At 41.1% G+C, this 71,925-nt stretch overlaps 4 protein-coding genes across 7 annotated transcripts; 3 read left to right on the top strand and 1 right to left on the bottom strand.

The window, feature by feature from the left end:
• Positions 1-257: 257 nt before the first annotated feature.
• Positions 258-14,063, top strand: LOC131458635 (zonadhesin-like). Of its 2 annotated transcripts, none has more exons than XM_058627840.1 (23): positions 258-476; positions 641-693; positions 788-862; positions 1,298-1,521; positions 1,607-1,679; positions 2,391-2,788; positions 4,053-4,617; positions 4,754-4,950; positions 5,051-5,440; positions 5,867-6,159; positions 6,681-6,946; positions 7,333-7,635; positions 7,724-7,980; positions 8,119-8,203; positions 8,292-8,615; positions 8,711-8,967; positions 9,138-9,222; positions 9,311-11,659; positions 11,744-11,952; positions 12,076-12,232; positions 12,320-12,696; positions 13,194-13,323; positions 13,427-14,063. In XM_058627840.1, exons 1-23 carry the CDS (start codon positions 400-402, stop codon positions 13,567-13,569), a joined length of 7,287 nt encoding a protein of 2,428 aa, XP_058483823.1. In that variant the 5' UTR covers positions 258-399; the 3' UTR covers positions 13,570-14,063. The 2 variants fall into 2 exon arrangements, with proteins under 2 accessions (XP_058483823.1, XP_058483815.1); XM_058627832.1 differs by having other exon boundaries at positions 7,333-7,638.
• An 86-nt stretch (positions 14,064-14,149) lies between these two features.
• LOC131458649 (mucin-5AC) lies at positions 14,150-20,807 on the top strand. 2 transcript variants are annotated; one of them, XM_058627857.1, is made up of 7 exons: positions 14,150-14,455; positions 15,308-15,340; positions 15,684-15,809; positions 18,146-18,736; positions 19,001-19,103; positions 19,186-19,274; positions 19,370-20,807. In XM_058627857.1, the coding sequence occupies exons 1-6, from the start codon at positions 14,281-14,283 to the stop codon at positions 19,232-19,234; spliced, it is 1,077 nt and encodes a 358-aa protein (XP_058483840.1). In that variant the 5' UTR covers positions 14,150-14,280; the 3' UTR covers positions 19,235-19,274; positions 19,370-20,807. The 2 variants fall into 2 exon arrangements, with proteins under 2 accessions (XP_058483840.1, XP_058483835.1); XM_058627852.1 differs by having other exon boundaries at positions 19,001-19,114.
• A 6,180-nt stretch (positions 20,808-26,987) lies between these two features.
• pax3a (paired box 3a) lies at positions 26,988-44,762 on the bottom strand. The gene is made up of 9 exons (XM_058645454.1): positions 44,397-44,762; positions 43,595-43,830; positions 43,054-43,183; positions 42,718-42,855; positions 34,079-34,278; positions 33,331-33,496; positions 32,889-33,109; positions 29,655-29,918; positions 26,988-28,226 (listed from the first exon to the last, which is right to left on the bottom strand). The coding sequence occupies exons 1-9, from the start codon at positions 44,479-44,481 to the stop codon at positions 28,209-28,211; spliced, it is 1,458 nt and encodes a 485-aa protein (XP_058501437.1). The 5' UTR covers positions 44,482-44,762; the 3' UTR covers positions 26,988-28,208.
• Positions 44,763-58,702: 13,940 nt separating this feature from the next.
• Positions 58,703-69,661, top strand: acsl3b (acyl-CoA synthetase long chain family member 3b). 2 transcript variants are annotated; one of them, XM_058645866.1, is made up of 15 exons: positions 58,703-58,773; positions 62,255-62,729; positions 63,485-63,662; positions 63,761-63,870; positions 64,056-64,194; positions 64,744-64,894; positions 65,106-65,229; positions 65,983-66,054; positions 66,564-66,703; positions 67,027-67,199; positions 67,332-67,406; positions 67,924-68,115; positions 68,208-68,322; positions 68,508-68,665; positions 68,798-69,661. In XM_058645866.1, the coding sequence occupies exons 2-15, from the start codon at positions 62,379-62,381 to the stop codon at positions 68,953-68,955; spliced, it is 2,136 nt and encodes a 711-aa protein (XP_058501849.1). In that variant the 5' UTR covers positions 58,703-58,773; positions 62,255-62,378; the 3' UTR covers positions 68,956-69,661. The 2 variants fall into 2 exon arrangements, with proteins under 2 accessions (XP_058501849.1, XP_058501840.1); XM_058645857.1 differs by lacking the exon at positions 58,703-58,773 and adding an exon at positions 58,809-58,946.
• Positions 69,662-71,925: the final 2,264 nt, after the last annotated feature.

Here is a 71,925-nt window from a genome sequence, read left to right as displayed (position 1 = left end):
GTAGCTCAATTGTATGTGTTTACTTTGGTCTTGATACATCTTATAACAAAGCAAAACAAAATCCTTATCTGTTTTGTTTGCAGCTGTCGTCAAGTTAAGAATATTTTTACTCCACATAGTCACTGAGCCCTTTTTTGTCCTCCTTGTCCTCCAGTTTACTTGCTCCGCCCACTGCTGAAGTTACTTGGTCAGGTGGGGTGGGGCCAGGGACTATAAAAGTCTTAAAAGAGTCCATTATCTTATAAGAGGGACAAAAGAGCACCAACACCTCTGTGCTGGGAGATAAAGGGAAATACAGTAAACTATGTGCTGCGTTTCCACTGAGAGGCTCCACGATCATCAATACCAGAAATTAAGCAACTAGAAATCAGCTGAAAGGCTATCATTAAGGGAACAGCCATGCTTGGAGGCGTCCACACAGATTTGTTGCTCATAGTGACTTTACTTTTCCTCTCTCACACAGGGATTCAGTGCAGGTAGGTCTTAATATGATTGGATTTTTAAATCACATATCTGCTGAAAAATCATATTCATATGTGGCTCATTTTAATTTCATTAAGTGTAAAATTAAAGCAATAACTCAACTTAATCAAGTAATTTACATAATTGTGTTGTAATGTTTTTTTTTTCTCTTTTTCAGAGCTGAACATCATTTTTCATTGGTTCCTTTACCAGAGTGGAGGCCAAATTCAGGTATTAAGCATATTTACTTGATATTTACTCAGAATAACATGAATTGCAGCAATCTATACTTTTTAACTCATTTGACCCCCTTTGTTGTGCACAGAATATGTTACACAGTGCTTCTACAGTCGACAGAACAATCTGATTTGTGACTGGACACGAAGCCAGCAGAGAAGAGGTAAAGAGGAAAACATTTATGGCAGTGAATTAACATATTTAATTAAGTAAATATTGAAATAATGAAAATAAAAGACATTTGTTTTGTGTAATGATTTCACTGTGACACTGGGAGAGATTACTTGACTTTTATTATGGATTCAGAATATAAATTATATTTTAATCTGCAGTCAGACTGTGACTATGTCCCAGATGATTTCATTAACTGATCTGAGGCAGGCTAATAATCTTTTATCACCTGATGTTCTCACAAGGCCAATCAATGTAATCTGAACTCAAAGATTAGATTAATCACCTTCGGTGACTAATTACAATACGACACAAAAGCCCATTCCTAACCCTCAGGGATAAAACATTCTACACTTTCAAGAATTGGTTAATCTACAAGCATCTCGCTAGTTATATTTTCTTATTGTCACTATCTTATTATCTCCAGGTGATGTTGCAGTGAACGTATTAGAGAGTGGTACACTGGGGCTGGAGGAAGAAGCCTGTCTAGAGTTTTGGTACCAGGTCCCATTTGCAGCCAGTGGATCTGAACTTCGAGTTCTCCTGAAAAGTAGCACTGGTCTGGTAGAAATCTGGACCTCTCCTGCACTAATAACAAATTCATGGACACAAGTGTTTGTCCCCCTGAAGATCACCAAACCAGAGACTCAGGTAGGATTGCACATTGCCAAAACCTTATTGATGATGTCATTATTTAAAATAACATATATTTAAATGGATAATCTGCTTGCATTAGGTTGTGCTTGAAGCCAAGTTTACAGGGGAACAAATCGCATTTAACCAGATGGGTGTAAGAAGAGGCTTGTGTGGTAAGAATCCTTTTAAATCTTGTTTTGCTATCACTAGAATTACTGCTTAGTGGATATATACCTCCATCAACCAACATTTTCAAGAAGTAAATGTTGACTTTAAAGGCCAAAAAACCCTGTTTTCTGAGACCGCCATGACATTGACCTGAGGTCACCCAAATTTAAGCAGTCAATCCATGAAGTCAAAAGAACATGTGTGCCCAATTTTAAAGGATTCTCCCAAGGCACTCTAATGGCATAATTAATTCACATGTCAACAAAGGGTTGGTGAGGTCACAACATTTTACCACAGAAATCGAATAAGACCAACCTTGGAGTCTTAGTACAATTTTAAAGTATTTCCCTCAACAAAACCAAACAACTCATGAAAATCATACCATATTGAAAAAATGCAGTACACGATGTTGCAACATCGACAACATGCTATTGTAATAACAAATGTTGGACTACATCAGGAAAAGTGCAAAATGCTATAAGACATCACCCTTCTATAGTTTGCAGAGCTAAAACATGGTTTAATTTGAGAGTTTTCATAAGTGCCCAGTCTTTCCTTCAAGAATAAAAATATTATTGGTTGAATATCTTTATTGAAACATGTTAAAATCCAGTATTACCTCTGAACACAATTCGTTAAAATTACTAATGAATTATTTTGTGCCAGATGGTGCTGTGGTTACAAAGTGTCTGTTTACTTGGTGATATGCCTCACAGGACCCCAGTGTGAATCTAATACAGAGTTATGGACAGATGAGTCCACCCTCTGCATCTGTTCAGAGGGCCAACACTCCTGCTTCCCCTCTCAATGCCCTGAGGGACAAATCTGTGGTCCTCAAAGAAGAGGCTCCACTGGGATTTCCACCACTGGGATGTGCACTATACACAGCCACACAGACTGCAGCACTTTTGATGGCGTGCTATTTCGCTTCATGGCTCCCTGCACCTACACACTGGCCAAGACCTGCTCATCCACTAAGGCCCTGCCGATGTTCAGTGTGGAAGTAGTCAATGAGCAGGATGGGAACTCATCTCTGCCAGCTATCCAGCAGGTTAACGTGAACACAGAGAACTTCAGAGTTTCCTTCCTGAAAAGGCAGACACAACGGGTGGTGGTGAGTCACTTCTTACCAAAGATTTTAAATGGCACACGGCTGAGCAATTATTGCTTTCAAACTGAAAATGACTTGTCAAATTGCAAAGACTGCTAGAGTTATTTTCCAATTTAAATGGCTTACAGGCTTGAAACAATTGATGTTATATTCATGTTCTCATCCTTGTATTAGTGCAGTGGTTCCCAAAGACTGAGTAGAGACCTACAGATTTACAGACATATTTGCTCTCATATTCTGTATTCTGATTTGGGTCATAGTTTGGCATCTTTAAAAAGTAGGTCCATACAGAAAGTTTGAATTAGAGTATATTTCCAATGCTATCTCACATGGTGTGGCAATTCAAATTGCAATTAACTATGTCAGAAAATCCATGAATACATCAACACTATAACATTAGGGCAGAAAAACATATTTTTTCATTGTTATAATTTGCAATTTTCCACAGTATTTAAGTCCATATTATACAATATAAAGCAACTTTTACTAGTGTATCTTGTTTGGGTATCAAATGAATGCAAAGAAAGTAACTTTATAAACTTGACTTTTAGATTTAGTTACTTTTAGTGATTATTCAGGTCAAAAGTGTCTACATGTGAAACATTAATGCAACAGCATTTTGCAGGAGTTGCAGTTTAGTTGCTGTGTCATACAATAAACAGGGTTGCAGCATGCAAAAATCATGAATTCACAAGCAGAGTGATTCTGTGACACCAGCTATTCTCACTCTCTCACTAAAAACTACACACAATTAATACAATACTTACAGGCAGTCATTTCTGCACATAAGCCCTCTTAAAAGGTACACACTGCACCTGTAATGCAGTCATCCTACTGTCCAAAGTAAAGAGCTGGAAATGTACGTGCCAAGCCAACCTCAAGCACTGAATTAACATATGCTGGAAACTGTATGATAGAATTCCTGTATGTTAGAAATCATTCTTCCCTCTTCAATATATAACATATCCCTTTTCATTTTAAATATCTCCCGAGACAGATTTACTGTAATGAGTGCTTAAGTCAGTAATATACTTGATCGAGCAGGTTATCTATTGACAGCCTTTTCTACTGATAATGGACTTTATCGTAAAGTGCAGAGTTTAATGGCATGGTGTCCTGCTGGAATATGTAGAGGACTTATCAGTGTTGTCAATCATCAAAGATTGATTTATCTTCAGACTGATGCTCTTCATGCAAACTCTCAGGTATTGGAGTTGAATTTGCTTGTGACATCATAAGGGAATCTGATATATACACTCTTCTTTAGGTTAATGGGTTGTCGAGGAAGCTTCCACTGAGCCTCAGCAACGGCAGTGTCAACATCCAGAGTAACCCCGCTGCTGTTGTCCTGGTTACCAGTTTCGGGCTGTCTGTTTCATACGACAATGCTGGGGCTCTACATGTTATCCTACCATCCTCATATTCTGGCGAAGTATGCGGTTTGTGTGGCAACTTCAACCACTTTAAGGAAGATGACCTCCGCAAGCCTGATGGGACAACTGCCCAAAATGCTACAGTTTTGGCTAAGAGCTGGCAGACTGGGCAAATCACCTCCTCCTGTGAAACTATTCTAGTGCCTCATGAGTGTGACCCGCTGGAGAAGGCCGTGTATGCTAGCAAGTTTTACTGTGGAGGCCTCATCTCTAATACTGGGCCCTTTGCTGACTGCCAGTCAGTTCTGGGAGCAGAGAGTTACTTCAGGGGCTGTGTGGTCAGTATGTGTTCTGCCCATGGTGACCCAGCAGTGCTATGTGAGACATTACAGGTCTACAGTAATATCTGCAAGGAGGCTGGAGTTGCTGTGCCCATATGGAGGAATTCCACATTCTGCCGTAAGTTAGCTGATTGCTGTATGATTTCATTTCCCTTCCCCGTTATTAAAATAGGTGAAACCGTAGCAAATGACTGCAATAATACACAGACATTAAGGTCATGTTCAGTCCTCTTTCCTCTCCTGTGTCCCCTCAGCCCTTCAGTGTGCTGAGAACAGCCATTATAACGTGTGTGCTGATGGCTGTCCTGAGGTGTGCTCCAGTTTGGATTTAACTAGCTCTTGTGGAAACTGTGAGGAAAGATGTGAGTGTGACAACGGCTTCAAACTGAGTGGTGGGAAGTGTGTCCCAGCCAAGGACTGTGGGTGCTGGTATAATGGTAAACACTATGAGGTGAGTGAGATAATGAAAAAAATGTCATACTGTCCTACTTACATACAGAGTGATATATAGCTTCTTCTTTTTCTTTTTACACACGTGCCTTTCTCCACAGAAAGGGTCAACATTTGTGGAAGGACAGTGTGAGCAGCAGTGCCACTGTGTGGGTAATAATGACCTCACGTGCACCTCAATGCAATGTGCAAACAATGAGGTTTGTAAGGTCAGGGACGGGGTGAAAGACTGCTTCCCTTTCATGCCTACCACCTGCAGTGTGTATGGTGATCCACACTACATCACTTTTGACAAGACGGCTTACGACTTTCAAGGGGGCTGCAGTTACACACTGACTACAACATGTGGAGTCGAAAGCCCAGTCCAGTTTAGTGTAATTGGGCACAACATGCATCCTCCACTTCAGAACTTTACCCTGTCCAAGTTGGAAGCTGCAACTCTGCATATGGAAGACTTTGACTTCACCTTAAACCAAAATGGAGAAGTCTATGTAAGTATGAAAATAATTGTATAAATAATGTCAAGGCTGCAAAGCATAATGCATTAAGTATCTCTGTGTGTAGTCCTGTGTCGGAAGCAATAAGCATTTGCTTATGTTGATCATTCTCCAGATGTTTAAGTAAACTGCTAACTAGCCTTCAAAAGTATTTCATGACATATGTGGTCCATTTACTGGACTGCCACAGTATCATATATATATCTGGCAGTAGTTAATGTCGTATCAGCATGCCTTTGTTATTACTATCTCCCCTGTTTGTCATCTGGGGCTTACAAGAATAGACTCATTTATCACTCACCCATTTGACCTGATCAGTAATTTAGAAGTTACCAGTCAACTTTCTCAGTAGATATGTATATACAGTATATATGTAGTTTAAATGAACTAATTATAAATAACAAATTTTCTTTTCTCTAGGTGAATGACCATCCTGTAAAACTCCCTTATTCCACCAGTGAAACATACGGATCAGTATGGGTCTACATGCATCATTCATATATTATCTTGGAGACATCCTTTGGCCTCAGAATGATGGTTGATGGGCAGAAAAGACTCTTTCTCCAGGTGGATGAAAGCTACAAGTATGAACTGTGTGGACTGTGTGGCACCTTCTCTGGATACCAGGACGATGACTTTGTGACACCCGAAGGCCAACACGTTACAGAGCCATTTGATTTTGGCGACAGCTGGAGGGTGCAGAACAATTATGAGTGAGTTTAAGACCACATGGTACCTGCACACTTGTGAATATAAATTAAATGAAAGACTCAAATCCAAAAAGAAATGATCAACAGCATAAAAGGAAAGGTTCCACCATTTTTTTTTCAGCAAAACAAAATACACGTGCTTACCCATTTACTAGCTGAAAACAGCAATGTGCTGCATTGAATTGCATATCATTTTGCCTCACAACACATTTCATCTTCCTGTTACATTGTGGTGAATTAAAATATGATTACATCTGCATCACAATAGAGCTGAATCATATTACATTTGCAGTTGCTTCAAAGGTTTTTGTTTTTTTTTAAGATATTGGATTGTTGGCAATGCATTTATTAGTGCACATCATATCAGTCTTAATTGGTGAAGATGCACAAACTTACTGTATAGTATATGCTGCATAAAATGTCAATTGTCAGCTAACAAAAATAAATACAATCAACAGTTACCCACACCATTCCGAGTCAAATACTACAAACAGGTGTCTAATTATTCACACTCTCTCTTCCAGATGTACAGCCTATCCAAATGTCCCAAGGCACTGTGACTATGATGAAGAGAATAAGGCTTACAATGATTGTAGTCCACTACTGGGGGAAGCCTTCCAGCTCTGCCATGAGACCATCCACCCAAACATCTATCTCAGTAGTTGTGTGTATGACTATTGTGCCACAAATGGTGACCAACAAACCTTATGTGAATCCCTGAAGTCCTATGCAGCAGCATGCCAGGTTGCAGGAGTGGAGTTGCCCCCATGGCAGGCAGACACAGCTTGTGGTGTGTTACATATGTTAATAACAAAATACTATCTGTGAAAGTGTGTATGGATACTGTATCTGATTAATTCATTGGTTTTGAAAAAAACACACTTCTTGATTATTACCGCTACATGTTTAAGAACTCCTACTATGCTGCGGGGGGGGGGGGGGGGGGTTTGATTAGCTTTTTATGCTTTTGCTTTTCACTGTTGATCAAAGTACTGCAGCAAAGGTGTAAAGCTTAAACATCTCCCTTTCAACAGTTGGTAAACCTTTATTTATTCAGGACAAAGCTCCACTGACAGTTTTGATTGGTTAAGACTTTCTCTTTCTGAGAGTCTACATTTGTCCAAAAATGATATAACTGAAAATATTATGAGACTGACTTGCAAAATGTTGTTACAGACCTGTCTAAACCAACAACCCCTGCTCCAGCAAACAACTCAACCACTACAGCTAAACCACAACCACCAACTACAGCTAGACCAAAACCAACAACTTCAACGCAGCCCCAACCTCCAACCACTACAGCTGAGCCCCAACCTCCAACCACCACAACTACGCCACAACCTATAGTGTGTAATTTTGGCTGTAGCTTTGACAATGATCTTTGTAGCTGGAATCAGATGATCACTGATGCATTTGACTGGACATGGCACAGTGGTTCCACACCTACCCCGATGACTGGACCATCTGCTGACCACACTGGTGGTAATACCCTCTTGACAAGCTAAATGATGAGAAACATAGAATGGTAAAAAAAAATGTTTTACATGTCTTCTATCCTCTTCACTAGGTGGACACTACCTGTACATAGAGGCCAGCAGTGTAACACATGGAGATACAGCACGTCTCATCAGCTCCGAGTGTTTGAACACTGGTCCTCAGTGTCTGCAGTTCTGGTACCATATGTATGGCTCAGCGGACACAATGGGCCTCCACATTTACCAGGTCCAGAACAGAATAACTAATTCCATTTGGAGGAAAAGAAATGATCAGGGAAATGCTTGGCACCTGGCCCAGGTGGACTTAACTCCAAGTGGAGCTTTCCAGGTGAAGTTGATTCAATGTTGTTTGTTTACTCATAATGCTAATATTAAAAACTTACAAAGTCAATTCTATGAGTAAACCACCTGTAACAATAACACTACTGTTTCAGTCAAACGTTACTATTGACCTTTGTACTGTTAGATATTTTTTGAAGGAAGGAGAGGTTCCAATGATCAGTCTGATGTGGCCATAGATGATATATCACTTCATCATGGACACTGTGGAGGTGATTCTGTCTTTCTGGGAGTCTACATTTGTCCACAAATGTTATAACTGAAAATATTATGAGACTGACTTGTAAAATGTTGTTACAGACCTGACTAAACCAACAACCCCTGCCCCAGAGTTTCCTCCAGCGAACAGCTCAACCACTACAGCTAGACCACAACCTCCAACCACAGCGAGGCCCCAACCTCCAACCACTACAACTAAGCCCCAACCTCCAATCACTACAGCTAGGCCCCAACCTCCAACCCACACAACTAGGCCCCAACAACCCATAGTCTGTAATTTTGGCTGTAGCTTTGACAATGATCTTTGTAGCTGGAATCAGATGATCACTGATGCATTTGACTGGACCTGGCACAGTGGTTCCACACCTACCCCGATAACTGGACCCTCTGCTGATCACACTGGCGGTAACACCCTCTTGACAAGCTAAATGATGAGAGAGATATAATAGTAAAAAAAAAAATTTTTTTTACTAGGTTACATGTCTTTTCCTCTTCACTAGGTGGTCACTACCTGTACATAGAGGCCAGCAGTGTAACACATGGAGATACAGCTCGTCTCATCAGCTCTGAGTGTTTAAACATTGGTCCTCAGTGTCTGCAGTTCTGGTATCATATGTATGGCTCAGCGGACACAATGGGCCTCCACGTTTACCAGGTGCAGAACAGAATATCCAATTCCATTTGGTGGAAAAGAAATGATCAGGGAAATGCTTGGCACCTGGCCCAGGTGGACTTAACTTCAAGTGGAGCCTTCCAGGTGAGGTTTATTGAATTTTGTTTATTTACTTATGCTGCTAATATTAAAAATGTAAGCATTTAGCAGACACTTTTATCCAAAGCAACTTACAATCCAAACTCTAGTAAATCACCTGTAACAATAACAATACTGTTTCAGACAAACTTTACTATTGACCTTTGTACTCTTAGATATTTTTTGAAGGAAGGAGAGGTTCCAATGATCAGTCTGATGTGGCCATAGATGATATATCACTTTATCATGGACACTGTGAAGGTGACTTTGTCTTTCAGAGAGTCTACATTTGTCCAAAGATGTTATATCTGAAAATATTATGAGACTGACTTGCAAAATGTTGTTACAGACCTGACTAGACCAACAACCCTTGCTCCAGCAAACAGCTCAACCACTACAGTTAGACCACAACCATTAACAACTACAGCTAGACCACAACCACCAACAACTACAGCTAGACCACAACCACCAACAACTACAGCTAGACCAAAACCACCAACTTCAACACAGCCACAAACTCCAAGCATGGCTCCAACTGAGTTGCAATCAACAAGCTTAACACAATCATCAACCACTACAACTGAGCCCCAACCTCCAACATCTACAGCTAGACCCCAACCATCAACCACTACAGCAAGACCTCCAACCACCACAACTAGACCAAACCCAACAACCACAACACTGCCACAAACATCAACCACAATTCTTTCACAAACAAGCACACAAGAACCTTCAACCACTTCATCTAGGCCCCAACCTTCAACCACAGATAGACCACAACCCTCAACTACATCAGCTAGGCCCCTACCTGTAACCACTACAGCTAGACCACAACCTACAATCACTACAGTTCGACCAAATCCAGCAACCTCAACACAGCCACAAACACCAAGCATAGCTCCATCTGAGTCACAAGCAACAAGCATAACACAATCTCCAACCACTACAGCTGGCCCACAACCTCCAACTACTACATTTAGACCACGACCCACAACCACTACAGCTAGACCTTACCCACCAACCCCAACACTGCCACCAATATCAACCGCAGCTCCATCTGAGTCTCAAACAACAACCATTGTACAATCACCAACCCCTACAAGTAGGCCACAACCTCCAACCACTGATAGACCACAACCACCAACATCTACAGGTAGGCCCCAACCATCAACCACTACGGCAAGGCCCCAACCTCCAACCACCACAACTAGACCAAACCCACCAACCACAACACTGCCACAAACATCAATTACAATTCCATCTGAGTCACAAACAACAATCATACCTGAACATTCAACCACTTCATCTAGGCCCCAACCTCAGACCACAGATATAACACAAACCTCAACAACATCAGATAGGCCCCTACCTGTAACCACTACAGATAGACCACAACCTCCAATTACTACAGTTAGACCAAATCCAGCAACCTCAACACAGCCACAAACACCAAGCATAGCTCCATCTGAATCACAAGCAACAAGCATAACACAATTTCCAACCCCTACAGTTGGCCCACAACCTCCAACTACTACATTTAGACCACGACCCACAACCACTACAGTTAGACCTAACCCACCAACCACAACACTGCCACCAATATCAACCACATCTCCATCTGAGTCACAAACAATAAGCATACCACAACCTTCAACCACTTCATCTTGGCCTCAACCTCAGACCACAGATATAACACACACCTCAACTACATCAGCTAGGCCCCTACCTGTAACCACTACAGCTAGACCACAACCTACAATCACTACAGTTAGACCAAATCCAGCAACCTCAACACAGCCACAAACACCAAGCATAGCTCCATCTGAATCACAAGCAACAAGCATAACACAATTTCCAACCACTACAGTTGGCCCACAACCTCCAACTACTACATTTAGACCACGACCCACAACCACTACAGCTAGACCTAACCCACCAACCACAACACAGCCCCCAACATCAACCACAGCTCCATCTGAGTCACAAACAATAAGCATACCACAAACTTCGACCACTTCACCTTGGCCCCAACCTCAGACCACAGATATAACACACAACATCAGCTACATCACAACTACATCAGCTAGGCCCCAACCTCAAACCACAACACTGCCACAAGCATCAACCACAGCTCCATCTGAGTCACAAACAACAAGCATACCACCACCTTCAACCACTTCATCTAGGCCCCAACCTCCAACCACAGATAGACCACAACCCTCAACTACATCAGCTAGGCCCCTACCTGTAACCACTACAGCTAGACCACAACCTACAATCACTACAGTTAGACCAAATCCAGCAACCTCAACACAGCCACAAACACCAAGCATAGCTCCATCTGAATCACAAGCAACAAGCATAACACAATTTCCAACCACTACAGTTGGCCCACAAACTCCAACTACTACATTCAGACCTCGACCCACAACCAGTACAGCTAGACCTAACCCACCAACCACAACACTGCCACCAACATCAACCGCAGCTCCATCTGAGTCACAAACAATAAGCATACCACGACCTTCAACCACTTCATCTTGGCCCCAACCTCAGACCACAGATATAACACACACTACAGTTGGACCAAATCCAGCAACAACTACAGCAAGGCCCCAACCTCCAACCACTACAGCTAGACCACCACCTCCAACCACTACAGCTAAACCACAACCCCCAACCACTACAGCCAGACCAAGTAAGTTGTCATGTCATGTTGGCAAACAGCATCACTTGTAAACTACATAGTATGAATGCCTTGTTTCTATCTCCATCTTTCTAGCACCCTCTTGCCCAGAGAACAGTCATTACACCTCTTGTATCCCGGCCTGCAGTCCAACCTGTTCAAACCTAAATGGGCCCCCACACTGCAATAACAGTAATAGCTGTGAGCCAGGATGTGTCTGCAATGATGGGTTTGTTCGGAAATTGGGGCGTTGTGTGCCTATTGAGGAGTGTGGCTGTGTGGACAGTAATGGCAACAAACATCAGGTGAATATGTGTTCAGAATAGCTTTTGAATAATTGTACAGTACATTGTTGATTTGGGACTACCAGAGAAATGCATGTGGACAATGAGGTCCAGCCTCAACAATGTCTTTCTCTTTCTTGACAGTTCAATGAAATTTGGTATGCTGATCACTGCAGTCAAAAATGTGAATGTGAAAAAGACGACGGCCTGGGGAAGATTGACTGTGATGATGATGAGGAATGCGATAAAAATGCTGTCTGCCTTCAAAATGACAAGGGCGAATACTACTGCAAGTCTACAGGTGCTGTAAATACCATCATTGTGACATACCTACACTATATTGCATACTCTTCACCAATTAAGTTGCTTTACACTTGTTCCTCCACAGACTTCAGTGGGTGTACCATAGAGCCAGACCCTGAGTACAGAACCTTTGATAAAATTAGGCATGACTTTAAGGGCAAGCATTCATACGTTCTAGTCCGGACCAACAACTTGCCAAATAACCTTCCAGATGTCTACATTGTAAGCATCAATACACACAGAGTAGACAACGATGATGACGACAAGCACGATGATGACAGTAGCAGTGAAGAAAACCACAGTCGCAGAGTGAGGGATGAAGATGATGATGATGATGATGATGATGATGATGATGATGATGACGACGACAGTGAAGAGAGTGATGGACATTACAGATTAAAAGAGCTCAAGATTGTCGTGTACAATCACACTGTGGAGTTAAAGAAGAATAGTAAATTGGTTGTAAGTATCAATAGCTTTCTAAACAACACATTGCTGCCACATCTTTCTCCCAGCAAAGTTTAAGTAAACATGATATCTATGGTGGAAATGTGTGTATATTGTAGAAATAATATTGAGCATAGTACAGAGATAGAAAATGTACATGGGCTAAATTATATTGTTATTTTCCTTCAGAATTGGACTTACAAAATTATAGTGAGAGAAGATAAACCCAACAGTTCACACAATGAGCAAGCACTAAGCATTAGTGGAGAGAAAAAACTCCCTTTTAGGAAACCACCATCCTCAGCCAGTTGGGGTGAGAGGAAAAATGGGGGACAGAGGAAGAGGTGGGGACAGAAAGGGGAAGAGAAAAGGAGATAGGGAGGTGAGGTAGAGACAAAAGCGAGGGACAGACAAGCAGATATATGACCACTGCACCACTAAGCCTCCTATAGTTTATACAAGTCTCATTGAATAAGTTCCACTAACACATCCTTCTCTCCATTTCCCCTCAGGTGGACGGAAAGAGAACTAAAATGCCTGTATCACCTACAGCTGGTCTAAACATCCGACAGCATTCCTCTCAAATCTACCTAAAGACTGACTTTGGCCTCTCAGTGGAATTTGATGGACGCAACACAGCAGGTATCAAACACTCACCTTAATGAATTGTTTCCTGGGGGGGAATAAAATGTGAAATGTTTTTTAATGTGTAAGTGACAATGTATTGTTGATGTTATTCCAACAGAGATCACTCTACCACACATATATAGAAGTAAAGTTGGAGGTCTGTGTGGTAACTTTGATGGTCAGAAGTGGAATGAAAAAATGAAGCCAGATGGCACCAGGGCGAAGACCGTTCAAGAGTTTGGAGAGAGTTGGAGAGTGTAAACAACAGGTTTAAAAAGGTTTAAAAACAAGTAGAAATACGTATTGTTTAGATTGTAAAATCTCCTTATTGATTGAGTCAGGAATAGACAAATTCCCCTTCTTTTAACAATAAACCTGAGCATCCCAAGATGACTTGACATAAACACCAGTGGCACTGATGTCCAATTTTCTTTGCCCCCAGTTTTTTCAGAAAAACCAGATTTCGACTGCATTTTTCAAGAAGAATCTGCTGTCAAGCGTACATCTGAATGTTTTTAATTTAAAAACCTTTGTTACCTTGCAGCCTGTGTCAGATCAGATATTACAGTTTTTTTGTCACTGTCAAGCATACTATTTATTCAAACGAGATAACCTTACACCTATGTATATTCTTTATCTTATACAGGTACAACACAGTGTTTAATGAGAATGCATGTGTACACAATGTGGATTGGTTATAATTACCTGAAAAAGTCCAAAAAAGGGTTGAAAGTGCAATAAATAATTACAAAGAATGACGTTGGTCATCATTTCCTCTAGTATGTCTGTACATTGGTAGGTTGTTGTTTAAAAGAAGCCATGAACCATATATAAACAATGATATAATTTGTGTCACCTGCTGTCTAGACATTTACACCTGACATATCTCCAGTCTGACAGTGCAAACCAGTAGAACAGGAGAAACTAAGGAAGAAAAATAATCAAACTGAACTTCTGTAACTTGATATTTTAATGTCATTTACCGCATTTCTGAAAGACAATGAGATCAGTCTTGTCAAGACAACAATACTCTCAGTGTGTCTGTTCATATATAAATACACCTTGGCTGTGCTAAGAAAGAGCAGGATCATGGATTACTTTGTATCATGCTTCTTTCTCCTGTTCCAGTTGCTAACAATCAGTGATGGTAAGTAAAATATTTACACAAATGTAAGACTGATAACACTGTCTAATACTTACATGAAAAATTAAAGACAAACATTTATGGGGATGAGTAATTATGCATAGTTAAATGCAATATAACAATTTGATACAAAAATATATTATTGTTCTTTGGGATGTTTGTAATTCTTGCTAAATGACTGTACAAATGTAATCTTTCAGATGAGTGGATTCTTCCAGAGAATGACAACAACTACTTTAATGTTCACACAATCCCACTCTCAATTAAAAAATAAACCTCTGCTGAACCTGGTTATTGTCCTTCGGCGCTCAGTTTTATATTGATCTAAATCACTGCTTCAGGTTATTAGAGTCGGTATGTAAACAGCGACCACCTTTCATGTGTTCCTATTACATTTTGGTGAGTGTTATTTCTCAGAGTAAATTGTGCCAATGACTGTGTGACTATTACTCTCATAAAAAGGCCAGAAGAATAATAACAACTTTGTTAATGAGATGTAACAGGAAACAAATGTTATTGTTCATAGAAACTGATTGTAAATGGTGTCTACATGAGATTATGAAAAATTAAGTGTGTACAAGTTGTGTTGTCTGTACAGAGCTTTTGTCTTTGTGTCCCTTATTTATATTCCATCACTGTGTAAGGCAAGAAGTATGAATGTTACCGTCATCGTCATCACATTTTACAAGAAAGATTAAACTGCATTACCCACTTTTGCTATACCAGACTATTAACCAATAAAAAGTGCTTCCATTTCATTCCAGTTAGCCCTTTTGGGCAAAATCTCACAAGAAATGTTGGTGAATGAATTTAAATTGAATAACTATCTGTCTATACTGATGTTTCATTCTCCAGCACAAATCGAAGCTCCCACTACTGCACCAACAGGTAATATACACAATTCAAGCTTCCCTGTTCCTACAGTGCAACATATTCTCTAAACATTTACACCACTTACCTCAAATCGCAGTGATAACTGCCTGGAATGTAATAATACCGGACAGTCACGTAACACAAAGACTAAATCTAGAGATTCTTATGAACTCTTTCTACTATTATTTCTACACTGCCTGTTGTAGATGAAATTAAACAATCACAATGTGGTAAAGGACTAATGTGATCTTCAAACAATGCAGTGTTGATTGTGTCTCTGTCCAACATCTGTGATGTGTGTGTGTGTGTGTGTGTGTGTGTGTGTGTGTGTGTGTGTGTGTGTGTGTGTGTGCTCCAGGTTGTGCAGGTCCACCAGCACTGTGTTGCCCTGATCAAAACTTGACCTGTTTCAGGGGGTGTTTCTGTGATGAGGTTTGCATATCATTAAACGACTGCTGTGAGGACTACAGGTCAACTTGTGTATGTAAGTATGGGTGGGCTGTAACTCTTTATCCAAATTTTGGTTATCCATTCAAATGTGGATAAGGTCAAAATATACAGCCTAGAATTGCATCAGACTGTTCTAACTAATTACCACGTGGTCCAGCAGAAGGCGCTGTGAGTACAGTTTTGCCTTGGATCCACTTTAAATGGCCATCAGAAAAAATAACTAATATTGTGTTGTTTTGCTGTAAAAACTAAGGACACAAGCAATCTGAACTGTACTCTAGAGTGAATAATCACGACATCAAAGGGATCTGAAAAGCAGCATGTGGACAGTTTTTCTGGTTGTATACCATAGATAATAGGGCTGAACAATTTATCCAAATTTGATCAAAATCACAATATGGCCTATCGCAATTGTCAAGCGCAATATTTCTTAAAGGGGACATATTACGCAAAATCAACTTTTTAACCATTTTAATACTTATATTTGGGACTCTGGGGGCCCTACCAGTCACCAAAGTGTGGAAAAAGAATACTCCGTCATGTTTTCGTGGTTCCCCTTAGTGTAAGTATAGGCGATAAAACACTCGATGTTGAATTCCCTGCGTTTATGACGTCAGCATGCGCATTTCACCGCGAATGTTACCGCCCCACCAGTAAGTTTACTTCGAGAGCTCCACCTTAGCTCCACCTTGTCCCTGCGAGAGTGCAGGCGAGGGAGGAAGAGCGGTATTATGTCAACGCAGAGGGACAAGTGTGCTGTTCGTGGCTGCACAGTGGAGCACAGTGTTTTACACAAACTTCCACAGAGGATTTGATATATGAAGCTAATGTGCCGGATAAAGTCAGCAAACGTGTGTTCGCACTAGACAGCGGTCGCCGTATTTAGTCAGGGGACGTATTTCACCGACGTACAAACACACACACGTTGTTAAGAAAAGGTCACATAGAGCTCATAACTGACCATTCTGACACGTCCTAATTAAAAATATTTGTTCAGTACGTCCTCCATGACCGGAGCACAGACTCAGTCTGATACAATCACATATACAGCGGCGAGTGGCAGTTTATGCCGCTCGCCACTGGCGATCAGCGGTGCTGCACTCTCTGTGCAGAGGTGCTGCACTCTCTGTGAAAATCAGCTGATCGCCACCGCTGATCGCCAGCGGCGAGCCGCCTAAACGGCCGCTGTATGCGACTGATCGCCAGCTCCGGTGCAGACCGGTGACTATGCTCCGGAGACCTCGCCACCGCGGCACCGCTGATCGCCACCGCGGCACCGCTGATCGCCAGCGGCGAGCCGCCTAAACGGCCGCTGTATGCGTTTAGGCGGCTCGCCGCTCGCCGCTGGCGATCAGCGGTGCCGCGGTGACGAGGTCTCCGGAGCATAGTCACCGGTCTGATACAGTAACATACAGCGCCAGCTTATGCAGCTCGCCGCGCGCCGCTGGCGATCAGTGGTGCTGTTCCTAAGTGTTTTTAACTGATTAACAGTTCGGCACTGTTCGGCTCGATCCTTATGTAGAACGTCTCTTCCTGTGACGGCACTCTGGCTGTTTTCTGCGCACGCTGCCATGTTGATATTGTCAGAGAACTAGTGGAGGGAGGGGGAGACGAATAGAGCTGTAAAGCGCTGTAACGAGGACAAATCAGAAACCCCCTGGAAGAAGTGGGTGTGTGTTTGCCTGTGTCTCATTTGCATGTAAAGGGACCAAGCACGAAAACCGAGCGTTCTGAAAGGGGCGGGCTTAGCAGGGTTATTGAACTGCTATGATGCTTCATCCTTATGGTATTTTGACCAAGGCATGTCACTGACATGTTCATTAGGACACCAGGGAACTATTTTAATGGGGGAAATAGGGTATAATATGTCCCCTTTAAATGTGTGTGAAATTACCATTTTAGATAAAACATTGTCCTGACCTATACACTTATTCTACAGACTGAAGAAAACATCTTTGTTTCTCACAGATCTGCACAAATATCATAGTAATCATCATTTAAAAAATGTTATTCAAAGGAAAATGAGAATAATTGTGTAAAAAGGCAGCAGAGGAGGCATCACAGACAGGAAAGCTACCTGAATACTGTATCTGAAGAAATAGCTTGTCACATATGCTGTGTACCCACTACATGGTCCCAGCCTCAGCACAGCTCGACACTACACGGTTCAGTATGATTTTCCATTACTATTGTACCTCCTTAACATGGACGGAGTCATCACTGCATGGCTGCATGGAACTGCCGTGACTTTGTTTTACACATAACCGTGCCTTGCCGAGTCGCGCTAGTGGGAAAGGGGTAATAGTATTAATTTGAACTAAATGTTTGAGACTGAATTAAGGGTTTAAGTGTCTTCCATCTTTACCACAGCTTTGATCACTGCAACCCCAACCAGAGCAAGCACATCAAATGGCACTACTGCATCAGCATTGGCAACAGTGTCATCAACAACAGCACCCACAGCAACAAGCAGCAGTAGAGCACCTGCGCTGGTGAATGCGAGCAGCACATCAGCGTCCGGAACGTCTGCTACTCCAGCAAACACTCAGATAAGCAACGCAACTACACTTACGCCTGCAGATAACGGCTCCACTTTATCAGTCTCTGAAGTGACGGCTTCTGGCGCAACATACAGCAATACAGATGGGAACACAACTGCAGCATCAACCGTTTCTGCTGCTTCAGCAACCAGCCAAACAATCAGTGGTACATCTTTGACCACGGATAACAGTACACTTTCACACTCTGTCCCGACTGCACCAAGCATGCAAAGCAGCAACACAACATCTCCATCAGCGCATTTGAGCACAACTTCAGGATCCAGAGTCTCTACTACTACAGCACAAAGGACAACCTCAGTAGTGGTGTCCACTAAAGAAACCAGTCAATCAAGCAGCAGCACTTCATCAACACCCACATATGGACTGATGACTTCAGTGTCCACGATCTCTACAGCTACAGGTTGGTCATTAGGTTGCCATGATGAGTCTAAAATTGAAAAAGAAATGTAAAATGTAAAAAAAAATTGAACCGTTTTCATCAGGGTCTGACACAGTAATGATCCTCATTTAATGACTAACCTCTTCTGTGATGCTTTACGACAGGCTTTGAACTACGGTGGCTTGGAAGTGCAAACAATTATCACAACATTTATTACAAAAACACTTTTACAAATCCCATAAATTGAAGAAAAGTTTAAAGTATTAAACAGACTTGTTCTCACAGTAGGAACAACACTGTCAGACACCAGTTCGACTCAGGGAGCTAGCAGTGTCACATCTCCACCAGCAGATGGAAGCACAGCTGAGGTTTCCCCTACAACCACCAGGTCTAACAAAGGTACAGTCAGTATGGTAATATCTGAATTAAGACACAATGATAGACTTCTGTGTTTTATTTCCCTTTTTCAGATTATCAAACGCCGACAGTTTATCTCAAGGCTTTTGTCTCCTCATATAATGAGGAAAACAAAAACTTGATTTCAGAGGCTTTGTGTAAAGTAAGTCAGCAAAAACCTTTACATTTCAAATCGTACCATTATTGTATCATAATCAACCACAAATGCAATAAACAAACCTTTGTCTCTTTTGACAGCTCATATCACAGGCTCTCTTCCAGCAGAACTGTACTGACTGCACTGTGGTAATAAAACACATTAAACGCCACTAACAAAGCATCCCCTTTTTGGACAATGAAAGGGTCAGACAATGGTCAACAGGTGTCAAAATGTCTCAAATGTTATTGTCCTTGGGTGCTTAGTTTTATTTTGATCTGAATCACGGCTTCGGTTGATTAGAGTTGGTATGTAAACAGCAACCACTGTCCATGTTTTGATAATACATTTTGATGAAGGTATGTCTGAAGGTATGTCCTTGTGTCCCTTATTAATTCTCCATCACTAAGCTCTATGTGGGGTAATAATGTGAATGTTGCCATCTGAAAATCATCAATATCACATTTGACAAGAAAAGTTAAACTGCATTTTGCTCTGCACTCACCAATGACAGTGATTCCATTCCACTTAGCTCTTTTGAGCCAAAGCTTACAATAAAATGTTGGTGAATTAATTTGGATGAAACAACATGTCGATTTTTCATTCACAAACCACAGCTCCCACTACTACACAAACAAGTGTTCAAGCTTCCCTGTCCCTACCATCCAAGTGCAAATAAGTTCTCCACCACTGGCCTCAAATCACAGTGATAACTGCCTGGACCGTGAATTATACCGGACAGTCACAAAATACCTTACGGATAGACAATGAAATCTAGAGATTACTAACTGTATTCTTCTTCACTGCCTGAAATTAGTCTTGTACAACCAACCCTACAAAGCCGAACTACATCCAATACATTTTCCGAGAGCATAAGGGGTAATTGTTTCAACAGCAAAGCACATAATATATCAAATTTATAAGAGACATGTGTACAAAAATACAGTACCTGTAAATATGTGATAAAGTAACATAATTATTCATACCAGCTTTTAGCCATAACGTTGCTGTATTTCAAAGCTTAAACTAAATATGTTCACGCCCAAATTAAAACATCTGAGCGCATGTGTCAAGAACATGACTTGCAGTGTTATCTATGTGATAAGGAGAGACATTAATAATAATACACAAAGCACAGGCGAGAATGTGTCATATTGGAGTTGATGACTCATTTTGCACCAAAAAATGAGGATGAATTGATTCTCACATGCAGCTTCAGCAGACCTCGTGCACAGATTGTGTTACAGCATTAACAAATGAATGAGCAACAAACAACTATTCAATGATTCAGAGCCCTGTCTCTGTGCGGATAGCAGCAATTAGACAACAGCTTCATCACACTTTGCAAAGTATCTAATGGCTACACTTCAACGCTTCAAAAAAGTCTAAAATAAATGAATACATTTAGAAAAACGGAACAAAAAAGTTTGACCCACCTTGTTCGGTAGTTGTTATTGTTGTTGTTGTTGTTGTTGAGGCCTGTTCCCTTGTGTCTTTCACGGAGGTGAAGTGGTGTTTATTCATGTCATTTTGCGTTAATGTTCCACTGCACTCGTTGCTGTAATAGTCGATTAGTCTATATATTACATCCTCTCATGCTAGGTCGGACAACTTTATATGAAACAAACAAACAAACAAACACACACAATGACGTTTCCCTCCGCAGCTCAACTGTTAATTACAGGCCAAAGTGCATCTAACTACAGCTTCAAACGACAGCTTCACACCGCGCGTGCGGTTAATGTTCCCATTGTTCCGTATTCGACTCGGTTTATGTTATTTTAGAAAAGTTCTCGCGTTTTTTTTTTTCCTCCTTACGTTTGTTCCTTAATCGGACGCCCCTGCTGCGTGCAATACCATTTACGTCCATATTTTGTTATGAGGGCGCTGTTTCACTTCAGCAGAAATTGTTTACTAATATAAATTGTATCATTCTTTGGCAACAAAAAATAATGGAACGTTCATGTAAAATTACACAGAATTACCCTCAATTATTTTGAGCAGTACAAACAAATACTCACTCATGCATCTGTTCCTGCTGCTGAAAATGTGTTCCACATTTTTAAAGCTGCACTAGATAAATATAATTAAACATCAGGTACATTCAAACTATTGTCACATTAGGTCATGCAAAGCTGATTTAGTCTATCATCTCCACACAATTTAGTATAGTGGTGTTATAGCTCTCCCTTGCGCCTATAGACACATTCCAGCCCTGCACACAGGAAGTGGTTTGTTTTCTTCTACCTTACATTACATTACATGTCATTTAGCAGAAGCTTTTACCCCAAAGCGACTTAAAGTAAGTTCTACCGCTTTATACTCCACATGAGGGTCAGGGGGCGCTGTCAACTGACAGAGGGTGATAGGTGGGGTACACCCTGGACAGGTCACCAGTCCGTCACAGGGACACATATTTAGAGACAAACAACCATCCACTCTCACTCTCACTCTCACACCTACGGTCAATTTAGAGTGTCCAATTTACCTAATCCCCATTTTGCATGTTTTTGGACTGTGGGAGGAAACCAGAGAAAACCCACACATACACAAGGAGAACATGTGAACATGCAGAAAGGCCCCTGTTCCAGCCAGACTAACTGTGTGGCCCCAGAGGTAACATTACCAACAAAAATGTGTAGAATTAACACACTAAAGTTGTTTCTATTCTTGATCATTATCAATCATTATATGTGATAATGTTAGTACCACGTGGCTCTGAGTGCTCAACAACACCTCTGACAAGTTTCCTGTACTTGTTCTGGACTTCAATGCAAGATTGTATCCAAATATTGACCAGCAGATGGCAGCACACTCACACAATTTTTGAATAATGGCCTTATTCTATATCCATGATCAGCACAGACAGTCGGGGAGGGACACGTTTTCCTAGTGCAATGACATGTCCACACTTACATACATGTAAGTTGTTCTGTTGCACACATGCTCTAATGCATGATGAAAAAAGAAGCTACTTCTTAAGGTCAGGATGTCAGGGCCAGGACTACAAACTCTTTTTACAGGCAGTCTCCATATCCAAGTCAGATACACATGGAGCCCCTAAACAAATGAAATAATAAAAATGAAGTCACATATGACAAGATAACATAATGTAATATGTTGTAAGGAAGCTGCAGCACAAAACACAAGGGATGAAAAAGAAATCACATAAAGTCAGGGGCCATCACAAAGATGGACAATAGAGAAACATACAACTACAAACAAGTTCCACATGTCTGTCAGGTAAAATGCATGTATCCTCTTCAAAGTTATTGTTATTGCATCACTATGAATGAATCCATGGTGTGGTGTGTTGATACATCTCTTTCACTCTTGCAGCGCTGCAGGTGCTGCACCCAGAAGATCAGACGCATCAGATCCAACAAGAAACTCTGCCAACGAAAGCATCATCTAAAGCTGCTTCCAGCTGTACAGCGAGAACAGACTGTTGTTGTGTTGGGGTTTTTTTTTTTATAAGAATTCTTGATCTCACTTGCAGAAGATGAATCAATAGACATGGGTTATGAAAAATGTCTCTAGCACTAGGAAAATAATACCACATGGAAAATCCTTCTGGAACTCTCATTTTACAGACATTACAGTGGGATCCAGGCCTGTGGCTCTTTCCTCTCAGATTCAGCATCACAAACAAACACCGGAGAAATAAATATGAAAATGAAATGTAACATGTACAATGTGAATTGCCCATGTTATATTTCACTCTGAAAAGACTTACATGGTTCCATGCTTGTCAGGAGTTAAAATCAAGTCTGACACTAAATGTTATTTATTCCATATATTTATTTATTTTATCATCCCATTTTTTTTTGGTGTGCTTGATAATTTATCCTCTCTTATTGATAAGTGAAATTAAAACGTGCGTTGAGAATAAGCTTTCACTTTTTTTTGTGAGTGATTTAGGACATGTTTGGAGATCCAAAACATGAATGGAGTGTTGTTAGGAAGGATCTCCACGTGGTGACCCCGGCACTTCAAAGGAGGAGGATGAGACAAAAATTTAATTAAGAGAGAAGAAGAGGAAACAGGTCCACATGGCCTGAGGGACCGGTATAACCTCCAGGAGCGGATAGTTCAAATTAGACCAGCACTGTCAGTCCAGACCCACCTCTGACCTCTGCAGATTGAATTGCGCAAAAACCTTTTTGGCGCAAAGAAATGTTAAGGTTTGTTTTTCACTATCATATACCTTTTAAATGTCTTCCTTGCGTATGCGTGTGAATGACAATCTACACTGTACCTCCTCTGCTGCCTGTGCGCTGGGATCCGAGAGTCTCTCCTTCTGCGCAAACCTAACTTCAGCGGAGTGGAGGTGCAAATCAGAAGCGTGTGTTCTCTGTTTAAACTCCATCTCTCCACGATCCCACTGCGCAATTGAAGTTAATTCTACAGAGTGAGTCCCGGGTTCACGTTTCGCCACAGCTTTGTAAACTTAGATCATATGGGGTCACCGGGAGGTTGAAGCGTCCCCGTTGCCTGGTGCGCCAAACGTCTCCGAAGATCAGTTACAATGTAATGGCAAAGGAATGTCGCTATTGCATGGAACTTTGGCTCTAATTAGAGCCAATTTGAGAGAGGAATATCTGTGTTTTATTCAGAAGCATTGTGTGTGTGTTTTTTTTTTTTTTCACGTTTTGTATAGCCATATCCTCTTGGCTACTGTTCAGAGTGATGCAACATCATGTCAAATTATTGTATCGGCTAAAATTACACTATGACCCAGTGTTTCCAAAACATTTCATGTGGGACTTTTTAAAGATGACAATCCATCACAACCCATTTCACAAGTATATTTTTGTCTGCTGCAGTTTCTTTAGGTAAACCATCAACCATCAAGATACATGTTTGATAAACGAATCACTACATCATTGTATACATGTAATTAAAACACATTAAACTTAAGTTAAAGACGTTAAATTAAAAGAAAAAGAAAAATCCTGCAACCCATCTGTGTGTCATGACCCAAACTCTTGCTCCCAAACAATTTGTTAATTAATTTATAAATCAAAGTCTAATTTAAATACATGCAATTTTTTTTCTTGAAAGTTGTAAAGTGATCTGCATTCATAATCTTAATTTATTCAGTATGTTAGCAGAATTAATAGAATGGAAAATCCAGTATCAGGTCAATATCTCTCTTTTTCTTTCTCTCTCTCTCTCTCTCTCTCACACACACACACACACACACACACAGTGTGCTTGTGGTCTCCACCATCAGTCTGTTGAGGTATCCCTCCCCGGTTCCCTGTGGTGTGTGCATGTCGAAGACCTCGGTGTTATTGATCCTGATTGGGCCTCACAGGAGGAGATTCCGGCCTGCCATTGACCCACACTTCTCCATGTTTCCACCCGTCTCTCAGATCATCAGAGGCAGCTGCCTCCTCTGGCCGGCCTGCTCGCGTGAGATTTCTGATTGTCAGATGGAATTGAGGCGGATTGGGGGGAAAAATGAACATGCTACAGGTTTTGCAAAATCAGTAACAGGTCTTGCCTGAGTGGGCTGCACTGACGTTTTTCTGGCTTAGTGACTGTCAAAACATCGTGCTCCCCTCTCTCCAGAAAGCGTGTGGCTCACATGCAGCTCTCCTCTTCAAAGTAAAACCTCTCTGCCATGTGGCCTGTGTTGAATTTTTGTGTAGATGACTGCCCAGCCGTTATGAACTCCTCGTAGGGGTCCTTTTTCTCCTCGTCGCCGCTTATGAAACATTTGAAAAGAGTCATAGCAAGGAAGGAGTAGAAAACCATCACAAACAGGATGTAGAAGTAAGCGTTGTCATAAGTCTCCCTGGAGCTGGAGGTGGTAGACGCTGGACTGCTGCTGGACACAGTGCTCAGTGTGCTGCTGGAAACAGTTGTGTTGGTCTCGTGCCGACTGATATCAATGCCGGTGTCCTCCAGAATCTGCTGGCATCTGGAAAGTAGAGAAAGCAGGAGGGTCCTGTTCATGTTTTTCATGTCAAAATATTTAAGAAGTTAAGAAGTACTTGGCAAAAATAGGACCAGGGCAACTGAGAAAGGATCGGCGACGGAAAGTGTGAGAGGCAGGCACTCACCACTTTAGGAAAGGCACGCTGTGAGTCATCCACCCACTCTTGAAGAGACTTGATAAGGTTGTAATTCCACGATAAAGTGCATTGCTTTTAAGCCCTGAGGCACGCGGCTAAACAAATCATAAAAGCACAACTAAATGAAAAGAATTTGTATAAAATTGTTTGTAATTTTGATATCCCAAGACATTCTGGCTCAAAGTATTCTCTAAACCTCCCCTTTTTAGCTCTTTTTCCGATGTGAAACTACCCCCCCTTCCTGTCCTCTTTGTGCTTCTTCCTTCACTTTCAATTCAACGGCCTGAAAGATGCAGAGACGCTTGGATTATTGTCAGCTCCGGTCAAGTAGTCTACTCATTTCAAAGAGTGGTGGGGTCAGAGGTTAAGTTGTCTCCAGTGTGTTGCTGCTTGACTGACACTCCGCTCTTTGGCTTTTCACTGATTGTGCCTTACAAGTTGAGCAGTTCTTAAAAAATAGAGAAAATAGTGAAATGTGATCTTGCTTTGATATTATTGATATTATCATGTTGGACACAAAAACTGAGCATAATGACGTGCAAACAAATGCACTAACACCCACTTATGTGCACAGAAAATATTGAAAACAAATTGAAATGAATTGTTTTCTTGCTCATGCTTGACAGAATGACATGGACAGCTGCATACCTGATCCCTAAACCTCCAGGAGGAGTGATGGGGAAAAACATGCAGCGTTGATATATGTAACCTTTGGAGGAGTCTGCCCAACTGGGTGAACAGTGTTTTTGTTTCTACTTGGCAGTGAGAGCCAAAAACCCTTTGAACCCTGTATGATCATGTCAGTGACCGATGTCCCAGTGTGTCTCTAAGCTGCTGTGGTTATATAATTTACAGCAGCTCTGCTTTAGTCATTATGGGGTGTGAAGGAGCCCCCAGGGAGCAGGAATTTGTCCAAAAGCAGTGTTTACCAAAGGGGGATAAATTTATGATTTAGTGTTTCAGGAGTGAGCACGAGGTGTACAGCTCACAGGAAGTATAGGTACTCCCACTAAGAAAGAAAGAAAGAAAGAAAGAAAGAAAGAAAGAAGAATATTTATGCCTCATATTTAATTGTTAATTAGTGTATTTTTTTCTTTGACTGTTTCCTGTTGAACTATACTTTAAATGTTTCCAAGAACACATTCTAGGAGATTCATTTTCAAAATTCTGTTTTTCACATTCAAATGTGCCAAATTTAAAGCTGCAGTACGTAACATGTGCTGATTGTGGTTAGAAGTTGTTATTCTGACTGTGCTCTTTGTGAACAGGGACCGTGCATGTGAATTGCATACTGTGTCCATCTTAAAATGGGCTTTGTTTGTTCATTTTTGAGCAATAGAATTCTGAATGCTTCGGACATTCATGGGCATGTCTTTGTCTTTTCGGTCATACTCCAACCTGCGGCCAATTCACTTTACTCTGCCTGTTTCTGTCTTGACATAAAACAAACCACTTCCTGTGTGCAGTGCCGGAATATTCCCAAACACAAGATATATACACTGCTACACGGAGCTACTATACTGGTACACAGCAATGTGCAGTTTTCTACCTGTGGAGCGTAAAATGACGACGTCAGGCTTTGGTAGCTGCAGCCCTGTTATCCCATAAATGACACCTCCTCACGGCCACAAATGTCTTCATTTTTATATACTTTATTATAAATAGTAAATAGTGCTGTACTGTACACAAAACGTATTACAACAAACTGATTTTGATGCAGTTGTAAATGAAAATTATACAGAAGAAAAAAAAAAAACACGAGTAATGAACATTGTGTAAGACTTACCGATGCACTTATACATAACACTGGAACACTAAATAAATAAGAAATGGAACTAATGTTTACAAGTTCCTGATAAAAAAAACTAATTTAACACACGCAAAAAAAAAATACTGTCAAACTGAATAATGTATTCACTGGCAGAGATTTTTTTTTTTGGCTCGATGACAACACGACGATGCATTTGCTATTATTCAGCACTTGATGATTTCCCCTGATTGAGCATGCAACCCAGAATTGACGACATAAAAAAAGAGCGAGCATGTTGTTACGGATATGATCTGGGACATTTGTTCTGTGTTCATTTATATGAGGTATGAATGTATTGCACTTTCTTTGGGTTGCAGTAATTTCACTGTATGACTCCACGCCGCCTCAATCCAGGCCTTCATCTTCCCGCTGTGGTCGCCCTTTTTTCTTTTTTTTAAATCCAATGACATTTACAGGAATCACATTGACGTACAGTTAATATCATTACTCTAAGACATTGTGGTGAAGAAATCCTCAGAAGAACATTGTGGCTGAGCGCAGCACATTTTCACCATCCAGCCTTTTGATAACATCAGCCATAAGAATCCACCCATACACTCCATATCAGGTTTGGCCCTCAGAAGCCAGGGGGCGCTTACAAAGTCCGCCTCAACTTGCATCTCTGCCACTTATTACAATAACCAAACGCAGAATCTTGAATGTATTTACTTCCCTCTCCCCACCCCTCTTCTTTTCCTCTTTCAGCACGGACAATGAACCTTGCTTGCTACTTGGAGCATGACGTGACGCATAAGCAAAGCGAGTGCCAGGTAACAGGAGATGTTGCGCCTTTGGTCATAATTATTCCAGTCCACCCCCTCCATCGCCGTCACTTAACGTCCATCTCAATTGATTTCCTTCCTTGCTGAAGGAGAACACTGAGACTTTACCCACCCAACCTCTCTCTCTCTGTCTCTCTCTCTCTCTCTCTCTCTCGCTGTCCTCAGGGCTGGGACTGTTTGGCAAAGGCAGTGAGTGGGGGTGTTCTCTGGAGATGAATGTCAGACTGGCCCGGAGAAGCCTCCTGCTCAGGCCATGTTGGGGGCTTCATATAATGAAAGGCACCTGAGGAGGACAAGGAAAGACAGACAGAGGGTTAAAGAGATTTATTTTTCCTTTTTGTTTAGTTCCAACTGTGCTGTAGACGGAGAGAGGCAGTGAGAGCAAGTGAGGATAAAAAATGTCTCTCTAGGTTAAATTATTAAACTGAAAAAAACAAAAACAAATAAAAACAACAGTGAGGAGCTTGAGGAATGGACATGCATGGACATTCTTTGAACTTTATGTGGTTGGCAAAACAAGCCTGAGCCTATAGACCATCAATAAACTTTAAAATATGAAATTCTTTAAAGTGGCACAGCATAAACTCAGTCTCCTTGTATGAACTGGTCTGGCTTTTCACATGTTTTTCTCACCGTTGTCTCCATCTTCTGTGTACCGGCTTCTTTTATTATTTCTGGGGTGGCAATTGTTGCACTGCAGTGCATGCATGCAGTAGTAATTGGACCCCACAGTCACATTATCTGGGCGTACTAGTCCAACTAAATTTGATTTAGTACAATTGCAGTCGGAGAAACATGTTTACGTGTATTTTGAAAGTCCAGTTTTACTTGGACTCAAGCGATGATTTGTTGTTGTTTTTTTTCTAACGTCATGTAAATGTACTGAGAATCTCTATTCAGCTCTGCTCCACTGATTAATAACATCACTAAATGTGACCTCCAGTGGGACACATGGTTCTAATCCTGGTCTGCCAAGGGCCATAATCCCCCCCTGTTAAAAAAGCCCCTTACCCTCCCTTTATACATACACCTACATGTCTACACTCACATATACACATACACACATGCACACATTTCGCCAAACCCACAAAAGATCTACATGGATCTCTCCCAGGACCAGCTAAATTAATGACATCAAGATGTTGCCACTGATGGGCCAGTCAGCATGTGGCGGTGTACCTCACATCAGACCCAACAACACACGGCTCTGACCAACATGCCCCCTCCCTCCTGTCAAACATGCTTTGGTTAGTGGCTCCTTTCATTTAGGCAGCTATCTTTATTACACGGGGTCATTACATGGCTAGGTGAGGTACACTAAGGACTTGATGGGCAGGCTCATCACACGGGGTCATGAAAGGACAGGGAATGGAAACGCGTGTGTTGGGAAACGACCTGGATCTGCCTCTGCAGTGGGCTATGTGGATAGTCCAGTGATGGTAATGTAAACTGAGGTAACCTGGCCACTAGCACACTTTAACTTATATGTAATTTCATCATAGCACCGTGTGATTTGAGACGCTCGCTCATCAGAGTGGGTCTGTGCAATTAACATGGGTTGTACGTCTGAAAATCCAAGTGTCCAACAAGAGCAGAGGTTATAGAAGGACATAGCTGCCAATCAATTACATGTCAATTCTAGAATTCCAAGTCTAGACAATTAAAATCCTTAAACACAAAAAAACAAACAAACATGGTTTTCCAAGCTTACCTTGCTCTGACTGTACTGCCCATACTGATAGGATGGATGGTGGTCCATAGCGTAGGTGGGGGAGGTGTAGGAAGGTGGGCAGTAAGACTGGGTGCTGGGAAGGGTGGGCATACTGGTCAGGCCTGGTAGAGTCTCCAGGCGTTGGGAACCATGACAGCTGGCAGCCATGCCTCCGTTAGGCTCCAGGCCTCCGGTCAGTGGAGAGAGGGTGAAGTCACTCTGGGATTGATGTGGCACTCCACCTGGGTTCAACAGGCCCATGACCTGGGGGGGGATGGAGGAGAAAAAGATGATTAGAATGGAGCCGTAGCAAAGAAAAAAGAAAGTCCAAAAGGTTCCTGATTTCGCCATGAATTAAAATGAAGTCAAAACATAAAGCAAGTAAAGCTTTTCCACCACATTGAGGTGAACTTAAGTATTCTTGTTCATTGTAATCAATACTTTATCACTGGCTTCCCTCACATGTGGTTTCTCTTCTCTCTGCCTGACTGAGTGGGGAGCTGACATAAGCTAAGAAGATCAAACCTTCAGCCTACCAGTGGTTCTTGTTAGTCATTGTGTCAGAAAATGAATGAAGTCTGACTTTTGTGAGATTGCTTTTGAAGAAAATAAAAACATTTGTGTGACTGTGTGTGTGTGTGTGTGTGTGTGTGTTGACTGAAGCATTGATCTCCTCAGACCAATACACTTTTCCAAATCTCGGTTTCTTTTCATTTCTGTTGTAGCCCCAAAATCACTGTATCCTTGCGAGGCCCAGGTGAAGAGGGCGCGGGGTCAAAGTGTGCGTCACACTTCTCCCATGTATGGATGTGTGTGGGTGTGAGCGCGCATTTGTGTGTGTGTGTGTTTGGCAGTGTGTCTGGGTGTGTAGTAAGCATTTTTTTGCTCTGCTCTGATGTTAAGGTTGTAAGAGTATCAGTGACACACTGTGAACAGCTGCACATAGGTTTTGCGTGACAAGCAAAGTCATGAAAATGTCTAAAACCTGAAGATGGAGAGAGTGACAGTCAATGTGAGAAAACACTAAATACCAAAATACCAAAACTCGGTGGACCAAAAATAACAGCCGGAAATTAAACTGAAAAAACTAAACGAGCAATGAATAAACAATGCTAACTGGCAGCACAGGTGTCTTTAAATTATGTTATTTACACTCTGTGTGTCACAGTGATCTGACCGCACACATCTGACCACTAAATCATTATTTCTCTTACTGCAGAGAATGTGCACGCTGCCTCCTGAACACAGTCCCGATTCTAAAACAGTAATATATATTATCTTTTTATTATTTCCTAGAGCAGATCAATACATCCACACAAGAGAGTGAAAGTAAAGGACATGAAACTGTTCAATGCATTGCTGTTAAGCCCATAAATTCTATCAAGATCAAATGTTTATATCTATACTCGTGCACTTTCGGTCTACAACCAAAACAGCAGCAGTGTGTCTGTTTTGAGGTTGTTCCGGGGATTAGGTCTCAGGGGGGTGCAAATCCCGGCCGCTCGCTTCCTCGGTGAGAAAGGATTGCTTTGGTATGCACCAGATCAGCAGTGAGACGCCTGAGTCACTCGGCACCGCGGGGAAACCACAGGTCTGACTGCTGGTTAAAAAACAAAGCTAACTGCTCAGACGACAATATCAACTATCTAAAGGGGAATCTTATCCATATAAAAACCCACTGGTGCTCTACTGTGAAGATATCTGAAACCTTGAATGGATATAGATGAGTAGATTAGGTACAGCAGCTTGGTTGACAAATTTGGAGTTCAGATAACTCGATCATTCTGGGGACATGCAAAATCATACAACATATACAAACCCACGTCGCCGTTTGACAAAACTGAGCATGTAAAGTTTTCGAGGAGCAGAAAAGAAAGAAAAGGTCTTCGTGTTTTAGCGATCGACATCACAGCATTTAATCAGTTCTCATTTCTTTCCCCCTTAATTAACTGAATATGAGGAAATTAATTCTATCCTTGAGAAAACTGTATTGCAATATACATTCAAACAGCGGCAATGAATATGTGAATTAAAACAAATTAGCCAACAAAGTGAGTCATTTACATAAATTACACAGTTTGTTATGAGAGCAGAGACTACTTCATTCCAATCAATTAAGACACTGGAACGTTCTGTGATTGCAATTCCAGACGGAGAAAACATTCCAGGCACGCCGACCCTATGCAAGATGAGATGTCCGTTCTGTACGGAGCTGCCCATTAAAGTTAATGCTGAAACCATCCATGAGGCCACAGCACCTCTGGCCTCTTTATTGGAGTTTAAGTCACTCAGTGACCCCGTGGGTATGTGAACCAGCGCAGTGCACTCTGTTACAGGACGGCAGCCAAAAGCAGGTTTGTTATGCTGCTCCAGAGAAAGTGACTGGAGTGTAAATAATGACGAAGCCTAGTTGGCTAAAGTTCTCCTCGCTCTCCTGCAGCTCCCTGAATGTATTTGTCCAACGAAAATAAAAATAAATCCCAAACAATAATGTTAAAAGAGTAAATGAAATGGAATGATTCCAGTCAGTAACCACAGCACCGATATCAAAAGTAGTCAATTATACCTTTAGCGACAACCTTCCTCACTCACTGTGAGCCACAACAAAGCTCTCCTCTTTATTCCAACATATATACATCCTCAGGCATACACATACTAACAAACCTGCCTGAGGCAGGTTTTTATCTGTGCCTAACAGGAGTCTGAGATTCTCTCTCATGGGAATTAGTACCCAGCATGCATTGCATGTGGGCTGGTCACCCTTTGTGGCGGTTAAAAGCTTGTTATACGCCTGTTAGTTCATCTTCTGGGCTGGTAGGGAGCCACTGATGGACACTGATGACTGTGTAATCGACCATAATTGTCTTTTCAGTTTTGATTTGTGTCATCATTCAACATCCACACATCCATCCTCTGGTTTGGTCCCCCCTGCGACGTCGGAGACTGACGTTTGCCACATTTCGAATTCATCAAATGGCCCATCAGAATAAACAAAAATGAAAAGCGACCGTGTTTTCAGCCTAACAAGATTTCATCAATGTCACCGCAATGTCACCTCCTCGGTCACACAGAGGAGTTTGTTTGTGTGTTCGGGCCCCATATGGTAAACAGCATCAGTAACGAAACACCTCCTGTTTCCTGGCATTTTCCAAGGCACTTGTGTGTGCATGTGCATATGTATAAGTCTGTACTGTATGTAGATAGCGTGGAATTATACAATATGCATAGACGTACCTGTGGTGAGAGGCTGTTGCCGATGGCGGGGTTTACAGTGTTGCCGTGTCCTGTCGGGGCCACAAAACTGTCCGAGTATCCTGAGAAACCGTGACGCCCAGAAGACAGGCAATACGCCGAGCTTGCGTCCTGAGATCCCGCCGACGAGCTGAGCCCGCTCTGGTGCATGGAGGTGGGTGGCAGCGGCTGGGGTCGGTGGACTGTGCTGGGTTGCTCGGATGCTGCAGAGATTCAAATATTTGACATTGAATAAGACAGAAACAAAAAAAATGCTAATTCTTAACGTTGTTGTCGGACAACATCCGATTCTGTTGTCAAGCACTCTTGAACAACAGGCCCATCTTCCTTGTTCGTCTCAGGGCAATAAAATCAAAACAACACAAGAAGCACATGGTTTCTTTTACTCAAATAAACACATTTGTATTACTTCTGTTGAACAAACCTTGAGCTATAGAAGTAGGAGGGTAGGGGCTGTCGGACAGCTGGTAGGGCTGCAGGCCTGACATCGCTGATGGGGGGAAACCACTGGGGATGAGGTGGTTAAAAGCCATCAGCTGATTGGCTCCCGCTTGCTTCCTCCACCGGGCTCTCCTGTTGCTAAACCACACCTGTTAAGAAAGTTCATTTGTTTAATGCCAGTGCTAAAAGTAGAAGAACAACATGGCTGCCTGTATTTGTTATTGTGCTTGGTCCACATATATGTTTATGGATATGTGTGTGTGTGTGTGGGTGTGGGTGAGGCCTCACTGTCCTATTCTGGGGAGGCAAACTGATAGTGATCTTAACATCTGGAGCACACAGTTAAACCACAGACATTACATCTTTGTGAGAAACCACGAGTCACTCGGTTCAAATAATGCCAGAGGGCAGTTACAGCTGTTAAAGCCCATATTAGCACATTATCTAAATGAGACATCTATCTTAAGATCTCTGCACAGCCCTTTTTTGTATAGTCTGACAAAAATAAGAAGCGGCGGGTCATACACAGTGGGTGCAGTGTATGCCTCTCTGTCTGTAAGTGCAGGGCATGGGGACGGGTGAAGGACATGTCTAATGGTTGTAAGAAATGTATGGTAACGTCCCCGGGCAATTTAACGCCCACATGACACAAATCTGTGACAGATCGACACATTGCTCTGCTGGGGGTTGAGGTTGCAGACTGTGTGTGTGCGTGTGTGTGTGTTCCTAACCTGAACTCGAGCCTCTGTCAATTTGGCCCGCTGAGCCAGCTCCTCCCGCGTGTAGATGTCAGGATAGTGCGTTCGTTCAAAGGCCCGCTCCAGCTCTTCCAGCTGCTCTGCAGTGAAGGTTGTCCGGCTACGGCGCTGCTTCCTCTTCAGGGGTAGTCCTGGCTCTGAGTCCACATCGGAGCCCTCATCTGAGTGACTGGCTGAAATTGCGGAAAGAAAAGACAGAGTGTTACATTAACATTCAGAAAAGCATGAAACCGTGATGTAAAAAGTGCCTCCACAGCCTGACCCGAGATAATAGATTATGCTGAGATCAGCACACAGTACAGAGCCACTTTAGACTGTGTCCTCCTGTTTCCCTAAACTCTTCAGTAGTTCCCGAGGGGAACAAAAGCCAGAAGCTGCTTGAACATGGATTAAAGAGGACCAAGTCCCTTCAGGGCATCAATTTCCCTGGGACACTGAGTCTCTCTCAGTCTTAGTCATGCTGTGCACTATGCCAGTAGAGTCCCATAGAGAAGAGTAGGCAGCCTTTTTGCAGGTGCTTCTTAATCTGTTTGTTCAGTTGAGGGTAGAAGAGAGTGACTGAGAGACAGCTATTGAGATCTAATTCAGCAGAAGAAGGAAGTCAATGAAGGCGTGAGACTAGAAACAGAGGACCATTGCTGCATTTCAGGATGGAGGTGACCCATCTATTAAATAATGATTAGGGTCCAAAAACTAGCGTGACAGCCTGCTTTTGTCCACCATTGCATGTCTGCAATCCCCCCATCTCGGTATACTCGGTCACAAACAAGCATCTGCTGCGTCTGGGCTGCCGGCTTTCACTCAATAAAAGTACCCTATGACAATGTGTCCAACACAGATGGATACAAGGCAGAGAGAGAGAGAGAGAGTTGCAGAGACGACACAGCAAACACCTATATACTGAGGGAGTGGAAAGTCTGTCTCCACAGACTGCTCATTCTACTTCTCCCCTGCAGATTTAAAGATTTAATTAAAAAGTGCCAAGTCAGTCATGGAGGGGGGTACAGGGGATCTCCCCTTGCCTCTGGAGCCAAGCAGGAAATGTTTGTGTTGGTTGCCAGTGTGTGTTTGACCAGGCATTACACACAGATTTGGATGATGCTGAGAAGACCTCTTTATTACAGACGTAGTAAGTAAGAGCACAGCTAAAAACTAAACTAAACAGGTGATATGCACTCTTTTCTCACTTTTATTATGGGTCGAGCAGGATTTAGATTAGAACGTTTTTCTCCTATGTTTGTCATTATTTATCTTGGTGTATGTTATTGTTGTTTGATTTGTATTGTTTGTACTGCACTTAATAATGAAATATATATTTGGATTTACTTTACTTCTCACACATTGTGCACAGAACAAAACAAAATTGGGAGAAACAGCCTGGTAAATGGTGTGGTCGTGGTATGAAGGAGCAGAGACAGGAAGAAACAGACAAAGACAATGATGGCACAGAAATAAAAAGATTCCTGATGGAGGGAAGGAGAGCTCATAAAACTCCTCAGAGGAGAAAGCTCCCTACTGGCACTGTAACTCATGTTAACTGCAGGGTGGGGGTGGATCTCTACTTCTTTGCCCCCTTTATTTCTGTCTTTTCGCGCTCTCTCTCTCTCTCTCTCTCTCTCTGTCTGTCTTCCACTCTATTGCCCTGTTTATTATTAGTAACTACAGAGAAAACACTCTGTCACAGACTTCGCCTTAATGGCAAATGACAGTGTTGCTTTTGTCATCTTCTGGCTTGCATTTTCTCTTTTGCACTCTCCCTCTCTCTCACTTTCTCTCTCCCTCTCTCGCTCTCTCTCCCTCTCTCTCTCTTTGTTTTTCTTCCTTTTAGAAATGATATGGCCAAGCCTTTGTATCTTAGCAGGGAAAAGCCTGTGGCAGGGCCAGGACTCTATTGGACGAATTACCACGCTCCATCTGTAGGAGCCATCAGTGACGCCCGGGCCCGCATTCACGGGCCTGTCACCTGCCCAGCAGGGGAGAGGGGGGGGACTTGTGGGTAAGATGGGGGCTGAGGGCCAGGAGATGAGTGGGGGAATGAAGGGTGGGAGGGAAAACGGGGGCACAAAGGGGTCCGGAGAAGGGCTACTGGGGGCTGTGGAGGGGCACAGCAGGGGAGCACCCCTTCATCCCCTCCCTCCATGGCCTGAGGGGCACCAAGTTGGGGGGATGGGTAGAGTTGACATGAAGAGGAGATGGGAGGCTGAAGGCACCTGAAGAAGATGATGGGGAAGGGGTGTGGAGTGCCAAGCCCAGTAGAATGGGGCGCTGGTCACTCTCAAAAGTGGGACCTGTCGCTTCCAGCTCATCCATTCACTTTTCTTCTCCCTGTCTTTCTTTGCTCATCACTCGCTGCATCCACGTCTTTGACATTTCTGAAATGAGGCTTGTGTGCATGTGGATCAGGTTCTAATGCATGCTGATGCAAAAGCAGACTTGTTCCCACACATTCCCCACAACAAACGACAGAAGAGGATACTAAACAAAGGGAGGCCTTGACCTCCTTACTTAAACACCCAAATCAAATTTTACGCTGCAGCTAAAGCACTAGGGAGCTGAAGCTCCTGCATAGCCACTCACAGTTTGGCTGCAGCTCTGACATGAATCTTACCAGAGAGATAGATTATTATCCTTCAAGTGAAAATTGCCGCTGCTTTGGAATTATCCATACAACGGAAGTTTAAGCAAGATATAGGCTAGTAAACTAACTACAAGCTAGTAAAATAGATGGTATGGAATTTCTTTGAAATAGTCTACTTAAAAATCAGGTTCTTCTAACTAGTTAGAGACACGAATACATTCTTTCAAGTGTGTTCCCGTGTGTTTATATGCCCTTACACAAACGACAAAGACATTCAGGAAGGAGCAGACACTCAAGGCGAACAGAACAATTCATTGATCAAGAGGGAGGAAACCGACAAGCAGGGAAGATAAACTCCAGAGGGTCACAGATGTGAACCTGAGGAACGTCCAGTTCCATTAGCTTCACCCTCAGCAGCAACAACAAAAAATCAAGTGAGGATCCTAAACTGGGAGAGGTCGACTGCTCTTATTTACCACACTGGCTAAGACTTGTCTTGATAAGCATTCATCCCCCTCCCACCCATTCCTAAAATGTTAATATGAAGAGACATGCACATGCACACACATGCATGTGCATATACATTCACACGTAAATTGTTCAGAAAATAAAAGAAAAAAGAAAGCGGTGGAAAAAGGGACAGTGTTACATTAAAATCGAAATACTGTACAATCAAAGTTGATTTCAACGTAAGGGAAGCAGACAGGAAATTGGCTGATGATTAAAAATAAAAAACAGAAGGGATCAGGACGCCACGGTGAGATGGAGAAAGAGAAGCGGAGCATATGGGGCAGTTTATAGTCTTGTCTTGGTAGGGGCTGGCGGGCCCTTCCTCCAGAGGCTGTTAATAGAGAAGGTAATTGAGCTGGTGACATGTGTTTGCAACACAAAACAAAGGGCAGAAGAGACAAATGAACTAGTTATTTGCCCAGGGAAGTAGATCTGGCCCTTTCAGGCCACAGAGCATAGAGCGAGTGGGCCACTGAATAATATAGTGGCATGCCACATAGAGCCAGAGCGAGCAGATGCACCAGAGGAAAAGAATAGTTAACTGACAGCTTATGGGCTCAGCTGGGGTTAACAGTTGAGGGGAAAAATGGGAGTGAGTGGGCTGCTCACTTGACTTGCTAAAAAGCCCCCAGGAACCTGCAGCTGCCTAGGAAAGGATGGGGGGGGGGGGGGGGGGGGGGCAGATAGAGCGAGCGAAAGAGTGAGATGATGATGTGATGGACAGAAGAAAATGGCATGAATGAGCACAGGAGGCTGGTACTTAACTGACAAAGAACGAGCCGGCGATATGACGCTGAAAGATGTATCTCTGTCTAATATTGGTGAAGTGACAAAAAGCCACAAATGGCCCTGCGCGGCTATTATGTGTACCCAGTGTGGGGCAGTTATTATTTAGTTCCACTGTGGTGCAGTTAGGTGACAGTTTCACGGTGGCATTTCCACCCTTAGGGCAGGGACAAAGCGAGTGCACAGAGCCCACGCAGGGCTGCAGCAACAGGCTGGGCTGCCACACGTTCCACTCAAATGAAGACTAACCAGCAGAGATCCACCAAGTCCTGTTAGCAACCAAACCACTCGCCTCCTTCAGAATAGTGAAGTCAAAAACACTGTAAAATGGAAGTTCACATCCCATAGTTAAAAGGCGTGTCAGTACCCGTTGTTTTTTTTTCAAACATTATTATAACCTCCTTTTCCTGGGGCCTGATAGTTTTAACAGTGAAGTGACCCTGGGTTAGCCCCTGACCTTTTCACAGCTACTGCACAACGCTGCAGTGAAAAAAAGGCATCACCACTGACCCTGGAACAAAACTTCACAGACACTCAGCAGAGAGAGAAACCATCGTCACATTCCATGCAGTTTTCTTACCCTACAAAAACTCCAAAAATGTGAAATAGTGTTTTTAGTGTTGTGAGCTTTGCATAACTACTATTAGTGTAAGAATGCCAATGTTTAGACAAATGTAAATCTCTGAAAAACATATGTTAAAAAAAAATAAAAACATCCTTATACACTGAATTTCTACTCTCTTTTTTGGCAGATTTTTTTTTTTTTTTTTTTTTACCAGAGGGGGAAAAAGACATTAATCAAAACAGCAAAAGAGTTGCACTGGCATGTCCATAATGTGCAATGTGCTGGATGAAACAACTCCACAAAAACTGAGGCTAAACAAAGTTAAGTGATTGACAACGCTGTCTGGCTTTACTCAATTAACTATCCCATTGTGCTTCTCTTTGCAGAGTCCTCTTGCCCCCGACCCTTTTCTCCTCACACCCCTTTATCCTCCCCATCACAGAGTTTTGCTTGGCTAATACTTCCAAGGAAATAGAGAGCTCTTTTTCTGCCGGGGCTCCTCTCCTTGACCTTCCATTGCTCACTGCTTCTCTTTCAGTCACTTCATAGTGTCTTTGGGGTTAGTGGGGAGAATGTGGAGAGTACATCAGCGCCAAAGGGGCCGGCTCAGGGCAGGACCCCAGCCCATTACTTCAAAGTTGGCCTGCATTCATTAATTGTCCTTTGAATTAATATTGGAGGATCACAATGTGGGTGCCAACAGAGAAAGAGGCTTTAATGAAGCATAGAGTCTGTATTCAGTTGCAGATCAGCTAGTGTGGGTTTTTTTTTCTTCTTTATCTTTTTTTTTTTTTTTTTTTTTAAACAGTGAGTCTTGGGAATCGTGCCAACACAAAATCTATCTATCTATCTATCTATCTATCTATCTATCTATCTATCTATCTATCTATCTATCGATAAACATTATTTACACACAGAAAACAGAGTAAGGCCCAAATATCAAATATACAGTAAATATTCCCATTATCCAGACCTGCGAGGGAAATGGAGATGTAGCTGAAGCAAACATTCCTTTGGTTCTGTCTCCTCTGAATAGTGGAGTAAATCTTTAAGTTATTCACCGTGGAAAAGCAGGGATCCCTGACTAGAAAAACAGTGTATATGTATCTCTGAGTTTACAGCTGTGGTTACACTGCCATGCTGCTAGTTTGCTTTTGCTCCCTGTGTGTGTGTGTGTGTGTGAGAGAGAGAGAGAGAGAGACAGAGAGGTATCCATTTATATATATATACCTATATATTCACGTGTGTCTCATGAGGGTAGAAGTTATGAAACCTTTAAATTGGATTAAATGGCTCAGATGTGGCAGCTGCGCATGGAAATCCGCAACCAATGTCCGTCAGTTCATCCTATCAAATGCACACTTTATTTTTCACCGCCTCACAAGAGTGTACATGCAAATATGATGTCTCTCTCTCTGTCTGCCGTCCTTCCAAACGCTAAATACTCCATACTACTAAATCCGTGCCAAAGTCGCGGGGAGCCACTAACCCAGTTTATTTACACAAACAAAGTCCTACTCAGCTCCTTCGACAAAAGCAGCTAAATCTTTCATGTTTTGTCAGCACTTGATTCCTCCTGTCCCTCTGGCTATTCGCCTGCCTCCGGACAATAGGGGCAGGAGAATGGCAGCAGATTGTTGGAATGCACCTCAATGAAACCAATTATTACATGTTGACTGCGTTCACCATGGCAGATTTGAAAGAACTGGGCTCATTCAATTTGGCACCGCGGGACTCCCTTTAAAGAAAAGTTATCCCTTTGACTGTTTGTATTTCTGAGCTTTCTTTTTCCTCTTCTGCTTCTTTCTCCCCTTCATCACCCCACTGCCATAAATTGATCCTGTGAGAGTGGCTACTCCTCTTTTATGACTTTGGCCACTTTAATTAGTTAAATGAGGCTAAAGTGCTAACAGCAATAAATAGATTTAGATGTTGTTTATTAATTCAGTCCCGGTGAGAACTATAGATATTGGCACCACTGGGTTATACCGATGTCTGGTTAAAAGAAATGACTTTTATGAGGAAAATGTGATAAATGACATAAACAATTCTTTCAAGCGTTGCTCAAGCATGTGTGTTGTTTGGGGTCTCTTAACTCAGTCCATACAAGTAGATGTAACAACTTAGAATCAGATCCATCCCAGCAGCAAACATCCCTTTTCCCACAATATTCCAGCTACTTACTAATGCTATGCAGACCTGAGGCTGCCCAGTTTACTTTATCCCACAAACCTTAGCAGTCTCTTTCCCAGACAAATAAATCTAAATGAGTCAGCTTTGATCTTAGCACTTAAGGAAAGCCAACAATAGTAGTAGGGGAGAAAGGGGCAGAGAGCAACAGGCCTCTCTCTGACACAACAATAGCCTCTGCAAACACCTACTTAATCAATATTTGGCCAGAAGACACTCTCTCAGTCCCCAAACCAGGCTTTTCACATTCTAATGAGGTGCTATAAAAGAGGAAAAACAACAACAACTTCCACAAAGAGACACAAGAATGAAATAGTGATGTTCTGTATATCATTGAGGGAAAGTGTCCCAGAGCCTTTTATATGCAGGGGGTCACCTATTTTATGTAAAGCAGCTTGTTATTTGTTTTTGTTGCAAATAAATAAATAAATAAATAAAAATAAATAACCTATTTTTTTTATTTTATTTTTTAAAATATTGATTTTAGCAACAGGTATAAAATTAAATTAAAGAAATTCACAAAATACATTAATCTCTACACATACAGGTAAGATATCATCTAAAACATTTTTAATTAGCAAATTATTTATCCAAATGTATTCATTTTGTGTATTGATTAATCCGATTACTTCTAATTTCCATTGTCCTTTACTTATTTCTGTGTAGGCTGCAGAGAAGATGTTTGGGAGTATATTGGGAGTGGGTGAGGAGAGGGAGAGGGAAGTGCCCACAGACTGCATGAATGTGTGCGCCCTAGGCGGAAAGGAAAGGGGCGGACTTTGCCTGAGATGAAAGTGAAGAGAAATAAAAGGTTTGGATTTAATCTAGTGGAGAGAAGGGTTTCCCTGCGCCCACTGGCTGAACGCGTCATGCTCACTGCGCAGAGACTGTGTCTAAAATGCTCCGTGCGCAAAAGCTCTGGCACCGTTCGATTTGTTACACGAGGCCTGATGTGAATGGAACACATTTCAGACAAAAATCCCCAAACATTTTTGGAAATGTGTTAACTTAATATTTACATGTTTAACGTTAGCAACGCTATAAAAAAATGGACAGACTCAAATCCAAACAAAGTCAAAACACTGAATAAAAAGCTGCGCGCCATTACGCGGTGGTGCCAAAAGAAAAAGGAAATACGCATTTCTAGAATGATTTTTAATTAATAATTAACTATGGAGTGCTTTGTGTCTCCAACAGCAACCTTTCCCTTTGCGGCAAACACTCTTCTTCGCTCCCCACAGATCGTAACTCAACAGGTGTTTGCCTGCAGTCGGAGCAGTTCCCCCCGATTTTTTTCTGTCTGAATATAAACTGTAAACAGTGTGGAAAGCTGATTGGCACTTTTTGAGCTTTATATAAACCAGGTCGCTTTTGGCCTATTGGTGTCCCTGAATAATTCATCGCTCATTGCGGGTTCATAATGTCTTTTCTCAGCCTTTTGTCAGTGCACTTCTCTCTCCCTTTCTTTTCCTATTTTGAAAGGTCTTGGCGTCTTTTTATTATAAACACCACTCAGCCGCTCACTGGAGCTTGGCTTTTGTGCGCGTCAAACTGAGGTGCGAGTTTTCAATGGACTCTCCCCGCTTTGTCCAGCTGAAGTTCATCCCCAAGTGTCTGATTGAGTGTAAAGAGCGCAAAAAAAAGTTTATCAAGCTTGAAAGTTAGACAAATGTTTGATTATCGACTTGTTAAATCTCTAAAACCTCAATTATGTCCAGTTTAACCAAAACTCCTCGACAGATTACATGTTGTACCGCTGCATGGCGCGTTTTCAGTAACGAAAATGATCACAATTGTAATAATTATTGCCACAACTACCAATGTTTGACACACAAGTCTTCACACCTGCAGCCTTTTGCTTATAAAACCCCAAACCATCTCGGGAATAAAACAATATAACAACCTCAAACAGTTTGAACAATGTCTGCAGATTTTCGGGGGGACAGCAAAGGCACACAGTAAAATGATAAATGATGGACTTACATCTGTCTCCCAGGATGCCGTCGATGCTGTGTTTTGTCCGTGGTTCGTTTTCCTCCATCTCCCTCTTCACCACTTCATCATCCTCCTCGTCACCAACTCCGCCGAACTTGGAGCGCATGATGCGACTGATGGCGCTCACTAAAGGGGAAAAAAAAAGGTTTTTATATTTTCATAAATCAGTCACATTACACGCATTCAAATAAAACGTTATGCCCACAAATTAGAGATATTTTTTGCCATTTTTATTTGTTCTAATATTTTTGTTTTATTATTTATTTAAACATGATTTTTTTAGATCCTTCCATTGACCACTCTATTTCCAAAACCGTCTCTAACCTGAGGGAATGTTGTTTCTGTCGCAGATGCCATCTTTCAGCAGTTTGTCCCTGATTTCCCAGCTGAACATGCCCGGGTTTTCTGTCTTGTACTCTTCGATTTTCTTGTCCACCTCTGGAGTAGCGGTTTGCTATAATGACAAGGGAGGAAATGAGTTTAACTTAATAACTTTTGACTTTATGAGTTTGTTTGGGTGTTTTTTTTTTCTAACAAAAGAATCCACAATCCATCCAGAAAAACACTTGTAATTTGCTGTTAAATACGTACAAAAGGCCATAAAGTAACACGCCATGAACTTTTATTAATTTTACATCTTGCATTTTATAAGGTACAATTTAATAATTACTTCATAGCCAATTTATAAACAGAATACATTAAATTAAGGCTCCATTTTAAGGAGGATGAGTGTTGCCAGATAAACAGAACATCAGAAGATAAATAATTGTATTATTATTTAAAAAATAAAAATAAAAATAACTACTGTTTTCTTCGTATTTGAATATTTTTGCTTGTTTTACTTTTGCTTCTGTTTTCATCTCACCTTTGGCTTGCTCCCTCCGATGGCCCCCGGCCTGATGGAGCCTGTCTCCTGGTACCGGCAGAGGATTTTGGACACGCAGCCGTGGGACACTCGCAGCTGACGCGAGATGACGCACGGTCTGATTCCGTGATGGGCCATCTCCACGATTTTGTGTCGGATGTGGTTGGGTAGAGGTCTGCCGTTTATGAAGACGCCACCGAGCTGGTTGACCCGACCCTGTCCTAACGGAGTGGAGACTGCACACAGCGCACGGGGTTCATTTAGTTGAGTAGAGAGCATTATACATGAGTGTTTATTAATATTACAAATCTGTTTAAAACATTGGACCGATGACGCACTTGGAAAAGCAGTGAAAAAATTGATTTTCTTTTATGTGGCATATGTTGATGTGATTTTTTTTTTATGTTGATGTGTCATTTACAAAAACATTTAAATTAATAAAAAGCTAAACTTGTCTTTGCTTTTGTCATTGCAATAGAAATGATGCACTTAGTCATTCTTGCAAAGTACAAACTAACATGCATTAAAAATAAAAAATAAAAAATAAAAACAAAGCACACAAATAAGCCCATATTTGACTTTTTTACTCATTTAAATTTTCTTAAAAAATAAGAGGGATGTTTAAAAATGGAGGTAATCTGTCAAAATACTAACTTTACACTTCCTGGTCTTTGTTAGAATTGCATGTAAAAGCGGGATTGATAGTAATTTTTCGCCTGAGAAAACTTTTCTGAAAGTTTTATTTACTTCATTTCCTGAAAGTGTGCGCTCGCAGCAACTGGTGCTGACGGTCTCTTCTTACCTTCCAGAGAGTATCCACCCCGCGGGTAGTTCTGGTGAGGACTCGGTCTCATCATTCTCGGTAAACCACCAGCGAGCGCTGTCATGACCCTTGAATTCGAGTCTGTGCTGCTCCGTGCCTCTTAATCCGACTAAATAGCTCTCGTTAGTCGCCGTATATTTCGCCTTCTTTACCGACTTGCGATGCAGCCAACAGGTTGCTCCGACGCCAGGAAAAGCGGAGTCCGTGTGGAGGAGCAGCTGGCTGTGATCCAGTGCAGAGCTGGATGGATGTGAGCGCAGGTGAGAGATGAAATAGGGGAGAGGGAAAAAAAGCAGGTCACTGAAAGTCCTGCGAGGATGGGAGAGGATGGTTTGAGAGGATGGATGCCAGTCAAATATTTTATCTGTGGACGCTGTCCCCTCTGATTGGTCAACGATCCGGACGTTGAGAGCCTGGAGGAGCTTCGTGATTGGACGACAGGAGCTCCCCCTCTGTTTGGATTGACCTCAAGAGGTCAGCCTGTCGTGTCACAAGCTTTTTTTTTTTTTTACAACGTGAGCAACTTTTTTAATAATAACAATTATATGAATACCTGGAGGGGATGAGGATTTAATTCTTTACTGTTTCCTTCTTAGTGCTGATATGTGTGAGGCCTGTTTATGAGCTTGTTTGTTGATGATATGAAACAGAAAAGTGCAGGTTGATTTATTTTTGTTTTGATACACACACACACATCTTTTTAGGACACTGCACTGATCACCATTAATTTGGACAGCTATCATTAACTTTAACATTTACCTTAATCTTAACCTAACTTGAGCTGCATGAGGACTACTGGTCCTGACTGGTCAGTGTTTATGCCAGAAAAGTCTTAAACACACACACACACACACACACACACACACACACACACACACACCTGATGTTGGGGGAATCAAATAAAGTTGCAGTTGTGAAACACCAAAGTGCTTTTACCCTACTTTATCTATTCTTATTATTATTATTATTATTGTTATTATTATTATTATTATTATATATATTATTGTTATTATTATTATTATTATTATCATTATTGTTATTATTATTATCATTAGTACACACTAAAACACATTTTCGCATCGAAACAGTGAGGGAAAACAAAATATACATACAGGACTCTTATTGTTGTGGTACAACCGGGTGCTCGCGCTCATTTGTGTGCAATATTCACATCATTCAGTGAAAAAGACGTCAACGGGATTATTCTATAAAAAAAACAACTGTCGTCGCGACATTATCATGATTGTTATTTTGACTACTACTACTACAGCCATTAATCGTCATACGTCCTTTACATGTATTATTGCACCCCATATTGTTGACCACATGCTGTAAACGTGTGTGTTGAAATATTGTAAAAGTCTCGGTTATTGTAAAAAGTTTCGTATAGGAAGCGTGGATGCAGGTATGGCGTGGCAAATACAGTATAATGCTTTTATTTATATATTTTCTCTTTTTTTTGTCAATTATCGAATGAGAAGACGAATGTAGCACAGCAGCCAAACTCATCACTTAGAGCTTATATATGAAATAAACTTCCAAGGGACTTTTTTTTTCTTTCTCATAGACAATGGGGGGAATTCTCAACGATCATTTGCATCTATTTCTATTTACTGGCTCCTCCGCACGCATACACACACACACACACACGGAGGTTTGCGTGCATGTCATAGTTCCATGAATGCAGCAATAGGTGCTGCTGAGACGCGTGGTCGAGCCACACGGCGGTGTAACACATCCGTGCAAATGGTCGATTATAGACACACAGAACCACATGAGGGATAATCTGACTTTTCTGTAGCTTGTGGAGTTTTGATAATTATGATAATTAGGCGTGTTTAATAGACCGATGCATGCTTTTTGTCCCTCCCCCTCGGGAAATAAGACTATACACTGGCTGATTCACTTTAGAGGCCTCTTCAACCTGCATTCTACAAATGACTGCTGGTTGGTCGTGACCTCACGGAGATGCATCACCAGAAGATGACATCCTGGAAGATAATTACTATAGTTCACAATTAGATTTGTCAGTATTTGTTTCATTGTTGTCTCGGTATTTCAGAGACCCAGAAAGAATTATTGCCACAACATTTGCCATGCAGGAAAATAAAAATATGAATAAGCAAAGCCAGGTGTTTCTGTGATGTGTCAGACTGGACATCAAGAAAGATGTCATTTCTGTTTTACTGTAATGCATCCTATCATTACAAAGGTTTTTTTTTTATGTCCCCTTTGCTATTGTATCCTTCAGCATCTGAATCAATGGTCACAGGACATGTGGAAACATTATAAGTCAATAAAAAGGAGGGTGTGTGTTGTGTGTGTGTGTGTGGGGGGGGGGGGGGGGGGGGGGGTTTATCACACTGAAGTTTGGCTATCATGACAAGGATATTGTATCTACCATGTCAAATCAGTTAGCACAGAGAGGTAAGCTGAGTCAGAAATGTGGTGTGGTGGTGTTCAAAATGCACTAAAAATAAGGAACAAAATGGCTCCTAGAAGAACGCGCCTGCTGCAAGGAGCGGGCATTTACACACAAAGAGTGAAGCCGGGGGCTTTTGAGGCATATGTCTGAAACCATAACTTAAAAATACACAAAAAGAAAAAAGAAAAACATAATAATTTGCTCTGCCAGACCTGAAGACAAAGTTATATAACCCAGAAGCACTACTGATCTTGGTTGTGGCCTCACAGAAATAAGGCCCTGCATGACATCAGACTAAAACATCTACAGTAACTAAATATAATGCAATACAGCAACGACATACAGTATCTAATATAGATAGACGTTTTGAGGTAATCATATGCAGTTATTTTACCAGTACAGCATGGCTAAACTGCTGAAAGAACATGCTTCAGTTAAGTTTAAAACTTGAAATAACTCATCAAATGTAGACACTGTAAGAGTAGAATCTTTACCTCGCTGTGACATAATGATTGATAACGTAAGTTTACACCATTCATTTGCATTATTCATTAGGTTTATTGTGGGTAAAATAACTGTTGGCTGTAAAACAGCATGTGCTTAGACTTCTGAGAATTGTGCCACTGCTGTGAGAGAATTTTGAATAATGTGCCCTAATATCAGTTTTTTTTTTATGCAGCCCCCCCCCCCCAGAGGGCTAATCATAGTCGAGTGTAATTACTGCCAAGCATTTCTTTGCATTGCTGTAAACACAGATTTGGAAATAATGGACTACTGTATTTCGTAAAATACCCAGACATTTTGTAAAGTAAAGCTTTCACATATGCATTCACTGAAATTATATCTTAACGGTCCAGTGTGTAAAATGTAGTTGACAATATTTTCCTTTGGCAGAAATGTAAGGTAAAATAAATATGCAGTGTTTTATATTTTATAAGTCTACAATCACCTGATTGTTGTTGTTTTTTCCAGGAACATATATATATATATATATATACATTACCTGAGTTAACCTACAGCAGCACAGTCTTGACAACTTTAAGGACTTTTGCATTACAAAGACTATAGAGTTGATCGTGTTTGGTGTAGAAGTTATACAGATTAGAAGAATGGGCAAGAAGTAAGATAGGCATCTGAGCAGCGTATCTTTAGAAGAAGGAAATCCACTCTCTGATAAGCAGCCTTGGGATGTTACCGCTACAAGGTGCCTCCAAAAGATGCATTGTTTTTCTAATGTGTTTGATCTTATCAGACGCATGTGACCCACAACATTTCAGTGGGAATTCAGACTGATTGCAGTTATCATCACAAAGGCCCATGGGATGCATCCAGGTGTGTGAGAGAGAAAGAAGAAGAGAGACAAATCATTTGTTATCAAAACAGCCTCTGGGCATTTAGGACTACAGTACCTTTAGCCTTTACTTTTACCTTTTAGCAGTTTAGTAAATGAGGCCTGAAAAATGTGGATTAATAGTTGACGGTCCCATGATGAACATACCCTGTTACCACCAGTGAGATCCTTATCCATCTTACACTGACTACACCTTTATCTAAGACATTAAACCTGGTGTTGTGACGACATGACGAGGATTTCCTGTGTCTCCCAAAAACTGGATGCATTTAACAAAAAGATTATGATGTATTTTCAGGTAACTCAGACATGGTGCATTAAAAATTATCTATTAGATACACATTATAAATAAAAACGAAATGCTTTAACATATGCACGTTTGCAGAGTACACTAATGAAAAAGCATTAGCCATGCAAAATGAATGTGCTGATAAATTATTGTTAGGATTTTTTTTTTAACATTCAGCATTGATTTCTTTTAAAACATTTAACTAAACCAAGAAAAAAAAGGTAAATAGAAAACCTTATAAAAAGGTGTGAAATATTAATTGAAGATTCATATGAAATGACCTTGGAAATTAAACCATGTATTCTACGTTTGTTGGTTATTGCATATACAGTACTGCAACTTTATACATCACACATATGCCACTTCATAAGGGCGGCCCAATAAAGTGGCAGAACCCAGTGAGGTCTTCTGGTGCTGTAGAACATCCGCTTCAAGGTGTGAAGTGTTGTGCTTTCTTAATCTTAAGCATTTCTGAACGTTCTCCTTTGACCTCTGGCATCAGCACGGCATTTCACCAAAAGACCGCTCTCTGTGGATGATAGTTGGTTGATGATTGTTTGTTAAAATCCTAGTAGCTCGGCAGTGTCTGAAATATCCAGTGGCACCAACACCAGTGCTGCATTTAAAGGTCACTTTAATAACCTTTATTCCTGATTCTGATGCACGATTAGTCTTGACCGCGTCCATGTGCCTACATGTGTTGAGCTGCTGCCATGTGATTGACTGATTAGATATTTGTGTAAAACCTTAAAGCTGTGAGTGAATGTGAATTTATGTTTGGTATCCCAGCACTTGATGTAGCGCCACAAGGACAGGAGACAAAAGACAGTAATGTCTGCACAGTCTCTCTCTGTATGGAGCTTGCTCTATGGCAAGCTGTTTTAACATGTATTGCAGACATTGATAATTGATCACACATATTATGTCATCAGAGATTTAAATGACATATGCATTCGCTGACAGATGCAGGTAATGCTGAAAGCGTTGTAAAGACACTTGAATAACAACAAATATCTCTGTTTATGGCAGTGCTTCAGTGATAAACAGTAAGGAATAAAAATAGAAAATGTGTGTATGGTTGTTGTTTTTTGACAATGGTTAAACTCAATTTGTTTGTTCATTTTTGTTCCAGCAACAGTTTGTATATCCACACATAATAACGTCCAATTTAAGATATCTAAAGTTTGATTCTGAAACTAAACTGTAGATCTCTCAAAGTGGAAATATGGATAATCATAATTTAGCTGCAGATATCCACAATGGCATCATGAATATCGACCTTATTTGTAACGACAAAACCCCCATTGAATTTTCTAAAATGTTCTCGGAAGAATTACTGATATTGTAGAGACTATATGCCACACATTGGTCTCTGGAGGATGATGTGACGTTATCAGAAGGTGTGCGGCAGATCGCGCTGACCGGAGCTGTCCACTGCCTGTGGTGCTGAAACACTGAAACGCACAAAAACATGTTGCGCGCTCTGTCGCTCTCTGGCGTCGCTGCGGGCGCTAAATCCGAATTATACGGTTAAATGGGCCTATTAAATCAACCGTGTACACATGACTCACACTTGTGACAAATCAACCAGGTGACAGACACCAAATTGGGAGATCAATTTGTACATGTCTATCGACTGGAGTTTTGTTTTGTTTTTGCGAGAAAATTGGGTTTAGTTCTGGTAACATGATAATGATGTTCACCACGGGTTCTGCATCACGTTGGTTGCACAGCACAACGGCATGGAAACAGGACAGCTACACTCTGATACGCCAAGTGGGAATGCAGTCATATTTTAAAACGTTTTATTGTCATCCTGTAATAGTGTAAGTGTAATGTGAAGAGCGTTTCGACGGAGGAGGTCGACACCGAGGACGACATCATCTCTGCTCCGCCTGATAGGACCGAGTCATTTCCCAGTGAGGATGAGGATTACGAGGGCAACATATGTCTAAACTCCTTTGACTTGGACCAGCACATTCCCAAAATGCTAAGCTGCTCCCATAACAGACGCTCTGCGCTCGCGGGAAGGTCGAGGCTGGAGGATCGGTTGTCCCGTGTGTCGCCACCGAGCTCAATTCCCTCAAAACTGTGTTTAAAGCCTCCTCGAGAACAACGGTGTCGTTGTTCGTCTCATTTTTGTTCATAATGTCAATAAGTTGATTGTGTCTGTTGTTGTTCTTACTTAACGTGCCTGTTGAGCTATGGACCTCAAACTGTGTAGTAAAGTAAAAAGGCTGAAAAGTTATCTTAATTATGTGCATGAACATAGCTGGGCCAATATAATTAAAAAATGGAAATATGTTCATTTATTTACAATGTGCTTGTTATCCTTAAGGATGCATTTAGTCAGGATCAGTCACAGGTGGAAAGAGTATACTAAAATATTCTACTTGTATAAAAGGTCTATTGACATGATAAATTTACAAGCAAAATTACCTGGCAAAACATTTACCCAAGTAAAAGTAACAAGTATAGGTTGTATTGACCCCTTTACATATGCTATTAATCCTATTTTCCACTAATGACATGAAGTTTCAAAACGCTACGCATGCTTACTCTTACAATATAAATACAATATATAGAAAATAAACTTAAAGGGCCACTTCACCCACTTTTACTAATTTTCCAGAGATAATTATATTTGATCATAAAACAGTAGATCTCAGAGACATGTCTCATTCCCACAACAACAGAAGAAGATGGGATTGAAAAAAATAAATAAAACTGACAATAAGTTGACGTTAAAGTGACTGCCTTCAAAGACTGTCTTTTCTGTGTGTTCGTCAATTATAACAAGTTTTTACAAGAGTAAAAGATCTGAAAAAATAAAATTAATAAAAAAAAAAAATAGGTCAAATTTAATCCAACTCTGTAATAGAATGTGAATCAAACAAACACAGCAACATCATAATTGTTTTAATTTTTTGGGGGCGAAACAGCCCTTTAACAATGACTACTGCTTCTTCCGTTTCAGGGTTCTGCTGGCTCAGTAACATCGGCGGTCATGATGATTTACTGGGAGTAGAATAATAGAGCGTCATCGCTGCTTCTCACACTATGGAAAGAGAGAAAAATCGATTTGAAAAAGTATTTTTTTTTCCCAAGATGATTGATGTCTTGGCCATAGTTGTAGATCATCAACTAAAATTCATCTATAGAACATGTTAACAGCATATACAGTATATGTAAACTATTCAAAATGAATGCCAATAACAGTAAATCCCATATTTTCGAGTTTCTTAGAGGCTGCACTTTTTTAATGTAACTAATATTCTTTTATTTTTAACATATAAAATGCACTATCTTCATCTTCATGTGAGTGCAGGCATGTAAGCTAAGACAAATGGCCCAGAAATCATTCAGGGTACTTTAGCAACATGAAAGCAGCCACTGTTTGAAATAATAAGAACTTAGCTGTATCAGCAGTATCATCTTCTAAAAATGTCTCAGCTATACTGAAAGTATGAATACTACTGCAGTGGAAGCAGGTGTATGTGTGTGTGTGTGTGTGTGTGTCATAGGTGTCAGGCTCTTGATACTGTACATAAATGATTTATTGGTATCTCTGTGTGCCACCACCAGCTCTAAATCATGGCCTATTGTGCTAGTGACAGAACCTTTTTATCCCATAACCACCTTTGTGCTATTACACTGACTCCCCGTGGTGCAGCAGGTCAGCAGGGGATGCCAGGCTGACGACCCTGAGGGGACATGAGTCTTCACAAGTGGAGAGAAATAACTTTAGGGTAGGGGGCCAAAATAAGTAGTGTTTTATAGGAGTGAGACAATGGAAGAGCAGATGACCTCCTAGGGGTCTTAAACCATCTGAAGGGCTTAAGTTTGTTTTACCAACTCATATAAAATGTAAAAAAGGGTATAAAGCCGAGTAGTGTTTGGTTACAGTGATGTGTGGAATAAAGGAATGCTTGTTTTATTTATTTGTTTTATGCATTTATTCATTTCATGCAAGTTGGGCTACAAATACTCTCACCTATCACGCTATACTTTAAGAAGCGTATCTTGACAGAATTTATTGGTATTACCTCCACCAGCACCAGGGTGGTTATGCTATGGGTTGTATGGGCGTTTGTATTCTATTTTTTACGTGTTGTGAACAGTATAACTCAAAAAGTAAAGGATGAATTTTAATAAAAATGTTCTTGGAATGTAGGTTACTTATTTATTTATGTCATGTTTATTTAAAAGGGATAGATCATATTAATGACAGTATGCAATACACACATAAATATCCTTGAGGTATCAAAGGGGCCACCTTAAATCTCTACCAGGTACCAGGTGGCCTTTATTTATACAGCTTATGCCATTGAGGCACGGGGTCTCATTTTCAAGAGAGACCTGTCAATGACAACACAACGGTACAGCACAGAATAACAGACAACACAACAATAAAGGAAATGTGCAAAGTGCATAATACAATTAAAATACGAGGAGCCGGAACAGAAGTTCCCAATGATGCCCTCTCCTGTGAGTCTGAAAGAATTTTAAAATCCACTAAGGGAAACAAGCTATGACTCTGCTGAAGCGTGTTCCAGGTTGAGGGGGCGGAGTAGGAAATGCCATTTTGCCAAGCTCTTTGCGGACAGAGGGGACAGTAAAAGTTCTGAGAATGTGACATGTTAAAGACAACGCAACATACAATACAACAATTCATACATACACAGTAAATTTTGCAGTGGTAAATATGCAGTTTCAAAGTTCAATGACTCTTTCAGAGTTATTACAACAACAGATTGAGTAGAATGCCCCCTAGGAAAGGGTTCTTTTAACACCAATTCTGATAAGGACCAAAAACACTCAGACACAGTGTTAAATTAACTCTTTAAGTGCAGTGTCAGCAAAATGCAGATGATTGTGGCCCAGGAAAGAAATTACACTGAACCACCTTGTGAGGTGTCTTTTGACGCTGTAGGAAACTGAGGGGATTTGATGGAGGTAAGGGCTTCCTCAAGTTATTTGACAAACCAGGTAGGAGTCACAAATATATCTCCATTTGCTTGAGGCTTTTGTCAAATCCTAAAAACACAGCAGGCCTTTTCTGCACCTACTGTTGTTTTAAGAGGCGACACTGGTCTTGGGAGTTAAACTCCATCTCTTTCAGGTCTGTCAAAGGGATTCCTTCATTCGTCATCCAGTTGGTGAGTAATGCCACTTAAATGCCACCGTGACAAAAGCTTTGGGAAAAAAGGAGGGGTGGCAGGCTTCTACTGGGAGCCATAGGCAACACTGTGTCTGGGGCAGAGAGCTTCATTTCACACTGACTGCAGGGCTTAAAGTTAGGATTACTTTGAAATCTGCATCCACTACATCAAACTGTCCCCACTATATCCCACCCTCCCTACTCCCACCTCCCATCACTCCCCAGAAAAAAGCTGTTGCCACAGAGCAGGAGATGAGTTAGAAGCAGATCCTCTTTGATGACAGAGAAGGATCCTTTTGTTCCCTAATCCCATACATCCCCTTCCCCCTTCTGCCCTGCTAGTCCAATTGGACGTCAAAAGGCTACATAATCAGCTGGAGGCTCAAAAGTTATTAGTTTACCTGTTTTAGTTAAAAAGGTAACCACCGTGTCCTAAATAACAGTTCTTGAGAAATCTATTTCTACTAAAAGTGGCCTTCTTGTCCGAGCAGGTAGAGCTTACAATCAATGACGTAAGAACCTTGATAACTCAGAGGTCACAAGTCAGTGGTTGTCATAGGTGGATCCCAAGGGGAGAGCCATTGGCCATGGTAAACTCCCAGAAACAGGGACTTCCAGGATACATTTCGTCTTTTCCTGTCTCTTGCCTTTAAGTGTGTGCAAAGTGTGTCTTTGTGTCATTATCAGATTGGACACACGTATTTCACAGAGGAGATGAAAGTGTTTCTTTTGCTCATAACATCTGCCCTCTGACGGTCCAAGTCCCATCAAGATGACCTCAAAGACACGGCCAGAGGACAGCGATTATCACCACGCCATACGCGCTCTAGCTCATCATGTGATGACATGCTTATGTGTATGTGTGCGCTGAGGCGTGGAGGAAAAAAGGCATTGATTTGTGTGTGTGTGTGTGTGTGTGTGTGTTTTTGACAGAATGTGGCTGGACAGACATATGGCCTAACAAGCATGCACACACTCCAGAGACCAGTGAAGAGAGGGATCAGTGTCCAGGGTCAAAGTGCCAAGCACGGCTTACCTATCCATTTCCCTTTCATCGTGTAGCTCACATACAAACATTATCAAAAAATGCAGGGCAATAACTTCCTGAAAGAGGGGCACATTGACTCCCTCTGGTGTATGAAAGGGAGACTGCATCATCAGAAATTGTAAACAACACAGAAACCCTTTTTTTTATGATGAATCATTTTTTTAAAAGTAACCAGTGTCTTGCACGTTTGTAACTGTTTTTACATCACAGACCCCAGTCGTCATTCTAATTGTAATATGAGAGGCACTAAAAAGAGATGAAGCCAATACGATTTGTTATCACAACCCAAATCATCATTGTATCAGTAATGTATTGGTGTCATTAGCCACTTTTGTGTTGACAACAAACCAAATGCTAATGGGATCATTAGCCACTTCACATTTCCACCACTTCACATTTTCAGCTGTCATGGGACCGGGCTGTATTGATTTTCAACAGTAGCACTATGACTAATCAACACATTGTTGTAAAAGACTCTAGAGGGATGGTGCCTGTCAGATGATCGTCATGATACAGAAATGCTCTCTGCAAGTGTATGTATATGATTTATATTTTTATGAATTCCTGTGACGACAAAAGGCATTAAACAAACATGACGGAAAGACACAGTACAAAGTCCAAAAATGATAGTGAGACAGACAGTTATAAATGACACCAGAAAATTGAGAAAATAAAAAAAAAGGCAACAACTGTAGCTTCCATTATCCCCTGAATCAATGAACCTGTTTAAAAATATCTATACAACTGTCAGAAACCATGGCAAAGTAGCTTAATGTCAATACATCCTACCACCTGAATGAACAGTGTCTGGCATAAAGTGTTAGGATTACATTGGACTGGATTGTGAATGATATCATAGAAGTGGATTATTATTAAATATCCTCACACCAAGTGTGACAGAGAGTAATCATGCACAACGCCACATGCTATAAGTCAAGCGGCTAAAAGGAAAACAGATTTTATTTATCACATGTGTGTTTCCTCTTGTGATATGTCACAATGTATTTTATCATAAATGCCTATAGAAAGTTCAAAGGGTGCATTACATTAAGACAAATCTCGTAAATGGGAGATTCAATTACAGCCTGATTTCTGTGGTGTGTTGTTCTGGGATTTTAAAGCTGTAGGGTGTAACTTTTAAATATAAACAAATGTCAGCTACATACATTCAAATCATTGTCAAATGAGTCCACACAATGCTGATATCAGCTCTCTCACAACCTTCTCTGTGTTTCTCAGAAGAAGCACGCATGGCCAGTAAAGCTGCACCGCTTTACTCTACCGTTGGACTATGGCTGAAAAATAAACTTCCCACTCGTATTTTCATCACAATCATGATTTTTGTCTCCTCAATTTGTCCAGTACTGAAAATGCGTACTTCGCCAACAGAACACAAAGCAAATGAAGAACTAAACAATTGCCTAATGTTTGAAAAACCCTTTGTCTGGCAACAATACGAGCTGTGTGTGTGTGTGTGTGTGTGTGTGAGAGAGAGAGAGGCGAGGTTTGGCCAACTCAACATACTCTAAGTATGTAAGTAGTTGTATTCTATTCATGAATGGCATGTAGGCCACATGCAGGAGCCAAGTCTTGGAAAATTACATATTTCGTTTACATTTCCCTCTTTGCAGAAAGACTTTTGAATCTTTTTTGAAGACTTTTAAGTCTTTCCTCACAAGGTACAGCTCTTTGTGTTCATGAGTTACAAATGTAAGAAAACTTTAAGGCCTCACAGAAGTTCAAGGCCTTGAGGGTTATTCCCAAAGCTTCATAATGTTTTTCTTGAGGTAGTTCATGGTGGATTTGAGGCTTTACTTTGGATCATTATATTTATCTTGATGCCAACTTTTTTGACTGGCTTGTCCACATTGGTATCTAGAATTTGCCGATGGATACCATTAGCTTCATTTTAGCTTCATCCGTGAAAAGGCATTGGCTTTCCAAACTCAAAGCAATGTACATCGTTCAGATGATGGAGGGTGACTAACTTTCCAGAGCAAGGAAAATCTGGCTTTTGAGCTCTATGGCCTGTCATGCAAGAGAATACACAAAGTTTTCCATGACAACACTCAATTTTCCCTGTGATTGAAAAAATAACATAAATCCGTAGACAAACATGTCCTTCAGGGTGGTCCTTTCTGGCTGTACATCTGCCAGGTCTGGGTCAGGGTGAATGAAACACATGCAACACAAGACAAAGTGCTTGGATGTGTTAGCTGCTCTTCAGCTGAGTCTGAGTGTCCAACAAGGCAGCCTCCACATGACCACATTCTTGCAAAGACTGATTTGCAGAAATGTTTTAAAGTGAGTGAGTTCATACCCTATGCAGCTGAAACATCATTCATTAAGAGACTTTGTCAAGGAGTGCTATTCCACCCTTGGTGGTACTGCACACACACATTCTTGAGCAGCATTCTAACTGAAGACACTCATAGATATAATGCATATTCCCTAGCCCATTACCCTAACCAAATACCTACCCTAACCATTAAAATAAACCTAAACTACACATCATTTTAACCCTAACCCTAAAAGCAGATTCACATAGCTATCCCATAAAAGACAATGCATTGATTTCCATGCATTTGGACAGCCTAAACAAAGCATTATCCCTAACCTAACCACAATACAATACACCATTTTAGCCCTAAACAAATAGTGTGCACACACCGTTTCTCCAGTGCTTTTCCCCGCTCCAATGTAATCACTCACTGCACCTCTGCCAATTCCACTTGGGGTTGTGAGAGTTCAGGTGCTCCTTCATCCTCCTCTTCCACACACATGTTCAGACATGACCCTGGAACACAAGGTCAAAATCCTCAATTAAAGTCTCCTCTCCTTTGGAGAGACACAAGGATGGATTTGTAGTGATGACAATAAACAATATTGGTAAGTGCAAAACTTTCTCAGGCAATTGGTGAGACCGCTAAGAAAACAAACAAAACTGAATACATACATCTGCAACTGATGGGCTCGGTAAGCAACACTGGAGACATGCTCTGTTTGACAACCTATGTATACAGTTCATATGAAGGCTCCCTTCTGCACAACTGACTGACCCATATCTGATAAAGCAGCTGCAGGTAGCAGCAACATCAGACACTGCATCTAGGAGCTGTGCCACCTATCACACTGACAAGCTTGTGTGAAAAATCACAAGAATTCACATTAATCAAGGCACTGCACTTTTATTATTATTGGTTATTTATCTTTTTTGTTTAACACTGCTACAATTATATTTGTAATGTGTGTTTGATTGTGTGAATGACATGTTTATGCTGATTGTTGTTTTTATGTGTGGCTAAGCACTTTACTGGAGCAGCGCTCCAATTTCGTTGTATTTTTAATGCAATGACAATAAAGTTATTCTATTCTATTCTATTCTATTATATTATTACAACTACACAGTAACATTGCCCTATATGAGGCACCATTAAAAGTTGTATTATTATTATTCAAAGTAATACTGGGCAATTAAAACATTATCTTGCAAGGGTAACTTCATAAAAACATATGGTGGCGGTAACATGATTTGAGGGTTGGAAAGAGGTTTAAAAGATTTTATATGATGACCCTTGTCGGGGAGGCAGCCGGGGAGGGCGCCATGTTGGACCTACTTAACAACCGTACAAACTAACTAATTATCACGTCCCAATTCACAACACAAATCATTTCCAAAAGCAAATGTAAGCATAATATTAAGTTTCTGACAATTATTAAAATGGCGTCTATAGTTTACATTTCAGCCATTTCTGTCACGATTACCAGTAATAAACAGGTCATTTATCCGAGAGATAGAGTCATGAATCACAATCAGCCCAATCAAAATGATTTAAACACGCATTTTGTACCAGACAGGTGCAGCAATGTTTGCTCAGCTTACTACTCTGTTACCGTCAAACCGCCTCGGTCTGTGTCTCACGGATGACTGTGGTTGCCGACGTTTGTGACCGCGAGTAACCCCACTGACGTCCCTCTGCTCCAAGCACGCGCCACCTTCTGCGCTCCAATCCCGAGCTGAGGAACGCCATGACGTCACGTACAGTCTTCCGGGCTGGCAGTCCTGGACCGGTGATGCTCAGGTTTGGAGTTTCAATCATTTCCAGATTCGTCTTTCTATAATACATATACACCGTTAATTAGAGTCCGTGTAAATATATTATTGTTAATACAAAAAAGAGCTGTGGTTAAGAGTAAACACGTATTGCTCCCTGTCCCGCAACGGCTCAGGCGCAGCGGCTGAGGAAAAAAAGAGGTGAGAGAATGTGTTGCTGCGTGAGTGCTCTGCAGATGTTGATGAGGGGAACTAATTGTTAGCTGCCGGCTAGCTCCGCAGCGCGTAACGTCGCCATTAACCCCCAAAATTCACGTACACTGGAATGGACGTGTCACGCGTTAAATCACGAGATAGTTACGTTGAAGAAACGGTTTTTTTTTCTACGTTAACAACGGCTCAGTAACCGCTGCAGTGGTTAGCATGAAGGCTACACGCTAGCTTCCCTTCCCCTCTTCGCTAGCCAGCCGCTAGCTTGTAGTTGTCCGCTAGCTGCTAATGTTGATGCTGCCTTCGCTGGCCATTACACAGTTTTCATTCTTCTAGCACTACGTGTGATGTTGAAGATTATCTACTGGGTATCTGCTCACAAAAACTATACCATATTTATATTAATTTATTATTACTATCCTTTTTTTTGGCTTCTGCCTCTCTAGGGGTCGTAACTGTTATTACTACTGGAAGCTGTATTGCAGGAATCACCCACTCTGTTTATTTATGTAATTATTATGTCTGTATGACATTATAGCCATTAGGTATTATTCCATCCATCCACCTTCAACCGATTTATCCTGCACATTAGAGTCAGGAGACTGGAGAACCTGGAGAAAACCCACACACATATGAAGAATAACATGCAAACTCCATGCAGAAAGGACCTTGTTATGACTGGTTCTCAAACCTGGTTCTATGTGCTTACCTAGGATATTGTTATTATTATATTATATATTTTACTATACTAGACACACTCAGTATTTATTTATACTATATTGATATACTCACCAGCCACTTCTTTAGGTATCATGTGTATCTATTAAAGTGTTCATTGAGGTTTTCTGCCGCTTTAGCACATCTGCTTGAAGGATCGATATGTTGTGAGTTCAGAGATGGTGATCTGCATACCATGTTTGTACAAAGTGATTAGTGTTGCTTCATATCAAACCAGTCTCCTCTGACCTCTGGCATCAATAAGGCATTTTCCCCCAGAGAGCTGCTGCTTCTCATTGGATATTTTTTTTCCTTTAAATAGACCATTTTTGTCCCAAGAGATAGTTGTAAGTGAAAATTCCACTAGATCTGGCACTAACACAGGTTCGAAGTCACTTAAATCTCCTGGTTTAAACTTTAGGAAGTTGACTTGATTATGCCTTCATACATTATCAAGTTGAGTTGCTGTAATGTGATTATTTAATTATTTGTAATCCCCTTTTATTTTTTATACCTGTTTTATTCTGTAGTTGAGCTACTGTGACAATCAGATCACTCATAATTATCTACTGCTGGAAGCTATTGTCTTTAGTGACATGCAAATCAAAACATCATAATATGACATCTTGTCAAAGTAAATTATCAGATTCAACTATGCAAACAATAAACAAAGAAATGGGCACTACAATCAGCCTCAGTGCAGAAAGAGACCTTGAAGTTTATGTCAAGCAATCAGCCTGATGTTCTGATGCTCTTAGTCTCCTAATCATTAGTTATTAACTTATAGCTAGATAAGGCATGACTTGTTAACCTTGAAGTTGTGGTGCTCAACTTGATATGGTCTTGCATCTTAGTGTTTATATCTAGCTGAATCCACTATGTCTTTCAGTTATCTAAATAATTCCGTTGACTGGAGAATATTTCTAAAAGAATGGTTATACTAGGTGTGTAAATTACTGTTTTTCCTGTTGTTGAACAAACACATGTTTCTCACATTGAGAAACATTGGCCAAGTATTAGCTGTATACCAAAAAAATATTTTGTCATTTGATGGTCTTGTAACATAGTTTTTGCTGAACTAGGAGTGGGAATATCAACTTCTGTGAAAACAAAGTACACTTAACCGAACCTGAATTACAAGTGTTAAACCAAGACTATCTGTGTGACTTCTGTCTTTGATTGTCCAAATACAACCACATTGTGTTGGTTGGTTGTGGCATGTGATCTGCTGCCAAACTGGTTCTTCTCTGTCATTGAATCAGTTCATGCAACATGTGCGAAGGTTAATTCTTGACAGCAAATGCTGCTGGAGCTTGGGTAGGAGCAGAGATGTGAATTCTCGTCAAAACCCTTCACTAAATTGTCAAAGAAAAAATGAAAATCATATTGTTATCATTTACTCATCATCGACATGGTGGGCAGAAGTGATGTCATGAAGTCATGTTTTTCTTCTGATGTAAGAGGTCATCTGGTGGTCATTAATTATATTATTGTGCACTCTAAAATGCACACATTTTGGGTTGGCTCCATTCAAAGAGCAGTGACCATCTATTGTTGTGTAGAGGAAAATTACCACCACTGTGTAATATTTGTCATAATTGTAACTGGAACACAGGAGTATGGTGCAGTATTGGTGTATTTTGAGACTATAATAAAAATATGTGTGTGTGCACACATGGCTCTGTTTACTAGAGTATGTTATAGCATGAAATTAAAGTTAAAAAGTAAATGAGCATACATGTTCTATAATGTGCTTTTAGACTTGTAGAATTAATTAAAATATATTTTGCTTTTTATAGCTTGTGTATGCAAATGGACAGGACCTGCCCCCCTCTTTGTTCCGTGTCAGATTCTTCTCAGTGCTGTTATTTTAGCCGGCCTGTGTTTGCTAACCTCCCATGTGACCTCAGGCCCTCTCTGTCTTAGCTGCAGAACAAGAACTGCTGCTACTTCTGGCATGTACAAGTTCAGTGGCTACAGGACTTTGTCAAAGTTTACGCCTCAGTATACTAGATACTAGAAATAGCGGAGCTCTCCAGAAGACAGTTTGTCCAGTGGCTTTTGTAATTTAGCCAAACAACTAAGGGCTACAGTAACAAGGAGAACACATTTCAATCCTGCATGTTACTTGCCCGATGCATGAAAATCCCCTTCTGAATGAGCTTTCACTTCCTTAACTGTCAGCTTGCTCATCATGGAACTGGAAACAGCTGTGTGAGCTCCATGAAATAGTGCTTATATACTTAATACTTTTTTTTGTTGTAACTCACCTAGTTTAGCAAATTTCAACTGTCCAGCTGTAATGATGCTCAAGATTAGGCCCTTCTTTTGTAAAATATATTTTAATCAGAATGGTTTGTCCATTTCTCTGGAATATTGTGGCACTCCACCTGTCCTTTCTTTTCCTGACACTCATTCACACTGACCATGGCCTTACAGACAGCAAGATGAATGAATAAATATGTTATTTTATTATCACAGAAACAAGTCAGATCACGGACCATATACTGTATAAATAGCTTAAACAACCCTGCTTTAGACTATTAATAAACATACAATTTCATGCTGTCTCTGTGTTGCAGGTCTGGTTGACTGACAACACAAAGAACACCCCACCTGCAACCTTCCCCCTCTGCAGCAAGTGAAAGTGCATAACCGTTGCACTTGTGATTTGATCTACCTCCAGTGCAGACTTCATCTTCAAAGATGAAGTTAAAGGAGGACATGAATCCCCTGCTACTGCAGGTCTTCCGCTCTGTTGTCTGGGTCTACTCTGTCATCACTTTCATTCCCTGGTACTTCTTGTCTGGAGCTGGTAACAGTTTGGAGCAGGCTCGACGCATCAAGGCACGCTCCATTAGCAGGAACCCAGCAGGGCCTTACAGAGCTTTCAACAGCCAAGAGAAGCTGGTAGCATTGCTGCAGCCTGGTGTAGACACCTTGGACAAAATGTTTGAACATGCCGCTCACAGGTTTCCACAGAGAGACTGCCTTGGCACCAGGGAGTTGCTCAGTGAGGAGGATGAGCTCCAGCCAAACGGGAAGGTCTTCAAGAAGGTGAGATACATTTTCCTTTACCTTTTGTAGTCTTGTACAAATGTGACTCGGGTTGAGACAATATGCACAATCGGGGGGAGGAGGTGGGACAATTTGAAGCGCTAAAAGGGAGAGACTGCTTCTTATCAGCTATTACAGGACTTCACAAATGATAAAGAGCATATTTAAAATTCTTAATTTTCACTGAACATATTTTTGTTACAAAAAGTGTCATGTTTCGTGGCCTTTGTTAGGAACAGGAAAGCAGTAGAGTTGCTGAGTCCTCCTGCTTATCTTAATTTGAAGTTGTAAAAGCACTGAGGTGAAGTACTATGGGAAGTTTTTGTGTGTTTGTCAGTGAGGCTTATGGCTTGGCAGGCTGCTACTGTCCACAGTTCTAGGAATGTGGGTGGAGAAGCAAAAGTCATTGCTGGGTGACTGTTGTGTGCCTCCTGCAAAGCTCCAAAGGCCCTCCAGGTGGTGCTAACTGAATGCATATGAATAAAGACATATGACAGGAAACAATGTCAGACCTCTTTCAGATTTAATAAACTGCTTGTCACAGATTATTACCAACTGCTTTGCTATTCTTTTATAATGCAAAATAGTTCACGTATTAATTCCATCAGCGCTTAAAACCATTTAAACACTTTGTTCCTATGTGTTTATTTAGAAAATGCTCATTCAAGCCACTTTAAATGAATGAAATGTTATGTAATTTACATCTTTTATGATGTAGAGATATTCCTGTTTGTTGAACATACATTTTCATTCAGGTAATTCTGGGGAACTACAACTGGCTGTCATATGAAGAAACCTACCTGGCTGCAAAGTGTTTTGGCAGCGGCCTCGCAGCTCTCGGCCAGAAGCCTCAGTGCAACATCGCCATCTTCTGTGAGACCAGGGCAGAGTGGAATGTTGCAGCACAGGCCTGCTTCATGTATAATTTCCCACGTGAGTCCCAGAACAACACAAGTGTATTTAGACATAAAGGAAAGCACTTCAACTGATTGCTTAACTTAACATAACTTGAATTGATTTGAATTTGACAGTTGTGACGCTGTACTCCACTCTGGGACCCAAGGCAATCGCCCATGGCCTGAACGAGACCGAGGTGACCCACATCATCACAAGCAAAGATCTGCTTCTTAGCCGACTTAAGGTAACTACTTCACTGTCTTCATCACAAGTCAACGGTGTTTAATGTGTGATATGCCAATGACGCATTGTTTGTTGGTTGGTTACAGTCAATAGCATTTATCAAGAAACTCAGTTCTGTTTACATAACTACTTTGCTCTTTTCACTCACCCTCCTCTCTCCCACATACATCCAACTCCATGTCCCAGGCTATACTGTGCGATGTGCCGAGGCTGCAATATGTCATTGTAGTTGACAGTAAACCCACAAGCTGGCCAGACATCCCGAGAGGCATCATGGTCTACAGCATGGACGCTGTGAGGGAGATGGGATCCAAGCCTGACAATAGTGAGCATTTATGTAATTTGATTAAAAATGTTTCTAAATTTGTCGTGGGGGAATTGAAGTACTCTGATGGAGGCTTAATAGAATGGCAAAACCCCAGTGTGTAATTGGAGTGTTGTGCTGTTTACATTAGACTCAGATTGAGGTCAAACACCTTGTGCCATGATGACCGACTTATTTGGAAAATGAGGAGAGACTGAAATGATGTGTCTGTGCTCTAGCATCACTTTAGCCATGGTTATTCTCTTCCTTTTATTTGATGATGAAAACAATTGTGAAATATTCAAAGGACTATATTAATTCACAATGTTAATTCACAAATATAATTGTGGCAAAGCCTGCAGTTCTATCATGTATAAAAAAAAAAACATTGAATTTTGCACTTATTTAAACGATGTATTGGCTAAAATTGATAGCTTGTTAATGTAAACTTGACACTAAATGATAAGTTAAAAGAAATAATTGATAGATTAATTGACAAAAAAATAAAATGTACAACTCTATATGATGTACATCCTCCCTAACACTGTCATCCATCTTCTGCCTCTAAAGTCGCAGTTGACCGCAGACAGCCACAGTCCTCGGATATTGCCGTCATCATGTATACCAGTGGATCAACAGGAATTCCCAAGGGTGTGATGATCTCCCATGGCAACATAGTTGCTGGCGTCACTGGCATGGCCGAGAGAATCCCTGAACTCAAGTATGCGAATATCACATTTGCTGCCCATATCTATGACACTCACTTCCCTTATTAATTTATATTTTCCCTGTGTCCTGCAACTCTCTGAATCAACAAAATATCATGTCTTTACTCCTGCGCACACTATTATCATTTGTCCTCACCACTCCCCATTATTTTTATGTCTGTGATTATACTGGAAGTTAACCTGCTGTAACTTCTATGCCGACAGTGAGACGGACACCTACATCGGTTACCTGCCACTGGCCCATGTTTTAGAGCTCAGTGCTGAAATGGTGTGCATCTCTCACGGCTGTCGCATCGGTTACTCCTCCCCTCAGACTCTGGCCGACCAGGTCAGTGCTGAGCATATTGTCACTTGGATGCATTACATTAGGCTGAGCTCCTCTGTCAATATCACGTTAGTAACAAAGAAATTATGGTGTTATTGTGACTGAAACCAGACTTTTAAAATACAGGTTAAACATGGTAGTTCAACTGATATTGTGCTTAAATTGTTTGGGAGTGGAATTACGACTGCATGTATACGTTAACCCGGATTTAAGCTGGCCTTGTGCATTTTTCACAGTTCCTACCCCCTAGCTTTGACCCCAAAGTAAAATAATAAGCCAGTTCAGAGAAGTAGAAGACAGCAGTGAGAAAAACATGGTGAAATCTAGGCCACTATGTTTATTTGGATTGATGAGGAGACAGAATTAATCCTCTGTCAGCCTAAATGATTGAATATTTCATAGTTCATGAATAGTAGGAGGACCTGGAAAAATGCACCATAGCTCCACGTAGCTGCCAGCTAAACCAGAAACCACTTACAAACATAGCTCGACTCTGTGCATGGAAACGTACTGACTATTTGAAGCTAAGATAGATTCGACTGATGTATCTCCTTCCATTAAACATTGTTGGATTCTGTGTCTCACTTGACTTTCTGTCCTGTTATTTAACATTGGAGCCTCATTAAAGTCATAATCCAGTCTAGATGCTTATGGCTACTTTAAAAGCTCTGTGTGGTCAGGCAGCGACAGACATTACATAGGCCATTAACTACCCCACATCAGCCACAGCTGACGAGTCTTGTTTCATTTTTGCAGTCTACCAAGATAAAGAAGGGCAGTAAAGGCGATGCCAGTGTCCTAAAACCTACTCTCATGGCTGCTGTACCAGTAAGTCTTCTCACTTCTAAGTAACTCTTAACAGTACAGCACGGTAACTGCATGCCAATTGTGTGGTAATCATTTCTCAATTTGGAGGTGGTATTGTGGTAATGCCATCTTATTTCTAATGCAGTTTCCAGGTTGGTAATAACAATGGTAATGGTGTAGTAATCATGAGATAAAATTATCATAATACCATGTTATTTCCAAAGTAACAGCTTGGAGAATTGCTGTGTTAAACCGTCACATAAAAATATTTGGGAATCAGAATTGGTAATTACATGTTGAAATTCATCTTCCCTAGTTTCTTCCCATTGTTACCAAGCTATAACTTGGTCATAAGTACAGGAAAAGATGGTATTACCATAATATTACTTCCCTATTACAAAGTTATTATTACACAATTACCATATAGTTACTGCACTGTATTGTAAAATGTTACACATGTCTGCATAAATCCCATAAATCAACAACAGTCTTGTACTACTAATATGTATTTTCTTTCCTGGTGCGTGTAGGAGATCATGGATCGGATCTACAAAAATGTGATGACCAAAGTCGAGGAAATGAGCAAGTTCCAGAAAACACTCTTTGTTTTGGCTTACAACTACAAGATGGAGCAGATTTCCAAAGGCTACGGCACACCACTGTGTGACAGGTAACACACATACACACAAACTGAGTCTTCAGCAAAGCCTCTTTAGTTATTCACTTCCTCATGATACATCAGTAAATATTTACCTCCGCTCCCACAATACTCCTAATCCACTGCAAATTCATTATCTAATCTTTATTAATAAGTAGCTTCTACAAAGGTGTGGGGGAATTTTTCCCTGGCATAATGTGATTCATTGCTGGCTATTGATCAGGATGTCAAATATGTTTTTTTGTTTTTTTTGTTCAGTCTTTGTGTTGCTGTTGGAGTCTCACTCATCATATCACAATCTGTGTTTTTGTCTCCATTCATCTCCACCCCCGCAGTCTGGTGTTTAAGCGTGTGCGTGCGCTGTTGGGAGGAAACACGCGGGTGCTGCTTTCTGGAGGAGCTCCTCTCTCGGCTGCCACGCAGCGCTTCATGAACATCTGTCTGTGCTGTCCTGTGGGACAGGGTTACGGCCTGACAGAGACCTGTGGAGCGGGCACCATCAGTGAGGGTAAGATGGAAGGAAGGTTTAGATGTTAAATTTCCTTTCAAGGGGTTTAGGAGAGGGGCTTAAACACAGGAGAGACTTTAATGTGAAGGAATAATGTACTTTTATAAAGGAGTCTTTGTTGGTCTTTTTCAGTGTGGGACTACAGCACAGGTCGAGTTGGTGCTCCACTCATTTGTTCAGAGATCACACTTAAAGACTGGAAGGAGGGTAAGTCAAACTTCACGTCCAAACAGAAAAGCAGCAAAGGCACTCGGTGTGTCAAATTTCTCTAAGGCGCACACAGATAATGTGGTTGGGAGTCAAATTACTTCACCATGTATGTATGTTCAGTCACACTTGAGCTGGCCTTGGCGCTCTGCACACACTTCACACCCCCGGGCAAGAATAAAAGAAGCATTAGGCAAAATTCAGGCTGGTACTGTTTTTAGACTGACGAGGAAGACGAGTTCAGCCAGGTCAAATCATTTTAAATATTTTAATATCAATTAAAGTACATGGATGGTAGGAGATTTGGAATGGTGCTCAACATGTGACATGTTTTGGTCTGTGATGGGGACATAGTGGAGGTGCACACACTTCATTCAATAAACAGACTCCTCAGCTAGTGTTTGTGTACAGCGACAAGAACAGTGGTCCAATTAAACGGTGTAGTAGTTTGACTTAATTGTGCATGGAAACGTGCAGACGGATGCTTTTGCCTAATCACATTGATGCTTTTCTGTAGGTGGTTACCACAGCACTGACAAGCCCAACCCTCGGGGGGAAATTTTGATCGGTGGGCCCAACGTAGCGATGGGTTACTACAAAAACGAAGCCAAAAACCGTGATGACTTTTTTGTGGATGAAAAGGGGCAGAGATGGTTCTGCACTGGAGACATTGGAGAGTTTGAGCCTGATGGATGCCTCAAGATCATTGGTAAGAAATACGCAAACTAGTGTATGCTTGTGTGTATGTCGACGATGACATGATCATGAGGATTGTGACACGTTTACTATCTCTTCTCACAGATCGCAAGAAGGACCTGGTGAAATTGCAGGCAGGCGAGTACGTCTCTCTAGGAAAAGTGGAGGCTGCTTTGAAGAACTGTGCTTTGATTGACAACATCTGTGCCTATGCTAACAGGTGACATTCTGCACTCTCCTTTTTAATGTCTCTGAATTAACCTTCACTTCTGTATCCTATTCAAATGTAAATCACCAAGCACAAACACTTAGGTCTGAGACACTTAGTCTCTGGTCAGCATGACTTCATTTCTTTATTCCTAATGGTGAATAAATTAGTCAGACTCTCTTGTACTTGATTTTCAGTGACCAATCCTATGTGATCAGCTTTGTGGTTCCTAACCATAAGCAGCTGATGGTGCTAGCGAAACAGAGGCAAGTGAAGGGCACATGGGAGGAGCTCTGCAACAACCCTCAGATGGAGAGAGAGGTTCTTCTCGTCATTACTGAAGCTGCGATCTCAGGTTAGGGAGAAAAATCTGAGCTCTAACGAAATGTCATTTCAGTTCAGATTGAATGCAGGAGTGTCAGACTTATCGCTATTATCACACCGTATCTGCCTCTCTGACTTGCTTCTTCTTTTCACCCCCAACCAGCACAACTGGAGCGATTTGAGATACCAAAGAAGATCCGGCTGAGTTCTGAGCCCTGGACACCAGAGACTGGCTTGGTCACAGACGCATTCAAACTGAAACGCAAGGAGCTCAAAACACACTACCAGGAAGACATTGAGAGGATGTACGGTGGAAAATAACAGAGACTCACTCCAAACAACACAAACCAACGTATATATACATATACGTATGTATATATAACGCATATATACATATATATATATACATATATATATATATATATATTTGTGCACTTACACAAGAAGCTCAGTCACTACTACCAGGACAACTTAACAACAGTTAACACACACGCATCAATACAGACACACAAAGCGTCTCATATTCACCTCCTCCTCCTCCTCTGTGGCTTCTCTGTGACGAGCTTTGATCAAAGGAGAGTAAACAACTATTGAATCCAACTTAATGTTTTCTGTCGTGACCAAAAAGGCAGAAGGAGACAACTGAACCAGCCAGACGTGCACCATGAAACGCACTCGCCGCCGCTCCCGCTTTGATGGATTTTTTTTTTTTTTTTTAAGCCCTGTGAGTTGCTATGACAACCGAGGCGGCACATTAAGTCAGATGTCTGCATGACTTGAAGCGAAACAATTGTTAGACTAGACGGGTCTGGATCAATCCCCCCAACACCACCACCACACCGTTTGCTTCTCATCTTTCTTCCCTGCTCTCTGGAGCCTTCCACCATTTCAGCATAGTCGTGGACTTGCAAGTGCACATACCTGGCAAGAAAAATGGGTAGCATGAGCCTGACAGAGGTTCCCTCCTGGTCTTTAAATAATATTCAGGTTGGAATCTATGCAGGGATCTCTATTCTCTTCAATTAAATATATATATATATATATATATATATATATATATATATATATATATATATATATATATATATATATATGTATATATATATATACATATAAATATATATATATATAGAGATATATATATATATATATACACACACACACACACATATACAGTGTGTGTGTGTTGCTATGTTTCCCTCATTTTTGGTTGTCAGCTTTGAAACCCATTTGACGAGTACTGTTTGTGTGTGTGTGGAATCTGTGTTGTAAAGCCATGAGAGTTTGTGCACTAAGATGTTTCAGGTGTATTATTTTGAGGGGTTTTCTTTTTCTTGTCTTTTTTACGCTATTACTTAAATAATCTTTGTTTACAAGCTCTTTTTTTACACACACATATATATATATATAGATATATGGATATATCTATATATATATAATTTGCTTGTTTCTCAACGTTTGTTTGTTTGTTTGAGTGTGTGTTTACCGACTATGACTCCAGTCTCCTGTTAACGTCTGCTCTCAGCCTCTGCAGCAGGATCAAACATCAATCTTAAAATGGCATCCATTTGGAGTTTTCCCCTCCTTATCTGCCTCCCTACCTTTGTCTTATCGGCTGTTTCGTCGTCGTCATCGACACCTGCCACATAATTCCTCCCGTCATGACCAGTGCACCATATGGGATGTCTTATAGGTATAGTTACTGTTTTTTTTTTTTTCCAGTTATGATACAGAATGAATGTGCAATATTGATACACAACGTGTAAATTGTGTGGGAAGAATTGAAACACACAGACAGCAGCAGCCCCTCCATAGTGAATGAATGTCAAGGCCTGTATTTCTCCCTCCATTTCAGTGGAAACTGGAGGGTCTGTAGGAACATTAGCCTAGGAGTAAAGATGGTAGAGAGACACTGACGAGGACGCTTTAGACGTAGCCCGTGTCGAAATGTGTTTAATGTAAACGTGAAATTTAAATATTTGGCATAGTAGAAGCTGCACGATGAAAAGTGTGCAAATGTACCTAAGCACCCTGATGATGTGTTGAAGAGCGAAATGAGAGAATCACATTTGGATAACTGAAGGAATTCCTCATGAATACACTCCTTATTTAATTATGAGCTTACTAACTTGACTTCATGGAGAGTAAATAATGTATCTTTGTCTCCAGACTGGTTTTGTCTATGATACTGTTTGTGCATTGTGTATAAAAAAAAAAGCTCTTGGATTCTGTTAACTGCCATTTATTTGAACTCATGTAGAACATATTCAATTAATCACTGTATGTTTTCAGATTAGTGTCGATCATCTCTGAGTGGCATCATTCTGGCTTCAACATTTATTAATTTAGGTTTATGAAGAGAAGATTAAATGGTGTTTTGGTCAGTCGTCCTTTTTCCATGTGCCCTGAATGCAAACCTCTCTTTGCTTTTACTAGGGGCATTGTCTTTATCAGAGGGTAAATATCGCTTGTACAGAAGAGTTATTTTAGCATGTAGAAAGCTGACGGTAGTATCATCAAAAGCCTGTTCTGTCTTTATAATAACTTGTGTCTCCTGACGTTTCAGTGAAACGTCCGATTTCTGTGCCGTTTGCTGCTTTTCCTCTGCCTGGCGAGAGGCGACCGGTTGCCTTCTGACACACGTGTGCTATCTAAAGCAGATTTTTAAGAATGTGAAGCACTCCCTGTGTTGTATTGTGATGGTAGCACACATTCTGTGTCCAGCTAAATACTGTACATCCATTTGAGCTCAGCGAAGTGAAGACACTGAGTCGTGCAAAGATGGATTTCACCCCCTCCTGTTTTTTTTCTCAATTGCATTGTAAATATGTGGAGAGGGGACGGATTACTGATCAAATCTACCAATAATTGTACAGGGGTGAAGCCTCCTGTTAACATATTTAATAATCTTTGTTACTGACTGGAGATTGGAGTCTCCTATATTTGTTTTTTGTGGTTGAGTGGCCCAGCAAGCCGCGCGATCAGAAGTGTCTCTCCCCCCCTTATTTATTTGTGATTTGGCCTTGAACATTATGTAATGAATTAATAAAAAAAAGTTTGTGTTGTATCTACGGCTGGTCTTTGTGCGTATACAGTTAACACCTGAGCACAGCCTGCGAGGCGTAACACGTGACTGTTACGAGGAGCGGCTTGATTAGAATCTGCCTGAAAGCAGAGTTTCTATGGCAACGAAGGCCAGTGCGACTGTGTGTATGCATGTTTGAGCGACGGTGGTTTATGAAGAACTGTGGTGCCAAACAGAACATGCAGTACTGGGAGTCAACCTTCAAT

The sequence above is a fragment of the Solea solea genome, chromosome 1, assembly GCF_958295425.1.
Source record: "Solea solea chromosome 1, fSolSol10.1, whole genome shotgun sequence".
Lineage (NCBI taxonomy): Eukaryota > Metazoa > Chordata > Actinopteri > Pleuronectiformes > Soleidae > Solea > Solea solea.
Note: the sequence above shows the minus strand (reverse complement) of the source record. Positions and strands in the feature narration are given on the sequence as shown.

Coding starts and splice junctions, on each gene's coding strand:
- LOC131458635 (XM_058627832.1), top strand. CDS start 400: ATGCTTGGAGGCGTCCACACAGATTTGTTGCTCATAGTGACTTTACTT. Junction 863..1,297: donor ACGAAGCCAGCAGAGAAGAG/GTAAAGAGGAAA, acceptor TATTATCTCCAG/GTGATGTTGCAGTGAACGTA. Junction 6,160..6,680: donor AGGGTGCAGAACAATTATGA/GTGAGTTTAAGA, acceptor TCTCTCTTCCAG/ATGTACAGCCTATCCAAATG.
- LOC131458649 (XM_058627852.1), top strand. CDS start 14,281: ATGTCATTTACCGCATTTCTGAAAGACAATGAGATCAGTCTTGTCAAG. Junction 15,810..18,145: donor CTACAGGTCAACTTGTGTAT/GTAAGTATGGGT, acceptor TCTTTACCACAG/CTTTGATCACTGCAACCCCA. Junction 18,737..19,000: donor CACGATCTCTACAGCTACAG/GTTGGTCATTAG, acceptor TTGTTCTCACAG/TAGGAACAACACTGTCAGAC.
- pax3a (XM_058645454.1), bottom strand. CDS start 44,481: ATGACAGCGCTCGCTGGTGGTTTACCGAGAATGATGAGACCGAGTCCT. Junction 34,279..42,717: donor CGGCATCCTGGGAGACAGAT/GTAAGTCCATCA, acceptor CCGCAATTTCAG/CCAGTCACTCAGATGAGGGC. Junction 33,497..34,078: donor TGACAGAGGCTCGAGTTCAG/GTTAGGAACACA, acceptor CTTTCTTAACAG/GTGTGGTTTAGCAACAGGAG.
- acsl3b (XM_058645866.1), top strand. CDS start 62,379: ATGAAGTTAAAGGAGGACATGAATCCCCTGCTACTGCAGGTCTTCCGC. Junction 64,895..65,105: donor GAGAGAATCCCTGAACTCAA/GTATGCGAATAT, acceptor CTATGCCGACAG/TGAGACGGACACCTACATCG. Junction 65,230..65,982: donor CTCAGACTCTGGCCGACCAG/GTCAGTGCTGAG, acceptor TCATTTTTGCAG/TCTACCAAGATAAAGAAGGG.